Source organism: Rutidosis leptorrhynchoides, chromosome 2, assembly GCF_046630445.1.
Source record: "Rutidosis leptorrhynchoides isolate AG116_Rl617_1_P2 chromosome 2, CSIRO_AGI_Rlap_v1, whole genome shotgun sequence".
Taxonomy (NCBI): Eukaryota; Viridiplantae; Streptophyta; class Magnoliopsida; order Asterales; family Asteraceae; genus Rutidosis; species Rutidosis leptorrhynchoides.
The window spans coordinates 98,044,332-98,116,420 of NC_092334.1; the positions used below are offsets into that span (position 1 = coordinate 98,044,332).

General features: G+C 35.1%; 5 protein-coding genes across 5 annotated transcripts in view; 2 read left to right on the plus strand and 3 right to left on the minus strand.

The window, feature by feature from the left end:
• Window positions 1-20,404: 20,404 nt before the first annotated feature.
• Window positions 20,405-23,922, minus strand: LOC139888112 (uncharacterized). Its single transcript, XM_071871146.1, has 10 exons — window positions 23,781-23,922; window positions 23,152-23,202; window positions 22,717-22,800; window positions 22,578-22,673; window positions 22,285-22,484; window positions 21,886-22,231; window positions 21,673-21,749; window positions 21,303-21,582; window positions 21,059-21,207; window positions 20,405-20,896 (listed from the first exon to the last, which is right to left on the minus strand). The coding sequence occupies exons 1-10, from the start codon at window positions 23,920-23,922 to the stop codon at window positions 20,405-20,407; spliced, it is 1,917 nt and encodes a 638-aa protein (XP_071727247.1).
• A 499-nt stretch (window positions 23,923-24,421) lies between these two features.
• Window positions 24,422-29,036, plus strand: LOC139891208 (probable WRKY transcription factor 20). Its single transcript, XM_071874160.1, has 6 exons — window positions 24,422-24,734; window positions 25,564-25,758; window positions 26,286-26,793; window positions 27,251-27,380; window positions 27,466-27,624; window positions 28,176-29,036. Exons 1-6 carry the CDS (start codon window positions 24,486-24,488, stop codon window positions 28,603-28,605), a joined length of 1,671 nt encoding a protein of 556 aa, XP_071730261.1. The 5' UTR covers window positions 24,422-24,485; the 3' UTR covers window positions 28,606-29,036.
• Window positions 29,037-30,276: 1,240 nt separating this feature from the next.
• On the plus strand, window positions 30,277-31,742 carry LOC139888114 (uncharacterized). The gene is made up of 2 exons (XM_071871147.1): window positions 30,277-30,489; window positions 31,120-31,742. The coding sequence occupies exons 1-2, from the start codon at window positions 30,321-30,323 to the stop codon at window positions 31,740-31,742; spliced, it is 792 nt and encodes a 263-aa protein (XP_071727248.1). The 5' UTR covers window positions 30,277-30,320.
• A 25,306-nt stretch (window positions 31,743-57,048) lies between these two features.
• Window positions 57,049-63,483, minus strand: LOC139891209 (alpha-aminoadipic semialdehyde synthase). Its single transcript, XM_071874161.1, is given in 24 exon segments — window positions 57,049-57,300; window positions 57,469-57,538; window positions 57,628-57,789; window positions 57,885-57,993; window positions 58,066-58,303; window positions 58,453-58,611; window positions 58,701-58,780; window positions 58,857-58,986; window positions 59,071-59,188; window positions 59,298-59,363; window positions 59,440-59,520; window positions 59,707-59,760; window positions 59,821-60,279; window positions 60,360-60,417; window positions 60,526-60,686; window positions 61,076-61,172; window positions 61,377-61,539; window positions 61,695-61,770; window positions 61,910-62,014; window positions 62,180-62,262; window positions 62,373-62,546; window positions 62,764-62,893; window positions 62,994-63,080; window positions 63,187-63,483. Coding segments are annotated over 24 exon segments (3,162 nt in total). The 5' UTR covers window positions 63,436-63,483; the 3' UTR covers window positions 57,049-57,247.
• A 4,541-nt stretch (window positions 63,484-68,024) lies between these two features.
• Window positions 68,025-72,089, minus strand: part of LOC139891210 (lysine--tRNA ligase, cytoplasmic-like) — a 4,408-nt gene continuing 343 nt past the window's right edge. The window contains exons 2-16 of the mRNA XM_071874162.1: window positions 71,850-71,903; window positions 71,467-71,629; window positions 71,274-71,370; window positions 70,981-71,066; window positions 70,595-70,749; window positions 70,391-70,453; window positions 70,119-70,244; window positions 69,712-69,994; window positions 69,431-69,527; window positions 69,170-69,326; window positions 68,926-69,069; window positions 68,776-68,844; window positions 68,535-68,678; window positions 68,383-68,437; window positions 68,025-68,219 (exon numbers count right to left, since the gene is read on the minus strand). Of these exons, the coding sequence (XP_071730263.1) occupies window positions 68,068-68,219; window positions 68,383-68,437; window positions 68,535-68,678; window positions 68,776-68,844; window positions 68,926-69,069; window positions 69,170-69,326; window positions 69,431-69,527; window positions 69,712-69,994; window positions 70,119-70,244; window positions 70,391-70,453; window positions 70,595-70,749; window positions 70,981-71,066; window positions 71,274-71,370; window positions 71,467-71,629; window positions 71,850-71,894 (1,836 nt within the window). The 5' untranslated portion in view covers window positions 71,895-71,903 and the 3' untranslated portion in view covers window positions 68,025-68,067. The remainder of the gene's footprint in view (window positions 68,220-68,382; window positions 68,438-68,534; window positions 68,679-68,775; window positions 68,845-68,925; window positions 69,070-69,169; window positions 69,327-69,430; window positions 69,528-69,711; window positions 69,995-70,118; window positions 70,245-70,390; window positions 70,454-70,594; window positions 70,750-70,980; window positions 71,067-71,273; window positions 71,371-71,466; window positions 71,630-71,849; window positions 71,904-72,089) is intronic.

A 72,089-nucleotide genomic window follows, 5' to 3' on the forward strand; every position in this document is an offset into this window, starting at 1 on the left:
AACACGTCATTCATTGATTTCATTGCGAGGTATTTGACCTCTATATGATACGTTTTGTAAACATTGCATTCTTTTGAAAAGGCACACCATAAATGAATATTTAAATCAAAGGTTTTCGACATCTGATGATTTCTACATATAGACAATCACCGTATATAATAGTTTACAACATCATTTCTGTTGACAATGCAGTCAAAATAAGATACATGGTGATGATTTGGTAAATGCAACGTCTCCTTGAAAAATATGTCATGTAAGACTCCATGCACATAGCTTGTTTAACATCTAAGCAAACAGCGGAAGACTTCTAGGAAACCTGAGAATAAACATGCTAACAAGTGTCAACACAAAGGTTGGTGAGTTCATAGTTTTAATGTTGCTCATAATCTGTATATAAAGGTGGATCACAATATTTCAGTTGTTTCATCCAGAAACGTTTATCAATAGATTCTACATAACAGAGCACCCTGGTAACTAAGCTTTAACGTTATAATGATAAATACCCCATTCGTTTTAATACACGCAAACCAACGTGTCCTAAACTCAAATAACACACGTCCGTTAAAAGGCTAGCGCTCTAGCTCGGACGGGGATGTCAAGCCCTATGGATCCATATACTGTTATTCGCGCCCACCAGTCCATATCCTATGTACTGGCAGCTACTAGTTACCAAAGCTAAGGGATTTTCGGTTCAAACTCAGTGTAGAATTAAGTATGTACTTGTATCCATTGCGTTTAAAATAAATTGCATGTATTCTCAGCCCAAAAATGTAGAGAGTAAAAGGGATCTTATGAAACTCACGCATATAAATATTGTATATCGGTTAATAAAGCATTTGCATGTATTCTCAGCCCAAAAATGTAGAGAGTAAAAGGGATCTTATGAAACTCACGCATATAAATATTGTATATCGGTTAATAAAGCATTTGCATGTATTCTCAGCCCAAAAATGTAGAGAGTAAAAGGGATCTTATGAAACTCACTATTTAATATTGATATACAATATTGTACAAAAGCACGTAGACGCATCAGAGATGATAAACACGAGGTTTGATTCACAAAAATACCCTCGAACATTACCCATAATTTCCTTAGCAATAACCCATATTTTCCTTAGCTCTAGCTCGCTTGGAAACACGTTTTGAAAATTACTTGGACAGCACTCCGTCGTAATATTTTATGTACATTATTATTTTTGTATCGCAAAAATAATAACACTAATAATAAAAATAATAAGATTAATAATAATCTTATTAATAATAATAATAATAATAATAATAATAATAATAATAATAATAATAATAATAATAAATAATATTACGGAGTATATCTATATTTGTGTATGTGTGTGATTATCTCGAGCCAAAAACTGCAATTTATAGCAATCATACCTGAAAAAGTACCCCATGCGATCGCATGGGGTTTAGCCTCCTTGGCCATGCGATCGCATGGCTGGAGGATCCAGCTCATAAACCTTTGTCTCGTTGTTTGTCGACGTATTATATATATTAATATAATACGTAAATCGAATATTAAATTTTAAAAAGTCGTATTTATTAAATACTTCAGGGGTATTCTATGTAACTTATAATTAATAATTTCTATCATGTCATTTTCATGTGAATAGTAAATGAATTAATTTAAATTCAACTATTTAAGCTACACGTTGTACGTTGTGCTTTACAAATTGTACATTATTAATTTAACTTCGTTTCTTAAAAAAAAAAATACAAAAATTATATCATAAAAATAAAATGACTTAATACGTAAAAATTTTAATTTGAAATAGCATCGTTTAATAGTAAATTTTTAATCATTTCGTATATAAATATTATTCGCATGATTCCGTATATATCGAAAACTCTTATATTTATTAAAATATGTATATAATACATGTTATAACGTTCGTAAATCGTTGTACAAACAGGATGGTCAACCGTTATATAAAAAAAATCATTTTCAAAAGTTTTAAAACTTGTCAAAATTCATTGCTTATCATGTCGGAAACATTAAATCATAAAAAGATTAAGTTTAAATTTGGTCAGAAATTTCCAGGTCATCACATGACATTACCCTTGATGGACTTAGGGAGTCCCCAAAAGTTTCTCTCCATACGCTTGAATTCTGGGGTGACCATTGTCGGACACATCAGGGCTAACTCCAAAAATCTCCTGTTGTAACCATCAAGGTCGTTCCCAGCGGCCTTTAACTGCATGAATTCCATTTTCATCTTTTGTATCTCGGTTCTCGGACAATACTCCTCAATCATGGCACACTTAAATTCTTCCCATTGCGTAGCATACGCCTCATCAATGCCTTGTGCCTGTGCCATTGTGTTCCACCACGTGAGCGCGCCGTCAGATAGCGTGCAAGAAGCAAATTTGGTTTTGCTATCCTCCGAACAGTTGCTAACTCGGAATACTGATTCAAGTTTCTCGAACCATCTGGTGAGACCAACCGGTCTCTCAGTGCCGCTGAAGTTATGTGGTTTACAGCTCTGGAATTCCTTGTAAGTACACCCATTTCAAATGGGTTGAATAACCAGTGGTGGTGGCGGTGGCGGTGGAGCTTGGGGTTGCATTTCCGCAATGGCTGCGGCTACACGTTCTTGGATCATCTCTTCAACTTGAGCAGCAGTAGGTGTGGATCGACCGTTAGCCATGGTGTTCTAAATTTTTTTTTGACTCAAATCAAAATCCAGTATTCAAATAGCAATAATACAGTATACGACAACCAACATGGAATCAACACATCACATGTTATTAAATAACGCATCTAGGTACAAATACCACAGAATCATCGTACAGTAATGTAAATAGAACATCGTGCAAGAATTAAATAATGCAAAGTTCCATTCATTAATAATAATAAGTTTCATACATCTGAATATGTTCGTACAATACATAAGTGAAACATAAAACTACAACTAGATTAAATAATGAAATCTAAATACAAAAGCCCTACGGTGAAGGTGGGTGAAGGATGTCCATAACATGAGCCATCTGGTCCTCTAGCTCAGCAACTCGAGCTCGGAGGATTTCCACCTCCCTTGTCAATTCCTCGACAGTGGGAGCTGGTGGGGCGGGTGGTGCAGGTGGTGCAGACATTACATAACGGGGTGCAGATGTTCCGACTCTAGAAATAGTCAGTACGTAACGGGGTGCCTTACGCACTTGTGGGTCGACAGGGTACGGCACAAGCCGCTTATGAGCAGTAACCCTACGACACCGACCAAATGCGTCAGTGAAAGCACGACCTCCATTCACCCCTGGAATGACGGTGCCATCAAAATGGTACCGCTTCTTCGGCGGGGTGGAGGGTGCCTGTATAGGTACATCAGCAGGGTCCTCATCATCACTGGAGTCGTCTAAGGAGGTGTCGTCGGATGAAGCATCAGTGGATGATGGGTGAAATGTCCCGTTCTTATTGATTAAAAACGTTCCATATTAATTGATTTCGTTGCGAGGTTTTGACCTCTATATGAGACGTTTTTCAAAGACTGCATTCATTTTAAAACAAACCATAACCTTTATTTCATCAATAAAGGTTTAAAAAGCTTTACGTAGATTATCAAATAATGATAATCTAAAATATCCTGTTTACACACAACCATTACATAATGGTTTACAATACAAATATGTTACAACAAAATAAGTTTCTTGAATGCAGTTTTTACAAAATATCATACAAGCATGGACTCCAAATCTCGTCCTTATTTAAGTATGCGACAGCGGAAGCTCTTAATAATCACCTGAGAATAAACATGCTTAAAACGTCAACAAAAATGTTGGTGAGTTATAGGTTTAACCTATATATATCAAATCATAATAATAGACCACAAGATTTCATATTTCAATACACATCCCATACATAGAGATAAAAATCATTCATATGGTGAACACCTGGTAACCGACATTAACAAGATGCATATATAAGAATATCCCCATCATTCTGGGATCCTCCTTCGGACATGATATAAATTTCGAAGTACTAAAGCATCCGGTACTTTGGATGGGGTTTGTTAGGCCCAATAGATCTATCTTTAGGATTCGCGTCAATTAGGTTGTCTGTTCCCTAATTCTTAGATTACCAGACTTAATAAAAAGGGGCATATTCGATTTCGATAATTCAACCATAGAATGTAGTTTCACGTACTTGTGTCTATTTTGTAAATCATTTATAAAACCTGCATGTATACTCATCCCAAAAATATTAGATTTTAAAAGTGGGACTATAACTCACTTTCACAGATTTTTACTTCGTCGGGAAGTAAGACTTGGCCACTGGTTGATTCACGAACCTATAACAATATATACATATATATCAAGGTATGTTCAAAATATATTTACAACACTTTTAATATATTTTGATGTTTTAAGTTTATTAAGTCAGCTGTCCTCGTTAGTAACCTACAACTAGTTGTCCACAGTTAGATGTACAGAAATAAATCGATAAATATTATCTTGAATCAATCCACGACCCAGTGTATACGTATCTCAGTATTTATCACAACTCAAACTATATATATTTTGGAATCAACCTCAACCCTGTATAGCTAACTCCAACATTCACATATAGAGTGTCTATGGTTGTTCCGAAATATATATAGATGTGTCGACATGATAGGTCGAAACATTGTATACTTGTCTATGGTATCTCAAGAATACATAATATACAATACAAGTTGATTAAGTTATGGTTGGAATAGATTTGTTACCAATTTTCACGTAGCTAAAATGAGAAAAATTATCCAATCTTGTTTTACCCATAACTTCTTCATTTTAAATCCGTTTTGAGTGAATCAAATTGCTATGGTTTCATATTGAACTCTATTTTATGAATCTAAACAGAAAAAGTATAGGTTTATAGTCGGAAAAATAAGTTACAAGTCATTTTTGTAAAGGTAGTCATTTCAGTCGAAAGAACGACGTCTAGATGACCATTTTAGAAAACATACTTCCACTTTGAGTTTAACCATAATTTTTGGATATAGTTTCATGTTCATAATAAAAATCATTTTCTCAGAATAACAACTTTTAAATCAAATTTTATCATAGTTTTTAATTAACTAACCCAAAACAGCCCGCGGTGTTACTACGACGGCGTAAATCCGGTTTTACGGTGTTTTTCGTGTTTCCAGGTTTTAAATCATTAAGTTAGCATATCATATAGATATAGAACATGTGTTTAGTTGATTTTAAAAGTCAAGTTAGAAGGATTAACTTTTGTTTGCGAACAAGTTTAGAATTAACTAAACTATGTTCTAGTGATTACAAGTTTAAACCTTCGAATAAGATAGCTTTATATGTATGAATCTAATGATGTTATGAACATCATTACTACCTTAAGTTCCTTGGATAAACCTACTGGAAAAGAGAAAAATGGATCTAGCTTCAACGGATCCTTGGATGGCTCGAAGTTCTTGAAGCAGAATCATGACACGAAAACAAGTTCAAGTAAGATCATCACTTGAAATAAGATTGTTATAGTTATAGAAATTGAACCAAAGTTTGAATATGATTATTACCTTGTATTAGAATGATAACCTACTGTAAAAAACAAAGATTTCTTGAGGTTGGATGATCACCTTACAAGGTTGGAAGTGAGCTAGCAAACTTGAAAGTATTCTTGATTTTATGTAACTAGAACTTGTAGAATATATGAAGAACACTTAGAACTTGAAGATAGAACTTGAGAGAGATCAATTAGATGAAGAAAATTGAAGAATGAAAGTGTTTGTAGGTGTTTTTGGTCGTTGGTGTATGGATTAGATATAAAGGATATGTAATTTTGTTTTCATGTAAATAAGTCATGAATGATTACTCATATTTTTGTAATTTTATGAGATATTTCATGCTAGTTGCCAAATGATGGTTCCCACATGTGTTAGGTGACTCACGTGGGCTGCTAAGAGCTGATCATTGGAGTGTATATACCAATAGTACATACATCTAAAAGCTGTGTATTGTACGAGTACGAATACGGGTGCATACGAGTAGAATTGTTGATGAAACTGAACGAGGATGTAATTGTAAGCATTTTTGTTAAGTAGAAGTATTTTGATAAGTGTATTGAAGTCTTTAAAAAGTGTATAAATACATATTAAAACACTACATGTATATACATTTTAACTGAGTCGTTAAGTCATCGTTAGTCGTTACATGTAAGTGTTGTTTTGAAACCTTTAGGTTAACGATCTTGTTAAATGTTGTTAACCCAATGTTTATAATATCAAATGAGATTTTAAATTATTATATTATCATGATATTATCATGTATGAATATCTCTTAATATGATATATATACATTAAATGTCTTTACAACGATAATCGTTACATATATGTCTCGTTTAAAAATCATTAAGTTAGTAGTCTTGTTTTTACATATGTAGTTCATTGTTAATATACTTAATGATATGTTTACTTATCATAGTATCATGTTAACTATATATATATCCATATATATGTCATCATATAGTTTTTACAAGTTTTAACGTTCGTGAATCACCGGTCAACTTGGGTGGTCAATTGTCTATATGAAACATATTTCAATTAATCAAGTCTTAACAAGTTTGATTTCTTAACATGTTGGAAACATTTAATCATGTAAATATAAATCTCAATTAATATATATAAACATGGAAAAGTTCGGGTCACTACAGTACCTACCCGTTAAATAAATTTCGACCCGAAATTTTAAGCTGTTGAAGGTGTTGACGAATCTTCTGGAAATAGATGCGGGTATTTCTTCTTCATATGATCTTCACGCTCCCAGGTGAACTCGGGTCCTCTATGAGCATTCTATCGAACCTTAACAATTGGTATCTTGTTTTGCTTAAGTCTTTTAACCTCACGATCCATTATTTCGACGGGTTCTTCGATGAATTGAAGTTTTTCGTTGATTTGGATTTCATCTAATGGAATAGTGAGATCTTCTTTAGCAAAACATTTCTTCAAATTCGAGACGTTGAAAGTGTTATGTACAGCCGCGAGTTGTTGAGGTAACTCAAGTCGGTAAGCTACTGGTCCGACACGATCAATAATCTTGAATGGTCTAATATACCTTGGATTTAATTTCCCTCGTTTACCAAATCGAGCAACGCCTTTCCAAGGTGCAACTTTAAGCATGACCATCTCTCCAATTTCAAATTCTATATCTTTTCTTTTAATGTCAGCGTAGCTCTTTTGTCGACTTTGGGCGGTTTTCAACCGTTGTTGAATTTGGATGATCTTCTCGGTAGTTTCTTGTATAATCTCCGGACCCGTAATCTGTTTATCCCCCACTTCACTCCAAAAAATCAGAGACCTGCACTTTCTACCATAAAGTGCTTCAAACGGCGCCATCTCAATGCTTGAATGGTAGATGTTGTTGTAGGAAAATTCTGCTAACGATAGATGTCGATCCCAACTGTTTTCGAAATCAATAACACATGCTCGTAGAATGTCTTCAAGCGTTTGTATCGTCCTTTCACTCTGCCCATCAGTTTGTGGATGATAGGCAGTACTCATGTCTAGACGAGTTCCTAATGCTTGCTGTAATGTCTGCCAGAATCTTGAAATAAATCTGCCATCCCTATCAGAGATAATAGAGATTGGTATTCCATGTCTGGAGACGACTTCCTTCAAATACAGTGGTGCTAACTTCTCCATCTTGTCATCTTCTCTTATTGGCAAGAAGTGTGCTGATTTGGTGAGACGATCAACTATTACCCAAATAGTATCAAAACCACTTGCAGTCCTTGGCAATTTAGTGATGAAATCCATGGTAATGTTTTCCCATTTCCATTCCGGGATTTTGGGTTGTTGAAGTAGACCTGATGGTTTCTGATGCTCAGCTTTGACCTTAGAACACGTCAAACATTCTCCTACGTATTTAGCAACATCGGCTTTCATACCCGGCCACCAAAAATGTTTCTTGAGATCCTTGTACATCTTCCCCGTTCCAGGATGTATTGAGTATCTAGTTTTATGAGCTTCTCTAAGTACCATTTCTCTCATATCTCCAAATTTTGGTACCCAAATCCTTTCAGCCCTATACCGGGTTCCGTCTTCCCGAATATTAAGATGCTTCTCCGATCCTTTGGGTATTTCATCCTTTAAATTTCCCATTTTTAAAACTCCTTGTTGCGCCTCCTTTATTTGAGTAGTAAGGTTATTATGAATCATTATATTCATAGATTTTACTCGAATGGGTTCTCTGTCCTTCCTGCTCAAGGTATCGGCTACCACATTTGCCTTCCCCGAGTGGTAACGAATCTCAAAGTCGTAATCATTAAATAATTCAATCCACCTACGCTGCCTCATATTCAGTTGTTTCTGATTAAATATGTGTTGGAGACTTTTGTGGTCGGTATATATAATACTTTTGACCCCATATAAGTAGTGCCTCCAAGTCTTTAATGCAAAAACAACCGCGCCTAATTCCAAATCATGCGCCGTATAATTTTGTTCGTGAATCTTCAATTGTCTAGACGCATAAGCAATCACCTTCGTTCGTTGCATTAATACACAACCGAGACCTTGCTTTGATGCGTCACAATAAATCACAAAATCATCATTCCCTTCAGACAATGACAATATAGGTGCCGTAGTTAGCTTTTTCTTCAATAACTGAAACGCTTTCTCTTGTTCATCATTCCATTCAAATTTATTCCCTTTATGCGTTAATGCAGTCAAGGGTTTTGCTATTCTGGAAAAGTCTTGGATGAACCTTCTGTAGTAACCAGCTAGTCCTAAAAACTGGCGTATGTGTTTCGGAGTTTTCGGGGTTTCCCACTTTTCAACAGTTTCTATCTTTGCCGGATCCACCTTAATACCTTCTTTGTTCACTATGTGACCGAGGAATTGAACTTCTTCCAACAAAAATGCACACTTTGAAAACTTAGCGTACAATTCTTCCTTCCTCAATACTTCTAACACCTTTCTCAAATGTTCACCGTGTTCTTGGTCATTCTTTGAGTAAATAAGTATGTCATCAATGAAAACAATGACAAACTTGTCGAGGTATGGTCCACACACTCGGTTCATAAGGTCCATGAACACAGCTGGTGCATTAGTTAAACCAAACGGCATGGCCATAAATTCGTAATGACCGTAACGTGTTCTGAAAGCAGTCTTTGGAATATCATCTTCTTTCACCCGCATTTGATGATACCCGGAACGTAAGTCAATCTTTGAATAAACAGACGAGCCTTGTAGTTGATCAAATAAGTCGTCAATTCTCGGTAGTGGGTAGCGGTTCTTGATGGTAAGTTTGTTCAACTCTCGGTAGTCGATACACAACCTGAATGTACCATCTTTCTTATTGACAAACAAAACAGGAGCTCCCCACGGTGATGTGCTTGGTCGAATGAAACCATGTTCTAAAAGTTCTTGTAATTGGCTTTGCAGTTCTTTCATCTCGCTGGGTGCGAGTTTGTAAGGAGCACGATCTATTGGTGCAGCTCCTGGTACAAGATCTATTTGAAATTCAATGGATCGATGTGGGGGTAATCCTGGTAATTCTTTCGGAAATACATCGGGAAATTCTTTTGCAATGGGAACATCATTGATGCTCTTTTCTTCAGTTTGTACTTTCTCGACGTGTGCTAGAACAGCATAGCAACCTTTTCTTATTAGTTTTTGTGCCTTCAAATTACTAATAAGATGTAGCTTCGTGTTGCCCTTTTCTCCGTACACCATTAAGGGTTTTCCTTTTTCTCGTATAATGCGAATTGCATTTTTGTAACAAACGATCTCTGCTTTCACTTCTTTCAACCAGTCCATACCGATTATCACTTCAAAACTCCCTAACTCTACTGGTATCAAATCAATCTTAAATGTTTCGCTAACCAGTTTAATTTCTCGATTCCGACATATATTATCTGCTGAAATTAATTTACCATTTGCTAATTCGAGTAAAAATTTACTATCCAAAGGCGTCAATGGACAACTTAATTTAGCACAAAAATCTCTACTCATATAGCTTCTATCCGCACCCGAATCAAATAAAACGTAAGCAGATTTATTGTCAATAAGAAACGTACCCGTAACAAGCTCCGGGTCTTCCTGTGCCTCTGCCGCATTAATATTGAAAACTCTTCCGCGGCCTTGTCCATTCGTGTTCTCCTGGTTCGGGCAATTTCTAATAATGTGGCCCGGTTTTCCACATTTATAACAAACTACATTGGCATAACTTGCTCCGACACTACTTGCTCCGCCATTACTCGTTCCGACACCATTTGTTCCTTTCGTTCTATTAACCCCTGGTCCGTAGACCTCACACTTCGCCGCGCTATGACCATTTCTTTTACACTTGTTGCAAAATTTGGTGCAGAATCCCGAGTGATACTTTTCACACCTTTGGCATAACTGCTTCTGATTGTTGTTGTTGTTGTTGTTGTGGTTATTATTGTTGTTGGGAGATTGTTGTAGTTGCTGTTGTTGTTGTTGTTGTTGTTGTTGGGCCGTTTGTTGTAGTTGCGATTGATGTTGCGATTGTTGGGATAATTGTTGCGATTATTGTTGTAATTGCTGTTGTTGTTGTATTGGTGATTCTTATCACCGTTTTCCTCCCACTTTATTTTGACTTGCTTCACATTGGCCTCTTCAGCAGTCTGTTCTTTAATTCTTTCTTCAATCTGGTTCACTAGTTTGTGAGCCATTCTACATGCCTGTTGTATGGAGGCGGGCTCGTGTGAACTTATATCTTCTTGAATTCTTTCCGGTAATCCTTTCACAAACGCGTCGATCTTCTCTTCCTCATCTTCGAATGCTCCCGGACACAATAGGCACAATTCTGTGAATCGTCTTTCGTACGTGGTAATATCAAATCCTTGGGTTCGTAACCCTCTAAGTTCTGTCTTGAGCTTATTGACCTCGGTTCTGGGACGGTACTTCTCGTTCATCAAGTGCTTGAATGCTGACCACGGTAGTGCGTATGCATCGTCTTGTCCCATTTTCTCTAGATAGGTATTCCACCATGTTAACGCAGAACCTGTGAAGGTATGCGTAGCGTACTTCACTTTGTCCTCTTCAGTACACTTACTTATGGCAAACACCGATTCGACCTTCTCGGTCCACCGTTTCAATCCGATCGGTCCTTCGGTTCCATCAAATTCCAAAGGTTTGCAGGCAGTGAATTCTTTGTAGGTGCATCCTACACGATTTCCTGTACTGCTAGATCCAAGGTTATTGTTGGTATGTAGCGCAGCCTGTACTGCGGCTATGTTTGAAGCTAGAAAAGTACGGAATTCCTCTTCATTCATATTCACGGTATGTCGAGTAGTCAGTGCCATTTCCTTCAAAATAGTCAAATGGAACAAGTTAATCATACAGAATATTAAGAGTAGTTAATAGTATTTCGTAGCATAATATGAACTCATTTATAAAAGCTTTTTCTTCATATTAGCGTTTTATAAGTTTAAATTCGGGTAGTACCTACCCGTTAAGTTCATACTTAGTAGCTAATATACAATTCAACTACTACAATTCTATATGAAAAACTGATTATAATAATATTTCGCGTTCAAACTTTTACACAATATTTTACAAACTTACAATACCGCTTATTTTACATATAGCATGAAATATAGCACACAATAAATTTGATACAAGATGGTTGTGAAGATAATTCTAGCTAGTACACAAGTCGTTCAGCAAAGGAAATAAAGACACGTAATTCATACGTCCAGAAACAAGTCATGCATTCTGGTTTTACTAGGATTACTTCCCATCCTTGGTCTTGTGGAACATAACCGTTATGGCCGTTGATAAGACAGCGTGTTGTAACGTTGTCAAAGGGACGAGGGTTACGTAATGTCCAACAGTCCCGTAACAATCTAAAAACCTCATTTCTTACCCCAATTACCGACTCCGTCACTTGTGGAAACGTTTTGTTTAATAGTTGTAGCCCGATGTTCTTGTTCTCACTTTGGTGAGAAGCGAACATTACTAATCCATAAGCATAACATGCTTCTTTATGTTGCATGTTAACCGCTTTTTCTAAATCACGAAGTCCAATATTCGGATATATTGAGTCAAAATAATTTCTTAACCCATTGCGTAAAATAGCATTTGGGTTCCCCGCAATATATGCGTCAAAGTAAACACATCGTAACTTATGGATTTCCCAATGTGATATCCCCCATCTTTCGAACGAAAGCCTTTTATAAACCAAGGCATTCTTGGAACGTTCTTCGAATGTCTTACAAACTGATCTCGCCTTAAATAGTTGTGCCGAAGAATTCTGACCGACTCTAGACAAGATTTCATCAATCATGTCTCCGGGTAGGTCTCTTAAAATATTGGGTTGTCTATCCATTTTGTGTTTTTATACTGTAAAATAGACAAGAGTTAGATTCATAAAAAAAATACTTATTAATACAAGCAATTTTTACATATATCATAAAGCATAAGCACACTATATTACATATATTACACCACACGAATACAACTATCTTATTCCGACTCGCTTGTTTCTTCTTCTTCGGTTTTGGTTCGTTTTGCCAAGTTTCTAGGGATATATGATGTTCCCCTAATACGAGCCGTAATTTTCCACATTGGTTTAGAAAAACCTGGTGGTTTAGAGGTTCCCGGGTCATTGTTACAACTTAAGGACTTCGGGGGTTGACGATACATATAAAGTTCATCGGGGTTGGAATTAGATTTCTCTATTTTTATGCCCTTTCCCTTATTATTTTCTTTTGTCTTTTAAAATTCAATTGGGGTAATTTCTATAACATCATCGGAATTCTCGTCGGAATCCGATTCATCGGAAAATTGGTAATCCTCCCAATATTTTGCTTCCTTGGCGGAAACACCATTGACCATAATTAACCTTGGTCGGTTGGTTGAGGATTTTCTTTTACTTAACCGTTTTATTATTTCCCCCACCGGTTCTATTTCTTCATCCGGTTCCGATTCTTCTTCCGGTTCCGATTCTTCTTCCGGTTCCGACTCTTCTTCCGGTTCCTCTTCGGGAACTTGTGAATCAGTCCACGAATTATTCCAATTTACATTTGACTCTTCATTATTATTAGGTGAGTCAATGGGACTTGTTCTAGAGGTAGACATCTATCACATAATATCAAACGCGTTAAGAGATTAATATATCACATAATATTCACATGTTAAAAAAATATATAGTTTCCAACAAAATTTGTTAAGCAATCATTTTTCAAGTAAACACGGTCGAAGTCCAGACTCACTAATGCATCCTAACAAACTCGATAAGACACACTAATTCAAAATTCTGGTTCTCTAAGACCAACGCTCTGATACCAACTGAAATGTCCCGTTCTTATTGATTAAAAACGTTCCATATTAATTGATTTCGTTGCGAGGTTTTGACCTCTATATGAGACGTTTTTCAAAGACTGCATTCATTTTAAAATAAACCATAACCTTTATTTCATCAATAAAGGTTTAAAAAGCTTTACGTAGATTATCAAATAATGATAATCTAAAATATCCTGTTTACACACAACCATTACATAATGGTTTACAATACAAATATGTTACAACAAAATAAGTTTCTTGAATGCAGTTTTTACACAATATCATACAAGCATGGACTCCAAATCTCGTCCTTATTTAAGTATGCGACAGCGGAAGCTCTTAATAATCACCTGAGAATAAACATGCTTAAAACGTCAACAAAAATGTTGGTGAGTTATAGGTTTAACCTATATATATCAAATCATAATAATAGACCACAAGATTTCATATTTCAATACACATCCCATACATAGAGATAAAAATCATTCATATGGTGAACACCTGGTAACCGACATTAACAAGATGCATATATAAGAATATCCCCATCATTCCGGGACACCCTTCGGATATGATATAAATTTCGAAGTACTAAAGCATCCGGTACTTTGGATGGGGCTTGTTGGGCCCGATAGATCTATCTTTAGGATTCGCGTCAATTAGGGTGTCTGTTCCCTAATTCTTAGATTACCAGACTTAATAAAAAGGGGCATATTCGATTTCGATAATTCAACCATAGAATGTAGTTTCACGTACTTGTGTCTATTTTGTAAATCATTTATAAAACCTGCATGTATTCTCATCCCAAAAATATTAGATTTTAAAAGTGGGACTATAACTCACTTTCACATATTTTTACTTCGTCGAGAAGTAAGACTTGGCCACTGGTTGATTCACGAACCTATAACAATATATACATATATATCAAAGTATGTTCAAAATATATTTACAATACTTTTAATATATTTTGATGTTTTAAGTTTATTAAGTCAGCTGTCCTCGTTAGTAACCTACAACTAGTTGTCTACAGTTAGATGTACAGAAATAAATCGATAAATATTATCTTGAATCAATCCACGACCCAGTGTATATGTATCTCAGTATTGATCACAACTCAAACTATATATATTTTGGAATCAACCTCAACCCTGTATAGCTAACTCCAACATTCACATATAGAGTGTCTATGGTTGTTCCGAAATATATATAGATGTGTCGACATGATAGGTCGAAACATTGTATACTTGTCTATGGTATCTCAAGAATACATAATATACAATACAAGTTGATTAAGTTATGGTTGGAATAGATTTGTTACCAATTTTCACGTAGCTAAAATGAGAAAAATTATCCAATCTTGTTTTACCCATAACTTCTTCATTTTAAATCCGTTTTGAGTGAATCAAATTGCTATGGTTTCATATTGAACTCTATTTTATGAATCTAAACAGAAAAAGTATAGGTTTATAGTCGGAAAAATAAGTTACAAGTCATTTTTGTAAAGGTAGTCATTTCAGTCGAAAGAACGACGTCTAGATGACCATTTTAGAAAACATACTTCCACTTTGAGTTTAACCATAATTTTTGGATATAGTTTAATGTTCATAATAAAAATCATTTTCTCAGAATAACAACTTTTAAATCAAAGTTTATCATAGTTTTTAATTAACTAACCCAAAACAGCCCGCGGTGTTACTATGACAGCGTAAATCCGGTTTTACGGTGTTTTTCGTGTTTCCAGGTTTTAAATCATTAAGTTAGCATATCATATAGATATAGAACATGTGTTTAGTTGATTTTAAAAGTCAAGTTAGAAGGATTAACTTTTGTTTGCGAACAAGTTTAGAATTAACTAAACTATGTTCTAGTGATTACAAGTTTAAACCTTCGAATAAGATAGCTTTATATGTATGAATCGAATGATGTTATGAACATCATTACTACCTTAAGTTCCTTGGATAAACCTACTGGAAAATAGAAAAATGGATCTAGCTTCAATGGATCCTTGGATGGCTCGAAGTTCTTGAAGCAGAATCATGACACGAAAACAAGTTCAAGTAAGATCATCACTTGAAATAAGATTGTTATAGTTATAGAAATTGAACCAAAGTTTGAATATGATTATTACCTTGTATTAGAATGATAATCTACTGTAAGAAACAAAGATTTCTTGAGGTTGGATGATCACCTTACAAGATTGGAAGTGAGCTAGCAAACTTGAAAGTATTCTTGATTTTATGTAACTAGGACTTGTAGAATATATGAAGAACACTTAGAACTTGAAGATAGAACTTGAGAGAGATCAATTAGATGAATAAAATTGAAGAATGAAAGTGTTTGTAGGTGTTTTTGGTCGTTGGTGTATGGATTAGATATAAAGGATATGTAATTTTGTTTTCATGTAAATAAGTCATGAATGATTACTCATATTTTTGTAATTTTATGAGATATTTCATGCTAGTTGCCAAATGATGGTTCCCACATGTGTTAGGTGACTCATATGGGCTGCTAAGAGCTGATCATTGGAGTGTATATACCAATAGTACATACATCTGAAAGCTGTGTATTGTACGAGTACGAATACGGGTGCATACGAGTAGAATTGTTGATGAAACTGAACGAGGATGTAATTGTAAGCATTTTTATTAAGTAGAAGTATTTTGATAAGTGTATTGAAGTCTTTCAAAAGTGTATAAATACATATTAAAACACTACATGTATATACATTTTAACTGAGTCGTTAAGTCATCGTTAGTCGTTACATGTAAGTGTTGTTTTGAAACCTTTAGGTTAACGATCTTGTTAAATGTTGTTAACCCAATGTTTATAATATCAAATGAGATTTTAAATTATTATATTATCATGATATTATCATGTATGAATATCTCTTAATATGATATATATACATTAAATGTCTTTACAACGATAATCGTTACATATATGTCTCGTTTAAAAATCATTAAGTTAGTAGTCTTGTTTTTACATATGTAGTTCATTGTTAATATACTTAATGATATGTTTACTTATCATAGTATCATGTTAACTATATATATATCCATATATATGTCATCATATAGTTTTTACAAGTTTTAACGTTCGTGAATCACCGGTCAACTTGGGTGGTCAATTGTCTATATGAAACATATTTCAATTAATCAAGTCTTAACAAGTTTGATTGCTTAACATGTTGGAAACATTTAATCATGTAAATATAAATCTCAATTAATATATATAAACATGGAAAAGTTCGGGTCACTACAACGGGTCGTCCGAATCATGTGGTGGCTGTACGGGTGGCTGAACTGGCCGTCCTTGAGCGGCCATCATCTGTCTGTACCTAGCGGGTCCGATCGAAATGAGACGTCCATCAGGGGCGCGTCGGCACCAATGGCGATACCGGTTACGGAAAGGACCTTCCCCGAACTCCGCGGGAATCACAATCGCACCGGAGCGGGGCTGTGATCCTGAGGGTCCGGGGGCAGATGGAGCTGGAATCTCCGAAGGGTCCTGGGCTCTGCTAGAAGTAACCACCGGGGCAGGCGCCTGGCTGCTAGTCCCGGAAGATGAAGCGCCGGGGTCACTCGTGGGTAGCGGGATCGGTGTGTCGGCAGCAGCAGCAGGTGGGGTGGCTGACGAGTCTGAACTGCCCAAAATGATAGCACGTGGAGTATCTGACATCTGAACAAGGAAAAATAAATTTTTTCATCTCAGTAAGTCATAAAGCAAGCACGTATTAGGCCAACAGTTTAAATCATGTATAACAATAAGTAGCATGGCAATAATAACGAATCGTACAGAAGTAGCATGCAATCGAAAGCAAGTAATATCATACAGTAGTGAAATCATGTAGTAGCATACGGCACATAGCAGTAAAAGTAAGCAGCAGCATGCAGTAAGTTCAGCGGAAACAAGTAAACTAGCAAGTTGTAGATTAGTCCTATTAGTGAATCCTACTCGGGTCGGTCTTAGACTCACTAATGCAACCTAATTCCCTACAACCAATGCTCTGATACCAAATGTGATGCCCCGTACAAAACCATCGTGTACGAATCATCAGCAACAGGATCATTACAAGGTTAAGTACTACATGCTGTAATAAAAGAAGTTGCATTCACGATAGAAAGGTGACGTCATAATCGACATCAAATGTTTTACACCAACAGTATGCTTCTACGAATAGCAAGCATGAATAAATGTATATGACCCTTAGGTCGTTACAAAACATAGTTTCAAATGTATTAAAGTTTGAATGCAAGATAAACAGTTCATGCGGTGATAACACTAGAGCAGCGGGTGTCTACGGCAAGATTAGTACACAGCGGAAGTAACCTTAAGCACCTGAGAAAAACATGCTTAAAAATGTCAACACAAAGGTTGGTGAGCTATAGTTTAAGTATAACAGTATGTAAGGTAGGCCACGAGATTTCAGTGCTACAAAGAGCGTTTCAAAACAGTATGATAAAGTATATGTTAACCGTGGGCACTCGGTAACTAACTTAACGTTTATACCCCCTGAAAGTACACTTGGCAAGTGCATATGTTTACGAAGTATTAAACACTCGTTAAATGCTAGCGCTACTAGCCCGAGTGGGGATGTCAAACCCTATGGATCCATATCTAAGATTCGCGTTCACCGGTTCAAAAACCAATGACTAAACGTTACCGGGCTAAAGGGAATGTTTCTGCCGTTATATAACCCACACATATATAAGTTTAAGTACTCGTGCCTAGTATGTAAAACATAAAATCCGCATGTATTCTCAGTTTCCAAAATAAGTTAAAGTAAAAAGGGAATGCTATAACTCACAATGATAAAGTAGCGGTAAGGTATGACTCGGAAAGTAAGCAAGTAATGAAGGTTGTCCAAACGGGTCCTCAACCTAAGTCAAATAGTACTAAGTCAGTAAATCGTACGAATAGGTTTAAAAGTATGTAAATAAGGTCTTAAGGGTCATCATAATTCATCATCAAACAAAAGGTGTAAAGTAAGTTTCGTTCATGAAAAGAGTTTAAAACAAAGGCTGAGTTCGGTCAGTCACCACGGCCTCTATACCTACTGAAATAAGGTGATACCAGTGGCCATGGCTCCGTATATGAGTCCTTTAAGTGTGGTAAAAATTACAGAAGCAAACTAATCTTCGTTTGACCGTGGCGACGGTCTAAGTGTGAGTAGGTCAGAATTTTCAGCACAACGTTAAATGGACATAGTGACGATCGGAGGGTCATAAATCCTAAACCGTAACTCGGATTAAGACGAGTCCTATATGAAAAGTTATCTACTCGAACAGATATATCTGAAAATCATAATTACAGTATCCCAGGTCATACGGGTCAGACACAGAAAGAGTAGAACAGTAGGGTCAGTAGGTTCCGGTGGTTCTTGGTGCTCGATGCTTATGATGGTTCTCATCCTTGATGCATATAGCTTCAAGTGTACAACTCATTGATGTGTTTGCATCATTTTCACCAAGGTTTGACCATCATAACCCAAGTGTAAGTCTAAGACATGAAGCACAACTTACTTAAGTGTTGCAAGTGTTTTGATGAACCAAAGTTACATCAAAGTCTTAGATCTAACACATACATGAACTTTAAAACTAATAATAAGTTACAAACTTGAAAGTGAACTTATGAAATCAAGATCTTAAGTTGTAAAACATAGTTCTTAGTTTGATCTTGAAGATCCAAGACTCAAAAGTCTAGATCTAACATAAGTGTACAAAGTTATAATTAACGAAAACTTACTTACATGTTCTTGAACTTTCAAAGTTAACTTTTAGTTCAAGATTAATGAGATCAAAGTTAACTAGTAACATTTGACCAATAACAACCAACAAACATGAAATTAAAGTGCATAATGTAAAGAATAAACTAAGTAAACAATTAGTTAGTTCAAGGTTGTTCATACTTTAAAGATTCAAGCCTAAGTCTTGATCTTTAGAAAGTAAACTTTAAAGTGTACTTCATGAACTTCAAATATGATTTACAACCATGAACTTACAATCTTTTGAAACAACATATGTAGAACATAAACTAGTAAGTTTAGTTCTTGTGTGTTCTTGTAATTACAAGATAAAATGAAGAATGAAACTAAAGAGTTTGATTCTTGTAACTAGTAAAGAATAACAACAACATTAACAACTAGTAAGTAATTAAACAATAATCAAGTAAACAACAACAAGTAACAAAAGATGATGATGATTCATGTGTTCTTGGTTTCGGTTTTAACAAGAAAAGAAGAAGAGAAAAGAAGTTCAAGTTACTTACAACTTAGAGAGAAAATAGAGAAAGTTGAAAGTGTTTTGTGTGTGTGTTTTGAAATGAGAGAAATGTGAGGATATTAGTGAGTGAAGTAGTAAAAAAAAATGAAACAAAACCCCCTTAACACCTTGGAGGCCGACGGTTGGGAGGGAAAAAGGGGGGAGAGGATTAGTCCACTAGTTCTTCATGTGTTAAAGCTTAAAAGGTGGTTACAAGAGGTGCATGCATGGGGATTGAGTTGTAACTAGATTCCTCATGTATAAAACTAGCTAGTTGTAACTAAATGTGATACTTACATGTAAGAATGGGCTAGTAAGTCCATTAAAGAAGTAGGGTGGGCTTTTAAAGTCCATTAACACTAATGAAGGCCCAAGTTCAAGTAACAAACAAGTAAATCCAATAAAAGCCCAAGTAATTAACTAGTTAACCATAGTTAATCAAAATGATTAATAAAACTTAATCATGAATGTAAATAATACTTGAAAATATTATTCGTGCAAGTTTCGTGTGTCACAAAGACGTTTCGGGCATTTAAAGTCAAGTACGGGCAATCATGGCAACATGTAAATGTAATAATATACATTCGTTTAATCACACGTATTAATAATAATAATTATTAATAAATAAACGTTGGAAAATCCAGGGTCGTTACACAATGACCCATTCTGGTGCAAATCGCACACCTTTTATTTTTGAACTAAAACTTGCCCGAATGATCTCTCTTCGAGACAAAATATCCAGTAATCGAGTATGACTTGCCCATATATCCACCCAGGCTGCTGTGTTTTTTTCCATTTTTTAATTGAATGGATAAAATGATTACATACAATGTCTCGAATTTGAAGAATCTTTCGCCAACTTCAATTAGCATCCGGATGAATCACAACATCCTAAAAAATTCGATCCTTAATACGGTAAGCATGTACCCACCTAACCCATAAGGATTGTTTATACGATAAAAGGCGACAAGCATATGAAGCCATCAACTCCACATTCCACCTTTTGAGTCTTTTTATACCAAGACCGCCTTCATTTTTTGGACGACAAACGCCATTCCATTTAACTTTCGTCTTGCCTTTCTTCATCTCGCCTTGGCACCAAAGAAAACCCCTCATCATTTTCTCAATATCTTTTATGACATTATCCGGAACAATAAACACCGAATACCAATAGACTTGCATGGATACGAGAACGGATGAAATTAATTGGACCCTACCAGTAAATGACAAGAACTTATTCTTCCAATCTTGGATTCGGTTCTTCACCATCTCCACTAGAGGTTTGCAATCACGGTTTAAAAGACGGGAAGAAATAAGAGGAACACCTAGATAACGAACCGGTAAAGTTCCTTCTTCAAACAGCATTAAAGCTAAAATCTGATTCTTCACGTTAAAAGAAACATTAGAAAAAAAAACCCGGTATTCTTAGGGATACTAGGCGTGAGGCCAGAGCACTTCTTAAATTCATCAAGAGCGTTAGAGATAACCTTAACAGAGTTTAAATCCGCATGCGAAAACAAAAAACAAATCATCAACAAAACAAACATTAATAAGCTTCAACATTTCGCACCTAGGGTGAAATCTAAAAGCATCAGCTTGTCTAGCATTTCTTTGAAGTATAAGCGATAGAACTTCCATAACAAGGGTGAATAAATATGGCGATATAGGATCACCTTGTCTAAGACCTCGCTTGCCTGTGAAGTATCCGTATAAATCCCATTTATCGCAATTGAAAAGGAAGTGGGTGTGACACACTTCATAATCCATTTAATCATGACTTTATGGAAACCACAGTGAACAAGAATCTCTCGTAAGAAGTCCCAATCAACAGTATCATAGGCCTTCTGAATATCAGCCTTAAACACATCTCGACACTCCTGATCAGGGTGATAATTACGCATCAATTCCTGAGTTAAAAGAATATTATCAGCAATCCTCCTGCCCGGAATGAACGCCGACTGGTTTTCGTTTACAATGTCCTCCAAACTAGATGTAATCCATTTTGTAATAATCTTGCTTATACACTTATACAATACATTACAGCAAGATATCGGGCGATAATCTTTTACCTTCGAAGGACTTTAAACTTTCAGCAATAAAGCAATAATCGTGTGATTCAATTCGGATAAGAGTTGCCCATTCGTAAAAAATTGCCTCACCCTGGAACAAACATCGTAACCAACAATATCCCACACAATTTTAAAAAATGCCGAGGAATAACCATCAGGACCCGACGCTTTATCATTCCCAATATTGAATATGACATTTTTTTATCTCTTCATTAGTCAACGGGGGGACCATATGCTTAGCTTTTTCAGTACTGATCTTTTTATGAAATAATGTACCCGGATTGTGAATTCAATCGCAAGTACCAGCCACACCCAAAAATTCCTCATAGTGTTGGGAAAACACTTGATGGACATCAGACCCCTCCATCAAACAATTATTGCGATCGAAAACAACATTAATATGGCTACAGTTTTGACGCCCTTTGACAACTTTGTGGAAGTAACTCGAATTCGAGTCACCAACACGTAACCATTCAACTTTCGCCTTTTGTTTAAGAAATTTTTCTTCTTCAAGAAGAGTCATATTAAATTCATTTAACTTTGCACTTTCACGCTCGTTATGCTCAATTGAATCAGGAAATTTATCTAACTCACTTTGCACTTCATCCATCTCTTTTCGATCTTTTTGAACCAGTTTATGAATGTTTCCCTTTTCCACATTAATTTTCTGATAGGTTTCTTAAGCATGCGGAGACGCTTCACCATACGAAACATCATATGACCCTCAACCTCCTTTTCCCACCCATTTTCCACAGTGGACTTGAACTCATCATGCAAAACCACATAATTACTAAACTTGAACGGTTTCGACTTTATCTCACTACGATGAGGAACTTTAAGGACCATTGGACAGTGATCCGAAATCCTATACGGTTGAAATATCACATATGCTTTCGTGTATTCTTCAACAAATCGATCATTCACCATGAGCCGGTTAATCTTTTTCAGAGTGCCACCATCCGCATGCGGACGTTAATTCCATGTAAAATGTAAACCAGTAAAGTTCACATTCTCCATGTTAATCTCTTCCACACTCTCTCTGAACTCCCTTGTAGCAATATGGATAGTAGAAGTACAAGTGGTGGAGTCCTCTAAGTTCAAAGACACAAATAAAAGACACAAAAAATTTCATACCACCATTTGTTAGTGAAACGATGCAATGAATAACTTGCTCCTTTGCCATAATCACCATAAGCCGAATCACAGAAGGGTCCCACCCTAGGATAATACGAGTACCATGATTGCAAACAATTTAGTTAGACGTTCAATTCCAGTGAGGGAATACCACATTACACACCCTACTCAATCTATCAATGGCTACATGAGACTCCAAAATCGCACAAACACTAAGATGATCACTTAATACAACATCTTGAACCTCTTGTTGTTTAGGGAGGCGGTTCAACCCCCTTATATTCTATGCTGCAATACTAATCACTGGAACTATTAATACCGGGAGTGCTTGCCCCCTCATATTGTTTACCAGACACCATATAACAAGCCATATCATCCTTGTTAACTTCGACATCACTCTCCTTATCTACTAAATGTAGTGATACCCCTTGTTACTTCCAACCCTTTTTCTCTTTTCATTACCATTACCATTAACATTACTATAACCTGAAAAAAAAAACTGGATCACATTTAGTTTTCCGCCATGGATGACCACCACCATTCTTCTCACAGTCACTCTACCGCCAATGTCGACACCACAACTTAGCTATCTCACGACGAAGATGCCGTCGGAACCAGATTTGTTATTGTCATTGCTGGAGGTGCTAAATACAATCTCATGTCACCAACTAAATTACCTATTTCTAGATCTACTTGTATCACCATACCTCTCGGTATGAGCCCTAGCTCGTTCCGCCATAAATTTTCGTAGAATCAGCCAACGTTCCGCCAAAATTTTTTTCTTCTTCCGGAGTCCAATGCATAAGTTGACATCTCGGGCGTTCACTTGTTTCACCTACGAATACTTTATTCTTACCTTTTCTTTTTGTTTTTTATTGTTCGGTTTCGGATTGTGTTTCGGGTACGGTTTCAAGAGTCGGTTGTGTTTAAATTTTGTAGAATGTATGGTGCTTGTTGTGCAAAGAATTGTTGTTGTTGGTATGAGAATGATTGTTGTTGTGAAAAATATGGGTTGTGAAATGATAGTTGTTGTTGTGCTGAAATGAATTGTTGTTGATAAAAACCGTTTTGATTTGGTGCGAATTGTGAAAAACTAGTTTGACTTGGTGAAGAATTGCAAGCTTGATTCGATGACGAATTGTTTGATGACGGGATTGGATTATTGAGCATATGGTTGAAAAAATCGTTATTGTTTGGTTGAGACATTTTTTTGTATGAAATGAAATGGAAAAATAGATTGTATAAATTGTTAAAATGGTAGTATTGAGTAAGAAAATGGTTATGAGACTATGTATATTTGAAGGATAAAATAAATGATTTTAAAATAACTTAAACGGTTATATATCGGTTTAAGAAAAAACAAAAAGTTCAAAATGTCACACACATTCAAAGACATGCGGGATCTAGTTAAACCGTGAGATGTTCGTTCCAGGCATAACAGACGAGCCTGCTAGCGATTTGCTGCCTATAACCGCCACTTGCTAGTGATAGGTGGCAGGCTCTTTCACGAGCTATATGTTCCGGCCTAACCCCTAACTTTGCCACATCATAATTTTACCAAAAAAACCACCATTTTTACTCGTCACGATCTAATTTATAATTTGACATAAATAAAAACATAAATAAAAACAAATGAGACAAGCTATATCCCGTAAGTCAACACTCTACCCTAAACAAAATTACAAAACTACCCTTTGTTACTTTCAACCCTTTTTCTCTTTCCATTACCATAACCTGAAAGAAAACTGGATCACAGTTAGTTTTCCGCCATGGATGACCACCACCATTCTTCTCACTCTCACTCCACCACCACTACCAATGTCGACACCGCATCTCAGCTGTCTCACGACGAAGATGCCGCCGGAACCAGATCCGCTATCGCCGTTGCTGGAGGTGCTAAATACAAGCTCATGTCACCAGCTAAATTACCTATTTCTAGGTCTACTTGTATCACCATACCTCCCGGTCTGAGCCCTAGCTCGTTCCTCGAATCTCCGGTCCTATTAACTAACATTAAGGTCTAATTTTTTGTTCTTAATCGTTCGATGTAATACTTTGTATATTATTTGATAGATTCAGAATTTGTTGTTTCTTATATATTGTTATTATGTTTAATTTGATGCGTTTGTTTAGAGATCGAAAAATGCATAAAATAAAAGTAAAATAATTAGGTCAGAGTAGGCGTAGTGGAGAATTTGTTTTATTTAATTGATGCGCTTTAATTTAATTAAAATTAAATTTCTAATTTAAGGAATTAGCTTCTTGTAAAGTGCGTTTTTATCAGATATAATTCTCTTTATCTTTTATTTATTTACATGTAGGAAGGATATGTTTTGTATGTTAAGTGCAATGAATGATGTGAATCTAATGTTAAGTGCTTATTGTTAATAGAATATATTACAAATATATATATGCTTGTGTATGGTCATTTGGGACCGTTGCTGTATTCTGATGCTTTCAATGATATTGTTTCCCATCAAAGTCTTCTTTATGCAACTGTAGTTTATAATATGGATTAGCTGTGTTTTTAGATACGTTTTGAGTTTTTTTTTTTATATTCGGTGTTGTGTATTTGCAATGCTGAATGAATATTCCTTTTTTTGGGTGCGATTTGCCATCTTTCCTTTAATGTGTCTTGTTTGTTTTGAGTAATTACTTGAGTCAAGGAATCAAGATTAAGGTGAGTTGTGTATACTTTTTATTGAAATGTTAAAGAGTATACGAAATTACGAATCATGTTTCAGCTTGTGTGAAAAGATTGCAACCGAATAAGGGGTAATTATTTAATAAACAGTTATGAAGCGTATTGAAGACGGGTCTATAAAGTTCCCTTTTTTAATCTTGTAGGCAGAGCCATCTCCAACTACAGGTTCTTTCTTTAAGTCTACGCTGATGCAAAGGTCAATTGGTGCTGCTGCGTTCTCTGTAGAGTCAAGTTCTTCTCCCAGAAAGACATTGGATGATAGTAACTCTGGGTTCTTTGAGTTCAGACCACACACGCAAACTACATCAAATCCACATATTTCTTCTGCAGGATTTCAGGTATGGGCCTAATCAGTTACTGAACTACCTTTTTTAAGCCAGGGTTATATGCTGTTTTGAAGTTGTTTGCAGTTGGGGACATAACAAGTATATTATTAATTATTCCATCTAATAAAAAAGAACTTTGAAAACTCATCTGATGATATTAATTTGCGTTTTACTCTTTTTTCTCTCATTTCTTTATTTTTGTAATTGTACATGAGGGAGGTCTTGCTAATATTAGGTATAAGTTCTATCATCGTAGGTTCCTCTGTAATATCCTTAAGAGTTTTCTATAATTTAGTTACGCTGATCGAAGTACTTAAGATAAAGAATCACATGCCTTTAGTAGTATAATTAAAGGAGGTGGTATCAGGGTTGTCATTTGTTGAACTTCATTGTAAACAATTACCGAGTTTTAATCTGAATGTTTGATTTTGTGAAAAATAATGTTGAGAAAATAGAATAACCAATTGGTGAACATAGGACTTATTATGAATGTAACATAAGACTTTGCTAAAAGATTTATAATACTGGTTGTATAAAAGGTTTCTGCAGGTACCAACCTGCAACAAGGCGAACCAAGTGGGCACTATCAAAATCATAATATAAATCCTAATCAAAATCAAAACGAGCCTCGATTGTATGCATCCCCATCTTCAGGCAACTGGGAAATGTCATCACCTAAAGAACAAAGTCATACTGCACATGCATCAATATCTCATGAAGAGACTAATGGATCAGGGAAGCCGAAAGATCTTGGGTCTGCGATTCAAATTGATAGGTCATCAGATGATGGATATAATTGGCGAAAATATGGGCAGAAAGTTGTGAAAGGAAGTGAACATCCAAGAAGTTATTACAAATGTACACATCCCAATTGTGAAGTCAAAAAGATTTTTGAACGTTCATATACTGGACAAATAACAGAGATTGTGTATAAAGGCACACATGATCATCCTAAACCTCAACCTAGCCGTCGATTTAGTGCTGGTGCTCTTATGTCTATACATGATGAAAATCCTGATAAATTCCAACATGCAACTTATCAAGCAGGTAACAGAACAGTTTTTCATGTTATCTCGTTGCTTCGGAAGTCATAATCTCAGCGCATATACACATGACTGGGTTAATCTGTGTTAGTTGTTTTATTTAGAATGGGTCATGTCATATAGAACTTTTTAGCTAATATGGAGCATATTAAATGAGTCGAAGGGGTTTAAAGTTTACTTAAAGTAATGCATAGAATATCCTATGATATAAACTCTAAGTTATTAAGAGTAATATGATTTTTTTTCGTTCAACTTGTTATAATTATCTATTATTTAATTATTTATTTTATTTTAGAAGATGGAAAAAGGGTTTCTGCGCAAAAAGTTTTAATCTTTGACGGGATCTGTCCAACCCGGGCATCTTGCCCTCTCTACTTCCCATTGTTGTGTATGCATTTTGCTATTTAATTACTTTGTATTCTTATATAATATCTATTTGTTTTTTTTTCCCTTTGTTGAAGGCCTCTCTGCAAATAATGGCCAGAATTTTAACTCAGAGGCCAGTGGAACCCCTTTGCAATCTCCTAGACAAGCAAATCAAGACAGTACGGATGAGGTTGATGATGATGATGACCCATATTCGAAAAAAAGGTGATAAAGTTAGATGAAAACCTATGATTTCATAATATTGGGTACCCTAAAATGCTAATATGCAGAGATTTGTATTTGTGATCAGGCGAACCGATTTTGGTACCCTTGATATAACCCCAGTTGTTAAGCCTATTCGTGAACCACGTGTGGTTGTCCAAACTACCAGCGAGGTTGATATACTGGATGATGGATATCGTTGGCGTAAGTATGGCCAAAAAGTTGTCCGAGGAAACCCTAATCCCAGGTTTGTATTCATTTCATTGCATGATATCATCAAAATCAAAAAGGCTACTTGTTTCTGTCCTGTATCGTTGCTTTAGTTATTATTTGGTCGTCTCAATTTTATGCAACTTCAGAGAAAGAATAAAAAATTAAGTAGCTGCTCGGATGGCTTAGTTAATCATCCATTCTAAAGGTCACAAGATGGGTGGGTCAGGTGGTTTGGGTAACAGCTCAAAACAGGGTTGGTTCAGAGATATGCCATTTTTGATACTGGTTCAAATGGGTTGAACGGTTGGGCTGGGTAGTTAGTACGGTTTAAAAACGGCCATTTTTGGTTTGGGTTGACATAGACTTGGGTATGGTTTGGTTAATAATGGATGAGCTTTTCCGGGTTTCTACCGCGAGGGCGAGTCTTTTCCGGGTTTCAAACCATTTGACCACTTAAATTTTTTATTTGACTTACTGGAGATACATGACAACTGATTCAACTCATTTGTACTTTAATGGGTTGAGATTGAAACCTTTGATTCATCAGATAACCTAAGAGGTAACATTTATTGGCACATTATGTAGGAGTTATTACAAGTGTACAAGTGCTGGATGCAACGTAAGAAAACATGTAGAAAGGGCATCCCATGATCCTAAAGCGGTCATAACTGCATACGAGGGAAAACACAATCACGATGTACCTGTCGTCAAGAATAATAACCATGATCTTACAGGGTCCGGAAATCAACGGTCTAGATTGGAAGAAAACGACGCCATCTGCCTCGATCTTGTAGTCGGTAGTAGAAATTCAAATCAATCACAACCACCAACTACTGCTACCCTCCTCAGTCAAGTACACGTTTCAAATTCAAATTTCAGAAAAGTTGTCCATTGGAATGACGTATATGGGACTCGACAGAATGACGTTGAGAGCTGTAATAATGACACTACTACCCTTAACTATACTTCAAATCCGTACCCGCAAAATCTTGGAAGAATAGTAATGGGACCGTAATATGTTCGTGAAAAAAATGAAATAAAACAGTGCTGCTTCGTTACCATGTGGCAACAACAGGGGTCAAAAGGCTGCAGAAATTTCACAAATTTGTCACAAGTTGGTCAAAGACGGCATCTCTTTGTACTTCTGCCTTATTATTAGCTGCAGGTTAGGTGTACTATATCTCAGAGTTGGGCTAAAACTGTACAATGTTAAATTTGTTTAACAGTTTGTGATAAAAGAAAACAATGTTGTTTAGATCGTAATCAAGGGGTGTGTAACGGGGTATACCTTTTTAAGTCGGTATTTTAAGTTTTTGTTAGATTTTGTGTATCAGGTTTGTAGGCCAGACTCGGGGTAAAAAATCAATGGAAGTTGTGACTGTAACAATTGTAAGGGACGTCTTGTTTCGAATATTTATGTCTGAATGTATATGTAGTATTCGAATTCAGGGAGTGTTGTGGTTATTTACTTATTTTACAACTGTGACCATCGACTACTAATTGTCTCTCTTACTTCAAGGGTGTTGGTACATAATTAGTGTACTACAGGTGAACTTATCATTTATTTGATCCCAAGGTTGGTTAAACACAGATATGCAAGGATGCAACAAATAACTGGGTTTAGGTTGACGAGCTTGAGCTTGAACTTGACTTGAGCTTATTGGGGTCGTACCTATATCAACTTCAAATTTAAAAAAGTTATCATAAAATTAATCCAATCAGATTGTGTGAAAATCTAATCTAACTAGTAGTAATAGCTTAGTGGTACCCGTAGCTTTGAAGCAAGTATCCACCATGTGAAAGCTTGGACTTAAAATTGGTGCAGATTCAATCCCCAGTCACGGCAAGAATTTACAACTCTTGTGGCAGTGGGATGATGATTGCTCCTGTCACATGTGTGGGACCCGGTGGAGATAATTTTCCGGCATCCGATTCTTTCAGGGTGGGGTCTATTTCAGGGTGGGGTCTAGTGGGTTTCCAAAAGAAACACATGGTCGGGGTGTCCTTCCCAAATATACATCTTTTGGACTTAAAATCTAATCTAACTAGCCCAATCTGGGTTAAATTTGTGGAAAAATTGGCTGAAAATCTTGCGAAACTGTTTTTTTTTTTTAATGAATATATTAAATTAATGCTATCACAAAATTACAATTTTATTGAAGTCGGTATGTCAAGAAGAATGAAGAATCTTGAATGAAAACATAAAACATAAATTTTTTATGGTCCTTATTTGTCTCTTACTATACAGCCAAATAAAAAAAATCCCAGCACCATCTCCATAAACTGTCGTCAAGGGGCAGTGTTATATGAACATGTTTAATAATTCCCTTTTATATTTTATTTATATTTATATTATATTTAAAAGTAATAATACAAAAACAAAACAAAAAACATGTATATATACGTTGCTGTCGTTATTATATAAGAATACGAGAATGTACTAGTAACACTGCCCCAAGGGTGTATCTTGTAAGACAGTCATTTAATGCTGTAAATAGATAGATACAAAAACATTGTAATCATATTCTTTTGGTCTCTTCTAAAAAACCATTTATGCAGCCACGTAAGGTCAGTACCTCCACCCAAACTTAAATCTAATCATCCACTTTAAGATGCAATTTTCCACCTAACTGATTCTGCAACATACTACAACACTTCTATATTTACCATTTGTAATCTTGATCACTCCTGAACAAATTTTAGCTGAATTATAGGCCTGCTGCAATTGCGATGCATGCGTTTTGTGCTTTGTTATGGGACAACGCGAGCTGTGGGGGCAAGCGGACGGATGTGATTCGAGTTGAGGAAAGATCCATAATGCATGGAACCCGCGGTCAAAGAAAAAAGTCGCAAGATGAGAAAGAACTTGGTCAACACCACACAAGAAACTTGTTTCCCGGTGAGTTTTTTCTTCAAAACATCGATTTGGGTTACTTCTAGCACGTTTGTAATTTTAAATACAATCACGCGAAATGATAATGTAGCTTAAAGATTTGATAGAATAACAATGTTTTATGAAATTGATAATCATATTTTCATGTACTTTTCGTTTGATGAATTTGGTAATCATATACTTTGGATACATTTTTGGGACTTTTAACTCTAAAGTATATCCACATCGACCCATTTGTAGGTAAATGGGTCGAAATGGATAATTTTATTCAATTCAATACAATCTAGGGACTTTAGACCCTAAATATATCCACATCGACCAAAGGGCCTAGCAGTATCGAAGGAGATAAGGGCGAGGGACCGAACATGTTCTATCCTCAACCTCCATCCGTCATTAGTAATCTCAATTCGCTTTTCCTATTCACTAGTACAATGCGCGCTACAACTAGCAGCCCCTTACTAGTCAAAGGGAACTCATCAACCTTAAGGTTCTGAATTCGAGTTCCGCCGTGGACAAAAAGGGTGTGTGTTTTGGCTGTTTAAAAAAAAAGAGTGTATTCACATTGACCCATTTATAGGTAATTGGGTCAAAATGGACACTTTATTCAAAGTTGGATCTCTAACAGTGATGAATCAGGTAAAACAATGCTCGAGATTGGGGATTCTTCAAGAAATGTCGTTGAGAGGATCTTCAGAGCAACATCAACAGATACCACACGATGTTCGATAAACATAAAGCAAGTATTTAAGCTAAATAACTCAAAGGAAACTTTAGAAAGATTCGAGAAATTTCGAGAAGACGTCAAGAACAGAGCCTACGAACATTATCACAAACATCCAAGAAACATGGTTGACGGTAACGAGCAGTTACTGTTTTATGGTACTAAACTCACCTCGTGCAAGCAATTTGGAACATCTAAGCTTTGTAAAGACTCGAATTGCAGTATCTGCAGCATACTAAAATCAGATTTTTACACGGCAAAGAAGAAAAGTGGAATATGGTTGACCTCAAATTGTCAAGATATTGTCAACGCTTACGCAAACACAAATGCAAATGTAGAAACAATGAGTGCGAAGATTGCTATTATGGTTTGTCGAGTAATTACTGGAAGAGTTACTGATAACATGCTTGATAGTAGTAACTATGAAGGTGAATATGATTCTATAGGTGGAGTTAAATCTAACCAATTGTTTGTTAAAGACCCTAGTGCTATATTACCTTGTTTTGTTATAATTTTGAACTGCAAGTACTTCTGCTAACAATCTGTATGAAAAGTTTGAATCTTGATAAATATTAACTGGTTAAAAGTACTGTAGAAATGTTGCAGGTGGTTGTAAAAAGGTTGGTGGGTCAACTTGTTAATCAACAACCTAACCTGAACAAGCCAAACATGATCACCCATTATGGGTCAACCCATTCACAACATGAATCCATTGAGTGTGCGTTTATTTTCATGTAAAGTCGGGAACTTTCAACATAACAAACATAATTGTGTAGTAATCTTGCAAGAAGCAAGAATTTGATCAATCATATACCATTCCTTTAACTCTGGTTGGTTATAATAACCAAGACACAATAATGACTATGTAAAAGGAGAAAATTATTCATATTTACATAATTACATGATCGAATGTCACATATGATATCACGAATTCAAGAATCGGAAGAGAGTTAGTTGTTGCTACTCAATCTTCTCCAGTATGTTGAAACTGTAAGCGTGCAAGATTTCAAGTGCTGCGAATTATAAGCAGAAAGTAAGCAACTTGATACAATGTTATTGATATTGATGATATAAAGTTTCCATTATCTAACAAGATTCAATAAATAAACTTTAACCATAAAAGTGCAAAGATATTACCTGGCTCATAAACTTCTGGATCTATAGGCCTCAAGACACCAGTACTTGTAATCTTTTTGGTGAGTAAAAGCTGTATAATTTAAGCATATCTTAGTTACACTAATAACATTCTTTATAATTTTAAAAGAGATTAAATAAAAATAATACATTATAAAATAGGACGACCATTAGGAAAATCTACCACTACTTCATGATGCAAAAGAACCATGTCCTGAAATAAGTACATTCTGTTATATCAACTAGTACATAGTAACATCATTAAGTTATTTGATTTTCATAAGTATCTTCAGAATTTTGATAATTTACATGTTCTGTGCTGGTATAGGCTAATCTTTGTTCCATGAGGAGGCATGTGACATCAAAGGCACTTCGGCATGATGAAGGTATCTCCATTTGCTCATAAAATCCCAAAAATCTGATGCAATAAGAAAATTGAAAACTTGTTAACAATTAAAAAAAAAAATTTAAAAACAATGGAACTAAAAATTTTGTACTTACATTATTGCTTTAGTTGTCCTGGTCGCAGCCTTTTCCTCTTTGCAAAATTCAAGTGCTAGTAGGTCTATCTTTATTCGTAAGAATTGAACTAACTTCAGTATCGAAAAAACCAATTCTCGCAAGTGTACCCATTATTTCACCAAACCCTGCACATACAAACTTCACATAAGACCCACCGGCCACCGGTACCAAGACATACTTCTATATGTTTCATTGTTAAGAGGGTGAAAGCGACACTAAAAAAAGGTTAAGAACCAAAAGGTTATTTATTGTAATGCTTAATACAACCTTTAAAATCAACTTATCTAAATACTTAAGGTGTATTTAGCTTAGCTTATGGAAGAGGGCTTAATACTTCAATATTATATCTTATGAGCTTAAAAAACCCCTCTTCAATAAGCCTCAACTCAATGGCTTCACAAAAATGGGGTTTTCGCAAGTAATAAGCTCAGAAGTGTTTGGCAATCAAGAATCGCTTACTTCATTATTATCTAAATGCAATAACCTAAAAAACTTCTTAAAAAAGTAGATCGCGACACCCCTTTATAATCATTTCATTTTTAAAATCATATTAAGTGCATTAAATATTTGCTAGAAGCACCAAACACGTCCCTCTTGAAAGGCAAAAAGTAACCATGAGTGTTGGAATAAAACATTTTGTTAAGCTCTCTTTTATTAGGGTGCTTCCAATGTTGAAGTTCCTCCCTTCCCAGGACTAGCCGCTACATCAACATTTTCTTCTCAGGACTAACTCATGATTAAACACTACCAACAATGGCATACTCAAATAAAATGGGACTCACTATGTTAATTAATTAATTAAATGTACAACTAAAGAAGCAAAAAGTACCGCACAATATAACATAATCATCCATCCACAAATATGATTGAAATAGACAAGATAAGGACTAGAGGCTGGACTATTTGCTGCCAATAGTGTCCTCGAGGACCAAGAGGAGGACGGTTTGGAAGACATAACTGTTAGGAGCACTCTTACATTGGTTATTTGGTACCACCTTTACATTCATAGGAAGTTTCTCTTTATATCCTTACACCTATTTTAGCATATAAAACAGGCATCGGAGAAGAGTGCACGAATGACCAAAGACTTAAACGACAACCCCATGGATATGGATACAGCTTCTGAAGACCATGATGAAGATCGTGATCTAGGTGGTGCCGAAAAAGTGGCTGATTGGGTGAAAGCTGCACAAAGGGGTTTTGCACGCTGAAGCCCATCATAACGATTATGAAAAAAGATGGGAGTTACCCTGAAGTTGTTTGCAATTTGTAGGTCTCTGTTCTTGTGGTACAATATTAATGTCTGTAATTAATTGTTTTGTGTGTGTAGATACTGTCTCGTTGACGTTTTAGGTCTGATAATGCCCGTGTTCTCTTCATCTCTGATACTTCCATCATTCTCTGTTATGCGTAATGGGGGAGCATTAAAGAGTTAATTTTAATCTTCCGATTGGCCAACCACGAATCAAACTTAACCTAATCTAGTTTAAATTATTGGAATTAGGGTTTGGCTAATCCGGGCATGTTCTTACCCGTATAAAAGGGTCTGCAAATATGCATTTAGGTTATTCATGATATTGAATTATATTACAATCAATTCGAATTTACAAGATAATTGGGTTGTCAATATAATCGGATTTGGTTTGAAGTTGTGGATAGTTTAAATTATAAAAACTAGAAAGTAAACCATGGAACAAACTCCTTATCCAACGTCACCAAAGATTAAACTGAAATCGGAATAGCTGATTCAGATTGCAAAAAAATACATATGGATAGTTTAATTAACAACAAACGATACCCAATCCCGCATATGCGAGTTAGGGGAGGTGAGATGTAGACAATCCTCCCTCTACCCTCGAATAAAAGAGAAGTCATTTTTTTAACCACGACGAGTAAAAATTTTCCGCTCACAGGAAGAGAAAGTCATCCCTCTCTACTCTAGGGTAGAGAGATTTTTTTCGTGAGTACCTCGAGCCAAAAATAAATAAAATAAATAATTAAATAAATAAATAAAATTAAAATAATATATTATAATAATAATAATAATAAATAAATAAATAAATTAATGAGATGTCATGAAAATGGTAGAATCAAATTTTTATGGGTTCTAATTAAGATGTTGCATACATCCATGGTGGATGGTACCTCTATTACACCCTATCAGTTAGTTTCGATAACATATCCATCCTGTAAGTTTCAATAGCCTCATTGTGATCATCCTTGATCCTTGATTACAATTTAAAGCAACAACAAAGATATGCAAGTAAATTGAATGGTTCAGTTTAAATACTAACTAAAACACTTTTTCATAGGTTGTTGGAGTGGAGATGGAGAGGACTAACAACAACAACATCAACAACAACAAAACTCAATCCTAAAAACATAACAAATATTCAAAATCTCATACATCTATAAAAAGCTACATATCAGAATCCTCCTGACATAAATGCCAACTTAGTCCACTTTCTTGGTCACACCAACTTCAGCAGGTCGTAAAACTCGATCATGCACTGTGTATCCCACCTGCCAAAACCAAAAGAAACATACGGCTTAAGTTACACATAATAAAACAACACCTGGCTTAAGTTATCATTACTGCTATGGCAACATACCTTGAGCACAAATGCAACAGTGTTAGGGGTCTTGGTACGATTTGGCACTTGAAGTACTGCATTATGCCTATTTGGATCATATTCCTCATTCATTGGGTCATATTTATCCACTCCAAATTACTTGAAATAATGACAAGGCAACAAATGTCATCAACCAAATCATGAGTGGAGTAATTAAATAATACCAATTGATATTAGAACATCGGTACATATTAACTTGAAGTAGAAGAGGCAATATCAACTCATTTTATGAGATAAGCAGGTTAAATAAGACCCAAACATTGACCCAACCTAGAAAAATTATCCATTTTTTTCATGTTACCTTCACTGCTCATTTTTTCATGTTACCTAGAAAAATTATCCGTTGTTAAAAGACAAACTTTCTTCACATCGAAAGTCGACGGCATGCATACCATTTCATAATACATCCAACTATAATTGACTTAATAAAAATCTTGGTGAACTCAACGACTCGAATGCAACGTCTTTTAAAATATGTCATGAATGACTCCAAGTAATATCCTTAAAATGAGTAAATGCACAGCGGAAGATTTCTTTCATACCTGAGAATAAACATGCTTTCAAGTGTCAATCAAAAGGTTGGTGAGTTCATTAGTTTATCATAATCAATCATTTTCATCATTTTAATAGACCACAAGATTTCCATTTTCATTTCTCATAAATATACGTTCCATGCATAGAGACAAAAATAATCATTCATATGGATTGAACACCTGGTAACCGATATTAACAAGATGCATATAAGAATATCCCCTATCATTCCGGGACATCCATCGGACATGATAAAACAACATCGAAGTACTAAAGCATCCGCTACAACGGATGGGATTTGTTAGGCCCAATAGATCTATCTTTAGGATTTGCGTCAATTAGTAGACTGGTTTACTAATTCTTAGGTTACCAAGCAAAAGGGGCATATTCGGCTTCGATCATTCAACCATATAATGTAGTTTCGATTACTTGTGTCTATTTCGTAAAACATTTAAAAAGTCAATGTATTCTCGGTCCCAAAAGTACATATTGCAAAAGCATTTAAAAAGGGAGTAAATGAAACTCACAATACTGTATTTTGTAGTAAAAATACATATGACGGCATTGAACAACTGAACAATGCAGGGTTGGCCTCGATTCACGAACCTATATCGTTTGTATATATATTAATACACGTAATCGTAATTGATCAATTATATATATATATATATATATATATATATATATATATATATATATATATATATATATTTTTTTTATTAATAATATACTTGTTATACTATATGTTATTTAGATAAATTTATTATATTTAGTTTATATGTTTTATATAACTATTACTTATCATTAATAATAAAAACTATATATTAAGGTTTAGTATATATTTATATGTTAATTGATATAGCTTAGCTAATATCTTTTTCGTAATAAAAGTATAACGTAATGTATTTTTATATTAAAGTATCTTTTTATGATAATATTGATGGTTTTAGTGATAACAAAATAATAATTTTATAAGAATGATAATAATGATAATAAGTTTAATAATAATAATACTAATGATTATGTTAATAATAATAATATTTATAATACTACTTATGTTACTAATAATAATAATAATATTCTTATTTATAATAATAATAATAATAATAATAATAATAATAATAATAATAATAATAATAATGATAATTAATACCTGCATGACAAAATTTATAATAATAAATACATTAGTAATGTTAATAATAATAATAATGGTTTTAAGACTTATAATTATGATAATAATACTAATAAATGTTATAATACTAATAATAAAAATAATATCAATAACAATAATAATGATCATAGTAATAACATTAATAATAATAATAATATAAATGATAATCAAAATAATAATAATAGTAATAATAAAAAAAAAATGAATGACTACCTTCAAAAATGCCACAAAAAGAATACCCCAGCCTAGTATCGAACCTGTGACCTCCCGCTCATCGCTAACACTTTTAACCATTGGGCTGTTGCCCCTTTATCCGAAAGAATACAGAAAATATTTATATTTAACCCGTAACATAAAAGCTTCTTCTTCCTCCTCAGTTTAAGAAATCGACCAATATTCACTAACCTTAACACCATTAATTCAAAAGCGTTTCCAGGTTTTATAAAAAAAAATATGAACTTATTGGGTGCTAAAAATTTATCAGAAACAGAAGGAATAAATAAAAAAAAAATAGTTGAAACAGCTCGTTCGTGTTCTTCATTAACTACAAATCGATTTGCTAATTTGAGAAAGTTTTAGAATAAGATTATAACATAAGAAAGGTTTTAAATTGTTTATGTAAACTATACGATTCATCAATTGATCTTATAACACAAAAAAGATTTCTAATTTACCCATAAACACATCAGTTGACTTTTGGATTTAAATCTTTGACCTTAAAATTTAGATTCAATATGATGAATTGGACTTTGAAAATTTACAGAAAGTTTGCATAAGGGATTACTAACAACACTGCAATCTTACATTTTCAAATAAATTTAGAAATCAAGCCAAGGTAAATTGAGTTAAAGAACAGAACATATACCTGTTTCTTTTTCTAAATTTGATTTATTTCAGCAATAAAAAAACTGATATAATTGATATCCGATAGTTATAGAGGAAAGTTGTTTTTATTCCTCTCTGATATATGAATTGAACAATTGAATTATAGCCAAGGGTGTTTGCCAGTTGGAATCAATCAGAAGAAGAAACAAGCGAATAAAATAAAAAATAAATATAGTAGATCACGACTTGAAACGGATTCTTGTTTGCAACTGTGATTAAATTCACCTTGTAACACAATTTAGGGACAATAAACAAGATTGAATACATTATTGATAGATACTGATAACAATTTCGTACGAATTTTTGATTTTTCTTTTTATAGTTTATATAATTAATGTTAATAATTAATAAATATATTAGTAATAATAATATTTATATTAATACCCATGATAAATAATAATAATAATACTGATAATAATCATTAATAATAATAATTTTATAAAATTATTAATATTGATAATGTTATATAAAAAATATACTAATAATAATAATAGTGTTAATAATAATAACATCAAAATAATACTTAATAATAATAAGTATTATGATAAGAGTAATAATAATAAGTCATAATAATAATAATTTTAGTGAAATTTTCAATAATAAAAATTATTAATAATATTTATAATAATAATACTAGTTATTGGTAATAATATTAGTAATAATAATATTTATATATATGTATCAAGTTTCATTATATTTTATAATAATAATATTAATAACAATATTATTATAACAACTATACTTAATATATTGATATAACACAATATAAATTATGTAATATAATTATATATAATGATGAGTATTACACTTGTATACATTTTAATAACAGCTAGTAAAAATGATGATATAACAAGTTATATGTTTCTATTTTTATATAATAATATTAATAATATTAATTTTATTATTAATATTACTATTGATAATAATACTGAAGGTAATGATAATTATATTCAAACTTGTAATTAGATTTAATATATTACAATTTATTACTATTTATCACTTATAAAATATATTGAATCTTTAATATTTATTACATATGTATATATATACTATGACATATAATATTACAATTTATAATTCCAATTACCATGTATATATATACACACATATCTAGTTACCATTAATTGTTCGTGAATCGTCGGAATTAGTCAAAGGTCAAATGTATATATGAAATAGCTCAAACTTTTTAAGACTCGACCTTACAGACTTTGCTTATCGTGTCGAAATCATATTCAGATTAAGTTTAAATTTGATCGGAAATTTCCAGGTCATCACAGTACCTACCCGTTAAAGAAATTTCGTCCCGAAATTTGAGTGCGGTCGTCATGGCTAACAATAAAAATGTTTTCATGACGAATATGAGTTGATAAATAAAGTTTTATCATTATTGATTAATATAGATAAAACGATTCGATTATGTGAAGCGTACGAGTGAAGCTGTCACAAAAGATTGAGATAGAGATTTAACTTTTGATGTAGTCACGGTGGATTTTCGGAATTCAAGGAATTAAAAGAAAATCTTCGAAATCTATATAAGATTTGGCTCTTCGTTAATTGAGGAAATTAGAATCCTCTTTGATTAAATACGATAATCTATTTCGATTACTCTGTCGGATACTTCACTATAAATCCATTCCCTTTGTTTCCTTATTTTCACAGCTCACACCTTCTATTCTTTCTCCCTTAATTCAAACTTTTGTTTACTCTTATTAACTTTAAGTAACAAGCAATGGTTCAGAATTCGTAGGTATGGAGTTTCGAATGAACATAACTCATGTTCTAAGAGAGAAATTGTAATAGCATGATTTTAATTTGTCAAATTACCAGAATATCCTAGAAAATAGATTTATCAAGAAGGTATGATTTTAATATGTTTGGAGATTAGGTAGAATGTAAGAGTCGTGTAACATGGCATCTGATGATGTTATGATCTGTGAATCATCAAGTTCCTTTAGAAACTCAGCATGACTTACTGTAATATAATCACGTTGATCAAGTGTCATTATATTATACTAACTCATGCATCAATTTCCAACACTACTTCAAAATCATTCATAATTCAAATTCGAATTTTTTCAGAATTTAGAAACAAAAATAGTTTCCTTTCTGATGGGACACTGATATCACGAAAAGGTAAATGATTTTAGATACGAATAGTTATGAAAATATCTTCAGAAATATCGAGGATATTTATAATGAAAGATACGATGATATTTTGGAATTTCTAATATCGAAGGATGATGAAGAAGATTTATCCGTAAGGGTTTAGATTCAGAAGCATGGTGTTCGCTAAAGATTTAATCATTTACAGAATCATCAGGATTCTTTATGTACAAGTATAGTCCTTGTGATTTATTCAGAGTCTCTTTCGTGGTTTGCTCAATTCATTTTTCAGTATCAAAATCTGTGAGCTTTTTCAACACTCCAAATATTTATCATTAAACTTTTGACTGTTAAGGCAGTCTTCAGTTTTTGCTGTGTTATCAGCTTCCTCAAGATTCAAAGAACTGATTCGTATACTAGAGTGCTTTTCAAAATTTTGGAATGGGAGATTATAATTCTAAGAGGTAAATGTTATATGTATACATATATCTGTTGATGTAGTGACGCTGCGAGATTTCAAAATACTGATTGCTAGTTCTCGGTAATTGGTATGGCCATTCTCGTTATAATATATGGATGAGTATATGATAGGGTTTCGATGAATATAATGATTTTTCGGAAAGTCAAAGATTAATGAAGTTGTTGGTAAGTTTACTGCTAATGCGATGGAATATAAACGGTTTTTCGGTAATGATAACGAAAGGCAAACGCATATATCAAAATTATAATAAGACTTATTCGAATGAAAGGTCGATGTTGATTTGCTGGAGCTATGACAAAATTGTCTAATTTGAAAAGGAATTGCCAAGTTATTTTCGGTAATAACAACGCCAAAAGAGCTAGCACAGATACGTGTTAAACGTTTACTCAGTTTCCGAGAGTTTTTCAGGTGCATAACTATATGTATCAATCTTTTCTTCCGTAGATGAAGTGTGGTTGGTTCATTCTCTCGATTGAGGTGTTTTCAAGAATTACGAAAGGTTTGAAAGCAGATTGTAACAAATGAGGTTTAAGATGAAATCAAGTGGCAAACTTGAAAAATTGTTTAGTTTCATATGTTATATTCAATATTTTAATTCATTTTAATTGTCCAATGTTGGTAGTTCTCAGTTGATAGTCCACAGTTAGCAATTCAATAATTCATATATAGTTTAATATATAATATTCAAATTAATTAATACGATTCGTGACCCGTGTACATGTCTCAGACTCGATCACAACTCAAAGTATATATATTATTGTAGAATCAACCTCAACTCTGTATAGCTAACTCCAGCATTACTGCATATAGAGTGTCTATGATTATTCCAAATAATATATATATATGCGTCGATATGATATGTCAAAACCTTGTATACGTGTCCCGATATTTAAAGTGCGTAAAATAAATAACAGAAATTAAATGACGATAAATAAAATTGCGAGAATATAAATTGCGATGAATAAATTGCGATAAATAAAATGTAATACGAAATTAACAGTTAGCTAGGAACAGTTAGCTAGAATTTTGTTAGCGTGGATTCTTAACAAAATTTCTTATAGTTAATTTGTTTGTTTCTAACAAATTTTATTTTGTCAAATGTTTTCTTCATTATGCCACTTGTTGGATTCTGATAAGTCAAAATCCAAATATGAAATTGAATAAAAATGGTTATTCTGTGGTGAACGGATTCGTATATCTGTGGATGTAAGTAGGATAGTAAATGATTGTTGAATCAGATTCAAAGAATGTACAGTGTAACTTATTAAAGTGAAATCTAAATATTCCTCGGGTATTACCTACCCGTTAAAATATTTTCACCATTAACAGTTTGTACAAAAGAATTTTTAATTACAATCTTTATGAAAATATATATACACATATATTTTCTTCAGATGAAATCATGAATTTAATGAGTCAATAAGATATTAATCTTATTTGATTTACCGTTAAAACGAGAATATATAATCTTTAAGACTTTAGAGATTACATAATCATCATGTAGAACGAAGATAATCGATGTAGATTGATATGTAGAACAAGATAAAGTAGATGGAATGATAGGTAGAACGAAGATTACGCTCGCGGTAAAGATGGTGATGTCGAGGCTGGTGATGTGGATGTTGATGTTGGTGGTACAAGTGCTGTTGGTGCTGAGGTTGGTGATGACGTTGGTGTGATAAGTATAGTTTGTAAATCACGCACCATTCTTGTCAGGGTTTCTATCCTACCCTCTATCATTTCTATCCACCCACTCATCTGATTCGATAAATCTTGATTATCAATTCGAAGTTCCCTAACTTCTTCTAATATTCCCCTTCGATTGTTATTCGGAAGTAGAGGTTGAATATTTTATGAGATTACAGTAATGCGTCCTTCGAGGTGGAAAATTTTAGCAAGAAGGGTGAAAACAGTTTGCGTACAGGTTCACCGGTGAGTACATCGTTTTCCCCGATGTTAGGAGGTAAGTTTGGTTTACGGTAGGGTTCGCCTTCTTCATTCCTCCATCGAGTGAGTAAGTCTCGAACCCACCCCCATTTCCTCCAGAAAGAAAAATAGCTAAATAGTGGAGACACTTCAGGTTCCCATGATAAATAATAATAATAATAATAATAATAATAATAATAATAATAATAATAATAATACTGATAATAATCATTAATAATAATAATTTTATAGAATTATTAATATTGATAATGTTATATAAAAAATATACTAATAATAATAATAGTGTTAATAATAATAACATCAAAATAATACTTAATAATAATAAGTATTATGATAAGAGTAATAATAATAAGTCATAATAATAATAATTTTAGTGAAATTTTCAATAATAAAAATTATTAATAATATTTATAATAATAATACTAGTTATTGGTAATAATATTAGTAATAATAATATTTATATATATGTATCAAGTTTCATTATATTTTATAATAATAATATTAATAACAATATTATTATAACAACTATACTTAATATATTGGTATTACACAATATAAATTATGTAATATAATTATATATAATGATGAGTATTACACTTGTATACATTTTAATAACAGCTAGTAAAAATGATGATATAACAAGTTATATATTTCTATTTTTATATAATAATATTAATAATATTGATTTTATTATTAATATTACTATTGATATTGATAATAATACTGAAGGTAATGATAATTATATTCAAACTTGTAATTAGATTTAATATATTACAATTTATTACTATTTACCACTTATACAATATATTGAATCTTTAATATTTATTACATATGTATATATATACTATGACATATAATATTACAATTTATAATTCCAATTACCATGTATATATATACACACATATCTAGTTACCATTAATTGTTCGTGAATCGTCGGAATTAGTCAAAGGTCAAATGTATATATGAAATAGCTCAAACTTTTTAAGACTCGACCTTACAGACTTTGCTTATCATGTCGAAATCATATTCAGATTAAGTTTAAATTTTATCGGAAATTTTCGGGTCATCACACAACACACCCACTATAGAGGACCTAGATTATACTACACTCACTACACCAGACATAGGTTAACCTTTTATTTTATAAATCCTTAGTGTACAATAATACTTAGGTGACAGTGTCGACCATATATTATTCAGTCGGTATAAGCTACCATATATCCAATGACGAGGATTTAAAGGGCATGAGGGTGTCATGGTCCCCCAACAAGTTTTGTCCTTACTAGCATTTTTTATGGTTTTAGGGACTAAATATGTTAAATTCAAATCTAGGCTCCACCAAATTAAAATTTGGACTTCTAGCATACGTTTTATCAATCCTTGGTTATTAAATTGTAAAAGTAAATACATTATTAGATTAAAAACCCTATAACAGTTTCGATATTTCAGCTTCTTGTGTATCCTCGTAAGTTTCATCTTGCCGCATCAATGATACGTATCCTATTCATTTTTTCTATTTTGTTGTTACTACTATTTTATATTTTATCAACTACTACATATTATAATCTACGAAGTATAATTTTTTTCAATGAAGGTTGTGACGCCCCGTACTAAATCATCATGTACGGACCATCAACAACAGGATCATTACAAGGTTAAGTACTATATGCGTTTTCAAAACAGAGTTTACATTCATAAATAAAAGTGACGTCATAACATACGTCAATTGTTTTACAAATCAAAAGTATGCTTCGCTAAGTAGAAGCATTAAATAAGTGTACGTGACCATAATGGTCGTTACATAACATAAGTTCATAAGTAAAAAGTTTGAATGCAACATAAGTAGTCATGCGATAACAACTCTAGGCAGCGGGTTCTACAGCACGACTAGTAAGATAGCGGAAACGACTTCAAGCACCTGAGAAAATACATGCTTAAAAAGGTCAACACAAAGGTTGGTGAGCTATAGTTGAAGTATAACAGTAATGTAAGTAGGCCACGAGATTTCAGTGCTACAACGAGCGTTTCAAAAGTATGTAAAAGTATATGCTTAACCGTGGGCACCCGGTAACTAACTTAACGTTTAATGTACCCCCTTAAAGTGCACTTGGCAAGTGCGTATAACCTCGAAGTATTAAACACTCGTTAAATGCTAGCGCTACTAGCCCGAGTGGGGATGTCAAACCCTATGGATCCATATCTAAGATTCGCGTTCACGGTTCAAAAACCAATGATTAAACGTTACCGAGCTAAAGGGAATGTTTCTGCCGTTATATAACCCACACATATATAAAGTTTAAGTACTCGTGCCTAGTATGTAAAACATAAAATCCGCATGTATTCTCAGTTCCCAAAATAAGTTAAAGTAAAAAGGGAATGCTATAACTCACAATGATTAGTAGTAATGGTAAGGTAGTAGTCGGAAAGTGGTGTGCAAGTAACGGTCCAAACGTCCTCAACCTAAGTCAAATAGCACTAAGTCAATAAGTCGTCTCAAAAGGTTTACAAGTACGTAATTAAGGTCATAAGGGTCATCATCAATCATCATTAAACAAAAGGTAACAAGTAAGACTCGTTTATGAAAGTCGTTTAAAACAAAGGCTGACTTCGGTCAGTCACCACGGCCTCTACCCTTACTGAATTAAGGTGAGACCAGTGGTCATGGCTCCGTCTATGAGTCCCTTAAGTGTGGTAAAATTTACAGAAGCAAACTCGTCTTGGTTTGACCGTGGCGACGGTCTAAGTGCGAGTAGGTCAGAAATTTCTGCACAACGTTAAAGGACATGGTAACGATCGGAGGGCCATAAATCCTAAACCGTAACTCGGATTAAGACGAGTACTATATGAAAAGTTATCTACTCGAAAAGTTCTATCTAAAAATCAAGGTTAGAACAGCCCAGGTCTACTGGTCTGTTCCAGAAGCATCAGGTCAGTAGGTTTTGGACAGAACAGTGGGTTTTGGAGAGTTCCGGTTGTCTCGGTGCTTGATGTTCATCACGGTTCTCATCCTTGATGCGTATAGCTTCAAGTGTACAACTCGTTGATGTATTAACATCATTTTGACCAAGGTTTGTCCATCATAACTCAAGTGCAAGTGTTGTAAGTGTTTGATGAACCAAGGTTACATGTAAGTTTATGAACAAGTTCATGAACACTAAGAAAGATCACAACCAAGTGTTGGATCCATGATACTTGCACCAAAGTGTAAGCTCTTGTTGGTTTCATGTCCTTGTTCAAATGTGTAGTAAGCAACTAACAATAAGAAATAAAGAAAATGAATGATAAGCCTAAACCAACCATGAAGGTGGTATTCTAGTAACATACAACAACCAAGAACACAAGTAACAATTATAAAGATTATAAACTTTAAATCTTTTGAAACAAAATATGTAGAACATAACTAGATAGATTATGTTCTTGGATGTTCTTGATAAATACAAGATATAAGTGAAGAATCAAACTAAAGAGTTGATTCTTGAAACATGTAAAGAAAGACAAGTAAGTAAGTAAGTAAACAACTAGTAATTAACAAGTAATCAAAGACAAGTAACTTTTAAACAACAAAGAACAACAAATGATGATGATGAAAGCCTTTAGGATTTCGGTTTTGTTGTCAAGAAAAGGAAGAAGAACTCATGATACTTACAAAGTTAAAGAGAAAAAGATGAGAGAAAAATGTTGAGAGAAAATGCAAGTCAAGTGTGTGTGTGTTTGAATGAGAGATACAAGGAATGAGGTAATGAAATTTGAAACAACAAAACACTCCTTAAGAGTGCCTAAACCATCGGCCTGTAGCAAAAAGCAAGGGGAATGGGTTTGTTTTGTGGTCTCTTGCAAGTAAAGATCATAAAAGGTGGTTAATGCATGGGGTTTCATGGGGATAATGAGCCAACAAGATTCCTAAAGCCTTTAACTAGCTAGTTCCATTTAAATTTTCTACTTACAAGTCATCATGGGCTAACTAATTCATAAATATAAGTAGGGTGGGCTTACACTAGTCCATTAACACTTAAAAGGCCCAAGTTGCAAGTAGTTAGCAAGTAATCCAATAAAAGTCCAAGTTAAGCCCAGGTAACTAACTAATAGCTTTAGTTAATTAAAATGATCAATAAAATTAATCATGAATGTAAATAATATCTTAAAATATTATTCGTGCAAGTTCCGGGTGTCACAAAGACGTTTCGGGCATTTAAAGTTCAAGTACGGGCAATCAAAGCAACATTTAAATGTAATAACATACATTCGATTAATCACACGTATTAATAATAATAATTATTAATAAATAACGTTGGAAAAACCAGGGTCGTTACATTACCCACCTGTTAAAGAAAATTTCGTCCCGAAATTTAAGCTGAAGTAGATGGAGGAGTCGGGAAAAGATGAGGATATTTCCGCATCATTTGATCCTCTCGTTCCCAAGTAAACTCAGGTCCTCGTTTGGCATTCCATCGTACTCGTACAATCGGAATCTTGTTGCGTTTCAAAGTTTTGATCTCACGATCCATAATCTCAACAGGTTCCTCCACAAAGTGGAGTTTGTCATCAATAGTAAGTTCTTCCAAAGGTATGATGAGTTCGGGTGCAGCAAGACACTTCTTCAAGTTTGACACATGGAAGGTAGGATGAACTGAGCTCAATTGTGCTGGTAGATCCAAACGGTATGCAACTGGTCCAACACGTTCCAAGATCTCGAAAGGACCAATGTATCGTGGGTTCAACTTTCCACGTTTTCCAAAACGGATCACACCTTTCCAAGGTGCAACCTTCAACATTACACGATCACCAACATTAAATTCAAAGTCTTTCCGTTTAAGATCGGCATAGCTCTTTTGGCGATCACGGGCAGTCTTAAGTCTAGCTTGGATCTGAGCGATCTTCTCCGTGGTTTCGTGAACTACCTCGGGTCCGGTGATTTGCTTTTCGCCTACTTCGGCCCAACAAATAGGAGATCGGCACTTACGACCATACAATGCTTCAAAAGGTGCAGCATTAATGCTTGAGTGATAACTGTTATTGTACGAGAATTCGGCGAGTGGCAAATGCCTTTCCCAGGCCTTTCCAAAATCAATGACACATGCACGCAGCATGTCCTCCAAGGTCTGAATCGTTCGTTCACTTTGCCCGTCAGTCTGAGGATGATAAGCAGTACTCATGTCAAGACGAGTTCCCATGGCTTCTTGCAAAGAACGCCAAAATCTGGAAGCAAAACGGGGATCGCGATCGGAGATGATTGATAAAGGTACACCATGACGAGATACAACCTCTTTGATGTACAGCTGAGCAAGTCTTTCCATTGTATCAGTTTCCTTCATCGCTAGGAAGTGTGCAGATTTGGTGAGGCGGTCAACAATAACCCAAATAGTATCGCATCCGCCCACCGTCTTCGGCAGCTTAGTAATGAAATCCATTGTGATCCTTTCCCACTTCCATTGTGGGATTTCCGGCTGTTGAAGTAACCCAGAAGGTCTCTGATGCTCGGCTTTAACCTTCGAGCAAGTCAAACACTTACCAACATAAGTCGCAACGTCCTTCTTAAGATTCGGCCACCAATACTGTTCTTTAAGGTCGTGGTACATCTTACCTGCACCGGGGTGAATCGAATATCTCGATTTGTGTGCTTCATCAAGTATCAGGCTTCGTAGATCTCCATAGTAAGGTACCCAAATTCTTCCGGCATAACATCGGAGTCCAGACTCTCTAACCTCGAATCGAGAGACAAGTATGTTCAAATGCTCGTGAGTTATGTTCTCCTCCTTGAGAGCCTCAACTTGGGCTACTCTGATCTGGTTGTTGAGGTTCGAATGGATGGTGATGTTCAGAGCCCTAACACGGAGAGGTGCCGTCCTCTCCTTTCGGCTTAAAGCGTCAGCTACAACATTGGCCTTGCCAGGGTGATAACGGAGTTCACAATCGTAGTCGTTGAGCGTCTCGATCCATCGACGCTGTCTCATATTCAATTGCTTCTGATCGAAGATGTGCTGGAGACTCTTGTGATCGGTGAAGATAGTGCTCTTAGTTCCATACAAATAATGTCTCCACAATTTGAGTGCAAAGACAACAGCTCCAAGTTCAAGATCATGTGTAGTGTAGTTCCGCTCGTGAATCTTCAATTGGCGGGAGGCATAGGCAATAACCTTTGATCGTTGCATCAGTACACAACCAAAACCACTCTTCGATGCATCGCAATAAACAACGAAGTCGTCACTGCCTTCAGGAAGTGATAGGATAGGTGCGGAGGTTAACTTCTTCTTCAAAATTTGGAATGCTGATTCGTGTGTGGGTTCCCAAATGAACTTCTTGCCCTTGTGAGTCAGTGCGGTCAAAGGACGCGCAATCAGAGAAAATCCTTCGATAAACCTTCGATAATAACCGGCGAGACCTAGAAATTGGCGAATATGCGTTGGAGTAGTGGGGGTCTCCCACTTGCTGATGGCTTCAATCTTAGCGGGATCAACTTTGATACCCTGGTCGCTCACAACATGACCCAAAAACTGTACTTCCTTCAACCAAAATTCGCACTTGGAGAATTTGGCGTAAAGTTGCTCTTGTCTTAAGAGTTCAAGCACTAGCCGAAGGTGTTGCTCATGTTCTTCTTCGCTCTTAGAGTAGATGAGGATATCATCTATGAAGACGATAACAAACTTATCCAAGTAAGGCTTGCAGACACGATTCATGAGATCCATGAACACGGCAGGGGCATTTGTCAAACCGAATGGCATCACGAGGAACTCATAATGACCATAACGGGTCCTGAATGCAGTTTTCATCACGTCACTTTCCTTCACCCTCAGCTGGTGATATCCGGATCGCAAATCGATCTTTGAATAAACGCTCGATCCTTGTAGTTGATCAAAAAGATCATCAATTCGTGGAAGAGGATATCGATTCTTGATAGTCAATTTGTTGAGTTCACGGTAGTCGATACACATACGGAAGGATCCATCCTTCTTCTTTACAAACAACACAGGTGCGCCCCAAGGCGAGAAGCTTGGTTGGATAAACCCTCGATCTAATAGCTCTTGTAGTTGACTCTGTAATTCTTGCATCTCGGAAGGTGCGAGTCTATAAGGTGCGCGAGCTACAGGTGCAGCTCCTGGCACTAAGTCAATCTGAAACTCTACTGCCCTCGGTGGCGGTAATCCAGGCAGTTCTTCGGGAAAGACATCGGAAAACTCGTTCACAATACGCACATCGTTCACGTTCTTCACCTCAGTTTCTACCGCTTTCACATGTGCTAGGACAGCAAAGCGTCCCTTCTTCATAATCTTTTGCGCTTTCACGCAACTAATGAGGTTCAACTTCGAGGTACATCTCTCTCCAAAGATAACCAGTGGTTCGCCATCTCCTTGTGGTATGCGAAGTGCTTTATCTCCACAGATAACATCGGCCTTTATCTTGCTCAACCAATCCATACCGACGATCGCGTCAAAACTTCCCAGTTTGATAGGTATCAAATCAATTTCGAAATCTGCACCAGCTATGTTGATAATAGCTCCACGACTAATATGGTCAACCTTTTCAAGTTTTCCATTGGCGACCTCGACAAGCATACTTTCCTTCAAAGGAACTAACGACCAATCTAACTTATCACAAAAATGTCTACACACATAGCTCCTATCGGCACCAGTATCAAATAGGACAGAAGCTAAAAGATTGTTGATCTTGAATATACCTGTCACCAAGTCGGGGTTGTCGCGAGCGTCCCTTGCATTAACATTGAAGGCTCTAGCACGTGGTGGTCCGCCATCCTTACGCTTGTTAGGACACTCGTTTCTGAAATGGCCCGTCTTTCCACATTCATAACACTTCTTAGGCCCATTGTTGTTGTGGTTTGGCTTCACATTCAAAGTGGTAACCTTGCAATCCTTGCCAACATGTCCAGATCGTTGGCACTTCTCACAGATAACATTGCAATACCCAGTGTGGTGCTTGTAGCACCTATTGCATTGTGGTAAGGTTCCTTTGTAGTTCGGATTGGTGCGGTTGTTGTTGTTGGGGTTGGTGTTGTTGTTGTGCATGTTGTTGTTTTGCCTGAACCCTTCATGTCGTTTTGCCGGGTTTTGATCATAGTTCCTACCCCTGTTGTTGTTGTGGTTGTTGTCCCATTTCCTCTTTTCACCACTAACAGTTTCGAACTTAGCCTTCTCCGGCTCGTCAAGGATGATTTGATTCAAGAGAGTATGCGCCATGCGCATTGCTTCGGGAACACTTGGTGGTTTGGATGAGGTAACATTACCCTTGATGGACTTAGGAAGTCCCGAGAAGTATTTCTCCAAACGCTTAAATTCGGGGGTGACCATGGTTGGACACATAAGAGCCAATTCCAAAAACCTACGGTTGTAGCTGTTAAGGTCGTTCCCTACAGTTTTCAATTGCATAAATTCGATTTCCATCTTTTGAATCTCGGTTCTCGGACAGTATTCCTCGATCATAGCACATTTAAATTCTTCCCAAGGCGTAGCATACGCCTCATCAATTCCTTTCGCTTGGGCCATGGTATTCCACCATGTGAGCGCGCCATCAGACAGCGTGCAAGATGCAAATTTCGTTTTGTTAGCCTCAGAACAATTGCTAACCCTGAATACCGATTCCAACTTTTCGAACCATCTGGTGAGACCGACGGGTCCCTCAGTGCCACTGAAGTAGTGTGGCTTGCAGTTTTGGAATTCCTTGTAAGTACACCCATCTCGGACGACAGGTGGATTGACAGGCGGTGGTGGTGGAACTTGGGGTTGTCTTTCAGCTAGTGCAGCAGCGACTCGCTCGTTAATCATTTCCTCAATTTGTGCCGCGGTGGGGATAGATCTCCCGTTGGCCATGATGTTCTATACAAACATTTTGACTCAAGTCAAAATCCATTATGCAAATAATAATAGTACATTATATAACAACCAATATGAAAACAGCACAACACATGTTGATTAAATAACGCAAGCAGATATAGGTACCACAAAACCATGAGATGATAACGTAAATAGAACACTTGCGCGAGAAGTAAGCAACACAAATTCCATTCATTAATGATAATAAGTTCATACATTACAATAAGTTCGTGCATTACATAAGTGAAATATGAAATTACAAAAGAGATTACAATACAGAATCTAGTACAAAGTCCTACGGCGATGGTGGGTACAAGATGTCCAAAACATGAGCCAACTGCTCCTCGAGCTCAGTAACTCGAGTCTGGAGAATCTCAATCTCCCGCCTCATTTCCTCATTAGAGGAAGATGGTGGGGCAGGTGGTGCTGGCGGTGCAGGTGGAGCCGGTGGTGCTGAAGTGGATGGTCCGGCTCTGGGTGGAGACGGTAATATCAGTGGGTCGGCGGGGTACGGCACCAGCCGTTTACGAGCAGTGATCCTACGACGCCGACCATAAGCGTCAGTGACAGTACGACCAGGAATTATGCCAGCGAAGCGATACCGCTTCTTCGGCGGGGTAGAAGGTGCCTGAATCGGTCGGTCAGTGGGATCCTCCTCATCACTGGAGTCGTCAGATGAGGTGTCGTCTGAAGAAGCATCGGTGGAAGAACCGTCGTCTGAATCATGCGGTGGTGGCGCGGGTGGCTCAACGTATCCGAAAGCGGCCAACATCTGTCGGTGTCGGCCTGGCGTAATCACGGCTAAGCGGCCGTCGGCAGTGCGTCGGCAAGGTGTGCGCCAGTGATTACGGAAGGGACCTTCCCCGAACTCCGCGGGGATCTCCATGCCACCAATGCGAGCCAGTTGCCTCAGGGGTCTGGAAGAAGACGCCGGGATAGGCACACTAGAGCTAGCTCCAGAACTAGAGGCGCCGGGGTCGCCAGTGGGTGTCGGGGCCGGAATGTCGGCAGCAGCAGCAGCAGCAACAGGTGCAGCAGTGGGTTGAACAACGGGGCCTGAGCCGCTCGGGATGTCAGTAGGTGGAACGTCCGACATCTGAACAAGGAAAAATAAATTTTCCATGTCAGTATGTCATAAAGCAAGCAAATAATAGGCCAACAGTTTAAATCATGTATAACAATAAGTAGCATGGCAATATCAGTAATCGTACGAAACTAGCATGCAATCGAAAGCAAGTAATAGCATGCAGTAAGTTCAGCGGAAACAAGTAAACTAACAAGTTGTAGATTAGCCCTATTAGTGAATCCTACTCGGGTCGGTCTTAGACTCACTAATGCATCCTAATTCCCTACAACCAATGCTCTGATACCAAATGTGACGCCCCGTACTAAATCATCATGTACGGACCATCAACAACAGGATCATTACAAGGTTAAGTACTATATGCGTTTTCAAAACAGAGTTTACATTCATAAATAAAAGTGACGTCATAACATACGTCAATTGTTTTACAAATCAAAAGTATGCTTCGCTAAGTAGAAGCATTAAATAAGTGTACGTGACCATAATGGTCGTTACATAACATAAGTTCATAAGTAAAAAGTTTGAATGCAACATAAGTAGTCATGCGATAACAACTCTAGGCAGCGGGTTCTACAGCACGACTAGTAAGATAGCAGAAACGACTTCAAGCACCTGAGAAAATACATGCTTAAAAAGGTCAACACAAAGGTTGGTGAGCTATAGTTTAAGTATAACAGTAATGTAAGTAGGCCACGAGATTTCAGTGCTACAACGAGCGTTTCAAAAGTATGTAAAAGTATATGCTTAACCGTGGGCACCCGGTAACTAACTTAACGTTTAATGTACCCCCTTAAAGTGCACTTGGCAAGTGCGTATAACCTCGAAGTATTAAACACTCGTTAAATGCTAGCGCTACTAGCCCGAGTGGGGATGTCAAACCCTATGGATCCATATCTAAGATTCGCGTTCACGGTTCAAAAACCAATGATTAAACGTTACCGAGCTAAAGGGAATGTTTCTGCCGTTATATAACCCACACATATATAAAGTTTAAGTACTCGTGCCTAGTATGTAAAACATAAAATCCGCATGTATTCTCAGTTCCCAAAATAAGTTAAAGTAAAAAGGGAATGCTATAACTCACAATGATTAGTAGTAATGGTAAGGTAGTAGTCGGAAAGTGGTGTGCAAGTAACGGTCCAAACGTCCTCAACCTAAGTCAAATAGCACTAAGTCAATAAGTCGTCTCAAAAGGTTTACAAGTACGTAATTAAGGTCATAAGGGTCATCATCAATCATCATTAAACAAAAGGTAACAAGTAAGACTCGTTTATGAAAGTCGTTTAAAACAAAGGCTGACTTCGGTCAGTCACCACGGCCTCTACCCTTACTGAATTAAGGTGAGACCAGTGGTCATGGCTCCGTCTATGAGTCCCTTAAGTGTGGTAAAATTTACAGAAGCAAACTCGTCTTGGTTTGACCGTGGCGACGGTCTAAGTGCGAGTAGGTCAGAAATTTCTGCACAACGTTAAAGGACATGGTAACGATCGGAGGGCCATAAATCCTAAACCGTAACTCGGATTAAGACGAGTCCTATATGAAAAGTTATCTACTCGAAAAGTTCTATCTAAAAATCAAGGTTAGAACAGCCCAGGTCTACTGGTCTGTTCCAGAAGCATCAGGTCAGTAGGTTTTGGACAGAACAGTGGGTTTTGGAGAGTTCCGGTTGTCTCGGTGCTTGATGTTCATCACGGTTCTCATCCTTGATGCGTATAGCTTCAAGTGTACAACTCGTTGATGTATTAACATCATTTTGATCAAGGTTTGTCCATCATAACTCAAGTGCAAGTGTTGTAAGTGTTTGATGAACCAAGGTTACATGTAAGTTTATGAACAAGTTCATGAACACTAAGAAAGATCACAACCAAGTGTTGGATCCATGATACTTGCACCAAAGTGTAAGCTCTTGTTGGTTTCATGTCCTTGTTCAAATGTGTAGTAAGCAACTAACAATAAGAAATAAAGAAAATGAATGATAAGCCTAAACCAACCATGAAGGTGGTATTCTAGTAACATACAACAACCAAGAACACAAGTAACAATTATAAAGATTATAAACTTTAAATCTTTTGAAACAAAATATGTAGAACATAACTAGATAGATTATGTTCTTGGATGTTCTTGATAAATACAAGATATAAGTGAAGAATCAAACTAAAGAGTTGATTCTTGAAACATGTAAAGAAAGACAAGTAAGTAAGTAAGTAAACAACTAGTAATTAACAAGTAATCAAAGACAAGTAACTTTTAAACAACAAAGAACAACAAATGATGATGATGAAAGCCTTTAGGATTTCGGTTTTGTTGTCAAGAAAAGGAAGAAGAACTCATGATACTTACAAAGTTAAAGAGAAAAAGATGAGAGAAAAATGTTGAGAGAAAATGCAAGTCAAGTGTGTGTGTGTTTGAATGAGAGATACAAGGAATGAGGTAATGAAATTTGAAACAACAAAACACTCCTTAAGAGTGCCTAAACCATCGGCCTGCAGCAAAAAGCAAGGGGAATGGGTTTGTTTTGTGGTCTCTTGCAAGTAAAGATCATAAAAGGTGGTTAATGCATGGGGTTTCATGGGGATAATGAGCCAACAAGATTCCTAAAGCCTTTAACTAGCTAGTTCCATTTAAATTTGCTACTTACAAGTCATCATGGGCTAACTAATTCATAAATATAAGTAGGGTGGGCTTACACTAGTCCATTAACACTTAAAAGGCCCAAGTTGCAAGTAGTTAGCAAGTAATCCAATAAAAGTCCAAGTTAAGTCCAGGTAACTAACTAATAGCTTTAGTTAATTAAAATGATCAATAAAATTAATCATGAATGTAAATAATATCTTAAAATATTATTCGTGCAAGTTCCGGGTGTCACAAAGACGTTTCGGGCATTTAAAGTTCAAGTACGGGCAATCAAAGCAACATGTAAATGTAATAACATACATTCGATTAATCACACGTATTAATAATAATAATTATTAATAAATAACGTTGGAAAAACCAGGGTCGTTACAAAGGTTGTGTTTCCTCTTCAGTTGTACGTATTATTCATGACATTTATGGATTCTATTTATATATATAAGACTACATGTTTTGGTTGAGTTTTTTGGCCCACTCATTGTTCAGTTATATGTATTATCTATATATAATCCTTAGTTTGTTTTTAAGTTCTTAGTGCACTTGTGTTATTATTATTATTATATGGTCGACTCTGCCACCTACGTGATATGAAAAACTTAACAAATAACACTTTTATTAATACAAAATACAATTACAATATTACATACTTACCACTATCTCTCTCTTCTCTACTTATAAGCGTTGTTTCTCTAACTCACACCCTTCTTACTTCTTTACAACTTAGGGTGCGTTTGATAAAACTGAATGATTTAGTGCTGAATGGTTCAGAATCTGAATGGTTCAGAGCCTCTGAATAAAGTTTGCTCTGAATGAAAATAAGCTGTTTGATAATCATTAAAATGAACGATATGAACTGAGTAAAACTACCTTATTAACGTGTTACATTAATAAAAATATATAATATACTTGTTAGTTAAGTGATCATGATATGATTTCAGGACAATATTACAGAAAATTTAGGCTCTTAATGGTTAAGAGAGTGTTTCTGCTCTGAATGGTTCAGAGCTTAATTCTGAACCATTCAGCACCATATGTCATTCAGATGTCAGAAACAAACGCACTGAATGCTGAATGGTTCAGCATTCAGTTCTGAACCATTTCATTAAGAGGTAAACAAACGCACCCTTACTTGACAACTTACACATAAATGGAAGCCTCATCATATTTATACTACTCCATGGAAGCTTCTACATGCTAGATATTTTCATGGATATAAAAATATATAGATATTTTCATACATATATCTAGATTTTTCTTTTACATATTAATATCTAGATATTTTTCTTATACATATTAATATCTAGATAATTTTTTCTTATACATATTAATATCTAGATATTTTTCTTATATACATCTACAAATTCCATATTATTCTATACTACTAAATTTGCATTGTATTTTAACAGTTTACGTTATTACAAAGTACATTAGACCAGTGTTTATGGGGTGTCAGAGTTAATCTGACTCCGAGTTTGGCAAAATTTTATGCCTTTAATGTCTGTCATTGGGCGTCAAATTTGACATTTTTGAGGCGTCAATTTTGTTTTCAACGGGCAAAAAAGATAGCTATAGATTTCTTTTAACCAATTAAATATCACCGCGTCATTTATTATTTATTTATTTTCACCAAACTTCTATTTTATTTTAACACATCACCAAAACCTTTTATCTGATCGAATTTGGGGTGTGTAACTAGGTTGTATGTGGTTTGGTGAAGTAAACAGCTGGCTGTAAACACGACGGTGTGTCAACCTGTTCAGTATGTCAACCTGGCCAAGCCAAACATGATCACCCATTCATTAAACGACTCACATGGGTCGACCCATTCGCAACTTAAATCCATTAAAACCCAATGCATATATTTTCGTGTAAAGTCTGGGATTTTTCACCAAAACAAACATAATCATGTAATAGTCTTGCAGAACACAAGAATTTGACCATATACCATTTATTGGTTTCTGTTTAGGGATAATAATCGAGACACATCAATGCGGTTAAGGGGGAATAATATTCATTCATATTCATATTTACATAATTACATGATCGAATTGCACGTATGATAACACGAATTCAAGAATTGGAAGAGAGTCTGTCTGTTGCTACTCAATCTTCTCCATTATGTTGAAACCGTAAGCGTGCAAGATTTCGAGTGCTGCAAATAAGTAGTAGAAAGTAAGCAAGTTGATATAATGCCATTGATATTAATGATATAAAGGGTACCATTATCTAACAATATTCAGTAAATTTATACATGTCAAATCATACCCATATCCATGAAAAAAAAGACAAACCTTTAACCATAAAAATGCATAGAAATTACCTGGCTCATAAACCTCTGGATCTATAGGCCTTAAGACACCAGTTTTTGTAATCTTTTTGGTGAGTAAAAGCTGTATAATTAAGTATATCTTTAGTTACACCAACAACATTCTTTATAAAAGAGATTAAAATAAAATAATAATAAAAAATAAATGCATACCAAAGTACCAATCGCTACTGGAACCCCGACAGTGAGAGCCATGGCACTGATCTCTTTCCCATTTTGTGTCCGACCAAATTCAAGTAAAGTACCCTGACGGTTTTCCGTAGGGCGACCATTAGGAAAATCTACCACTACTTCATGATGCAAAAGAACCATGTCCTGAAATAAGTTCAATTTATTACATCAACTAGTACATACTAACATCAATAAGTTATTTGATAGTTAAAAGTATCTTCAAAATTTTGATTAATTACATGTTCTGTGCTTGTATAGGCTAATCTTTGTTCCATGAGGAGGCATGTGACATCGAATGCACTTCGGCATGATGAAGGTATCTCTGTTTGCTCATAAAATCCCAAAAATCTGATGCAATAAGAAAATTGAAAATTTGTTGGTAATTATATAAAATAATTGAAGTAAATGTTATGTACTTACATTATTGCTTTAGCTGTCCTCGTTGCAGCCTTTTCCTCTTTGCATAATCCAAGTGCTAGTAGTCTTTCTATGATAAGCTTCTCCGCCTTCACTGATTCATCAGTGCTCGTGCTATCGTTCTTCAAAAGTTCATATAAAAATGTTCTATAAGTAGGTCTTTCTTTATTCGTAAGTACTGAACGAACTTCAGTATCGAAAAAACCAATTGTTGCAAGTGTACCCATTATTTCACCAAACCCTGCAAATAGAAACTTCACATAAGATCCAACGGAACCAAAACAAACTTCAATATGTTCCATTGTTAAGAGGGTGAAATCGACACTAAAAAAAGTTTAGACCCAAAATTATTTATGTAACTAAACAGAGAAGCCTGGAAACTCGTAGTACCTTCATAACGAAGGGTCCCACGAAAGACGGTCAATGCTTCCTTATCTATACCATATAAATCTCCATAAACTAACGAGTTGCGATTGGGTAGGACCTCAAGTGCAAAAGCTGGAAAATCATGTAGCCGGAACTTTGTGGCTGAAACGTATATACTATCTCCTGAAAGTTCACACAAACAAACACTCATAACAATAATAAGACAAATAACATATATGTGTCAAGTTCTTCAATAGTATTCAACGACTTACCATCAACATTTATAGTTTCTCCGTTGTGTCTGTAGGTTGCTGGATTACGTCCAGCTCGTATCGCCCCGGCTGGATTCCAACTGAGCAAATTTTTGTAAAAATAAATAACTAATAAGGCTGCGTGTTGTAAAAGCTAAAAGTTACTATTATAGGTACCTGAACTTGTACGCTAATGGATTATTTGCTGCTACAGGAGATGGAATACCGCCACAGTTTGATACAAAAGATCTGACTTTTCCGCCTTGCGCATGTGCTTCGTCGATCATCTTCATCGCCATCATATGATCTTACAACATAATAAAACCAACTAGCTGAATAAATACGTTCATGTTTATATGTATATCTGAAACGAAAATGAATTAAAATCTACCTATTCCAGGATCCAACCCCATTTCACCAAGAATTGTAATACCATTGTCTTTCGCTGCATCATGTAACTTACTAATCGAATCGCTAATGTAGCTGGCGGTTACCAGATGTTTTTTAAACTGCATTAAACCATATAATCATAATCATAATCATAATCATAAACAAAACAAGAAACTACATAAAGTAAGAAGACTAAACAGCTTGCTAAGTTCAGGAAGAGTATGGTACCTCAATGCAGGCATTAGCAATGGTATCATGAAAACTTGCAGGCAATAGACTGATAACAATATCGACCTGCATAAATGCATAATAAAAATTTGGTACATCGATTATCATCTTATTACGAACAAATTTAGTACATCGGACCTACCTGACTGAAGTACTTATAGAGACTATCACGATCCATCACATCCAACTGAACAGCAATTGCATCTGGAATACCTTCTATTATCTACAATCATCAAACAATTTAAACTATAATTTCATAATAACAAAAGTGTCAAATAGCATTCAGTTGGTCCCACTTAACCCACTCCATAAAGTAATCAAGAACACTGAACTTAACCCAGCCCATAAGCAGAAGAAAACTCATCATTATATTACAATAATGGGGTTACATAGTAAAAGTTAAGTGTACCTCTTCTGCATCCTTCAAAAATAGTGATGCAACTATAACTTGAACACAATTCTGCTCCACAAATTCTGCTATGTTACATGATTTTGTCCATTCAGGAGGTGTATTACTTCCGACCAATGACAAGAGTTCGACAGCAGGTTGACAAACGCGCCCTGCACCTAAAACGAGAATCATGTTCCTCTTTTTTGAACTGTATCCTAAGTTAACAGAACTATCCTTAACTTCACCAACTTTCAATGCAAACACATTCGTTTTTCCGTTTGGAACTCGATGACCTTCTTTTGGATTTGCTATAGATGTCAAGCTGTCGACTATCTTATCAAGAACCGTACTATCATCTGCACCAACCTGCAGATGGTTACTCATGGTTTATTTGTTTTCAGTCCGTTAAAGAGATAATTATAGCTAATGATAAGTATGTTTGATACTCACTTCGAGTTCTGAGTAAGACGTTGAGTCGGTGCATTGACCGACTTGACATTTGACTAGATGAAAAGATCCCCCAGCAGCTTCAATAATATCCAACGCCTCATTGATCAGAAATTGGTCAAAAAGATGACCACTCAGAGAAACCTGCAAAAGTCAAAGATAAGTCAACTAAGACTCATTATAAAGTCAACAGCTGTGCGAATGAAGCAATTGTAGGAATGTACCAGAATAGTGTATCTCTTCCTGTTTAATATGTTGTTCTCAACGTCTTCTGAAACTTCTCTGGAAATTTATATTTATAGGGGTAGATTGTTACAGGTTTATGTAACCGAAAGATATAGAAAACGTCATATCGAATGGAAACAAGTTCAGTTTATTAGAAATACTTACGGTGTATTTCTCATTCGGGGGATATATTCATATAACGGAGTAAGAGTTCCTCCATGTGCTATACAGGCTCGTCGTAAGTGAAGAGGCAGATCTTGAATATCCTTCATAGAAGCTAAGTTCCCAACAAAATGGGAAAGAACATCACCAAAATGTTGGGAAGCCTTTATGATATATTAACTAGCATGTTAGATTCAATACTAAATTACTAATACAATAAAAAATGGAACTTAATTAACATTTTTTGAATAGCCTGTGTAACAACATGATAACAATATAAAGAACTCTTAAAAAATTAGGAGTCAAATTTCCCAAAAAATTGAAATAAGTCAATTTCACAAAAAGTCAAAACTTGACAAAAGGTCAACATTTACATAATAATGGTGAAAAGAAATTTAGTGCTATTTTGTTATAAAAAAACACTTTTTTATGGATGTTAGGTCAAATGACCTTTATAAAAATGTTATGCAAGTAATTTTTCCTGGAAAACAACGATAACTATCTTAGCAGACAGAATAAACTGAGGAAGATGAAGCAAGTAAAGGTAGATCACCTCTTTAGCAAATTCAGTTGGGAGAATGTCAACAGCTAAACATATTACACCGTCACCTTCAATGTCTTCATGATACGTGTCACCAGATGGGTCATATCTGTTAACAGGCAGAATCAAGCTATTATCAAGAGTTGAAGACAGACAAAAGTGAAGTACATATATGGACTTCACTATAAAAACATGTGTGCTATCGTGACAAAACTACTCATGGACAGTAAAGTAACAGAACTTGGTGTTGATAATACTGAATATACATAATGAATTTATTGGTATGTATAAGTTTACAGAGGAAAAAATATACCTGAAAAGAGGTGAGTCAATTGAGGTGGCTCTGTTCACAAATTCTATTGATCCACCTATATCACAAGTTATATCACAAATCCCAACAAGCGGACCGTGTAGATCTTTTAGCTGCTTCGAACTCAATAAGCGAGGATATCTTCTCTCCCAGTACATACAGTTAACTGCTCATGCCACATAACACCTTTTAAGTACTTGAAATATTGCATAACCAGTTCAAATGGTACTTCCATTTATATAGGAAAAAGAACTACATAAACTCAAATGAACAAAAAGGAAAATATAGTACTGAAATGTTAAACAGTAGCCTTTTACAGACCTATTACAGATGCATATGGAGCAACCTTTTCATGAAAGATCGGCCTGTAGCGTTCTGGATGTGCATAGTAATCATCCTGGAATCAAACATCTTTTGTTAACTCATATTGCATAAAATATTCTTACAGCAAAGAAATGATAACTTATTCAAGTAATATAAAGATACAAATGCCAACTAAGGAAGAAGGAACCAAAAAAGTCAACACAAATACGTACTTTATCAAAAGGTACGGCAGGATCATTATGTTCAACCATGTCTTCACAAGTCACAACGCAGCCATACACTTGGAAAGCTCGTTTCGACTGAGACGGTTTGCCAGCCTAAATGAAAGACCGTCAATATGAGATGCAATTATCTATCTTTTTCTACTACAGTACATACTTACAATTTCGAAGAAGGCAAATGCTAAAAAGGATTGTAACAACTCGACATATCACACGTAAGGAAAAAAAAAAAAGAGAGATAATAATAAGCTAAATATTAACCTTGTTAAATAGTTCTGGTAATTTACTTGAATCCACAAAAGTATGAGGAAGAAGCTTGAATATTTCTTGTGCTCCAAGAGAAACTGAAACATAAATCCAACATAAATTAACATAAACTAGACATCATCATGTAATTTAAAATAATACTTTAACAAATCAATCATTATATATATGGATTATAGATCACTAATACCATTTCCAGAACCAGTGAAAACAAAAACTATAGGACATATGCTTGAGGGCAATCCAGTAGTAGCTATCTCCTCACCCACTGAAACAATTGCAGCCTTTGCAGCAGCCAATGACGGATACATATACGATGAACCTAGCGATAGAAATGGCGTCGAGTAACCAAGACTCAGATACCCTGAAAGAAAATAATAATAATATCATAATTTGTAAAATTTCAGTGAAGAGGGACAAGGTAGAAAAACAGAGCTTGTAGACAGAGTTTAGTATCTCATAACAAGTGATTCAAATCAAATTTCATTGCAAATTAACAATTGGAAATTACCTAAATACCTAATTAATAATTACATACAAAAACATAAAAAAACAGCAAATCATTGAAGAAATTTGCTTACTTCTTCCTAATCCACTTAAGAAATCGATAAGTCCGGCTCTACCGGCAAACTTGCCAAATGCAAGTAACCTTTTCCCTTCATCTCCTACTATAAGCTCGTAGTCGAACAATGATGCCCTTTCAGCCAATATCTACACACAATACCACACCATTAAGAATATACATATACATATATACATACATATACATATATACATGATAACATTATGAACAAAAGGAATGAACTAATACTTTATCTAGCAAAGGCATATTCTCTTTCTGCGCCTTATGTGTATGCGAAAAAAATGCATACGATCTATCAGGCAGAATCATCTCCAACTGCAAGAACAAACATTAAACCAACAAACGTTACGTAAAAATACAGAATTAAAAAAAGCACAAAACTTTAGTATCTTATATGTTTACCCGTTTATTATGTATATACCTTTGGTTGTTTGATACCCAAAATGAGACCACACTGAGATAAATCTTGAGAGATTTCACAACCAACATCTTGATAAAGTGCATCATGATGAATTCTTTTAGTTGACGGTTGTACGATTATTCGTGACACTTGGGCTTTATTCTTGTCACTATGCAAAAGTTTAGCACAGTGCGATGGTGTTAAAGGTGCTCTTCTTTCCCATTTGTTTGTAGATTCTGAAAGTATCCCTATAACTCCATTCCCATTCATCTTTACAACTACTTCAATTATTTACCTAATTGTCATATGCATATATACATATATAAGGTCTCGTGAGAATTATAATTTAAATCACATCACATTTTACATTATTTTAACTTATAAATAAACGGTCCTTTTCACAGTTTTTCTTTTTCTTTTTTAATCCTAATAAAGATAAAGATAGTGATACTTACGTGGTATCATGAAAACATACCTTATATTGTTTCTTTGAAAGAATGAGAGGGATGAAAATGTAGTAAAGATAGTAGGTGGTGATTCATAGTGACGTGTGACAACAATTGATAAAATAACAGAGTTGTACACGGGATAACGATGAATAAGATGATGACGTTGATGACTAAACAAAGACGTGATAAAACTTCCCACGTTTATTTTTTATTTTTATTTAAATTTTAATTTTAATTTTAAATATGTTGCTTTTGGTAGTGAAAGTGTGTGCAACGCATTGCCAAATGTCAAGTTATTCACATGACTGTATTTAATAGCGACGTAACTATATATGTCTATCATTTTTGTAGGTTTCTTTCTTTGTCTTTTTGGTTTTTATTGATTAGTTTTACAAATGCATTTTGACACTATTTCAACGGCGGATTAAGCAAATTATGGCAAATCTTTGATCTTTAGCTATTTTTCCGCATGACCTCCCCTACAGTATCGTCACCGCAGTAGAGTTTAACCACCAAGTTCGGGATGGATTGGTGTGGTTCCTCTACACCTAGGACACCAGAATATCGAACCATAAACGAAGAAAAGCATGAGAGAAAAGAGTGATTGAGAGGCCCCAATTTCTTGACTGGGGGACACCAAAGGACTCTGCCCTTCCATCCCTTGGATAAATAGAGAGGGAGGCAGAGCTTTTGATTTTTCATGTTGTCAAAGAGTTGAACAATGTTTTTTTTGTGTTGTTAAAGAGTTGAACAATGAAAATAGATGGCGAGTGCCCGATCGAATTGATCGGGTCATGTAGAAACAAGGTTCAAGTCTACGGGTCTGTTAGGATGCCTCAGCTGCATACATCACTGCACTTCCACTTGACACCTATCGAAATGATAAACGGCTCGTCTCACCGCTACCTTCTCTTGAATTCTCAAAACTTCTGTCGCTCCATCCCCGCAGGGGCAGAGAACCCGTCGCTGTCTCGGCTGTGCTACCGGAGGCTCTGGGGAAGTCGGAATAGGAGAGCACTCATCTTGGTGTGGGCTTACTACTTAGATGCTTTCAGCAGTTATCCGCTCCGCACTTGGCTACCCAGCGTTTACCGTGGGCACGATAACTAGTACACCACCAGAGGTGCGTCCTTCCCGGTCCTCTCGTACTAGGGAAAGGTCCTCTCAATGTTCTAACACGCGATATAAATACTATCACATATTAATATTCACCTCGATAATTATTAGCGGTTTGAAAATAAGACCTTTTGAAAGTATTTACACTCCAAAATCACACTTTCTTTTTTGTTTTTTCACGACAAACACACATTAATATAACGAATAGTCATTTAAGAATCTAGCTTACAATCTCAAAGTTAAAGAGTTACTTCATTTATTCCCGTATATAGTAAATTAAAGTTTAAATATGTAAAATACTCTTAATCATATAAATAAATTAATTTTTCATCATAAAATTATTCTAGAAGAAGAAGCTGCCTATAGCATAGCACTTATACTATGTCTCCACTCTACTTATTTTAATTAAAAAGTTACAAAAGAAAGGGACTGAAATTAGGAACTGAAAATAAACATAATTGTGTCAGTATCATTTCCATTCATACACGTCACATAAAGCATATACATCTAATAATCCTTGCATAGTTTCCTTTTTTTTTTTTTTTTTTGAAAGGGCAAGCTTGCATCAGTCCGGACCGAAGTCTAGTCATCATTTGCACACACACACGTGCTTTCGGGCAGGAAACCCGAACCACACTCTGAGGATCCGACCCTTTAACCATCCCGAGGGGCAGACGGGCCGAATCTTAATCCCGGAGCGGGTCGGTAAAACCTTCCCTTTGGGCCACCTTCAAGGAATATATTTCAATTCCTAGAGCGGACCCGAGACCTCTAGCCCTGCGAGTACACAAGTGTAACCGCGGTACCATTGAAGCAATGCTTCGTTGTTAGAATGATGATTTTCATTTTCATATATTTTCATTTCCATACTTATAACGTAACGTAACGAAATGTACCTGGTGTCCTCGTTGCATTGGCATTTAACGGCAAACTGACAGATGCCCACCTGGCAATTAATGAGCGACGTTAATCTCTAAACAAACAGTCATGTGCAACTGAGATGATAGTACCATATTTTGCAATTTTATCTGTTTCAAAGGAAACTTTTCACGAAACGGAACAATAAAAATATACTTTTTATATATATAATTGAAATAATTGTGCCGTTCGTCCCTCCATTTTACCTCAAAAAGCTAACAGCGCCCCTCAAGTTTTTTTTTGGCTTTCAGCGTCCCTCTATTATCACTTTTTTGGATTACGCGCCCCTCCGTCAGTCTGGCGTTAAAAAAATCCGTTAACCCTTGACATGTGCGTTGCATGTGAGGGTAAAATCGTCTTTTTACCTGTATTCTTCAATTAAATTAAATTTTATTTATATTTTGGGAAAAAAACAAGAATATACTCCTCCAGATACGCAACCATTTATTTTTTGGAGTATTTATTTATTCGTATTTTTATTTATTTATTTTTATTTCTTCAATTAAATGATGCGGAGTAATATAGAATCTTGTTGGTGTCTTTTTATTTACTTATTTTTTCAATTAAAGATACGGAGTAATATAGAATCCATGTTGGTGGCCGATGGATTAAAAGAGAAGGGAGCTGCGGTGGTGGTCGGTGGTGGAACGGAGAAGGGAGATGCGGTGGTAGCCGGTGGTTGCTCGTTTGCAGTTGAACAATTACAGGCAATTCCATATTTCGATTAAATTCCTTACTTTTTGTTACAAGTTTTAGAGTAGGTTACTTTCAATTCAATTCATTGTCCAGATCTTTTTAATTCCCAAAATTAGGGTTTTTAACATCTAACTTTCCAAATGGGTATTTTAATTCATTTTATTTTTGTTGTTGGAGAAGATGAATATTTGTTGTGTTAAAATGAAATGAAACGAAACCCCTTTATCAAATGCAATTCAGACCCATTTTTATTGTGATTGGAGCTGATTGTTAATGAACATAAAATGGGTCAGTTTTTAGTGATTGTTAATCACCTGGATAGTTGCTTGAAATTGATTTCCAAATGGGACAATGAAAGAAGATTACTATTCGCCAGAAGAAGATTAACGAAGAAGGAAACAATGGAACTTTTTCAGCCTTTTAAACTCCACTGCTGCGGATTTACTTTTTGTATTTTTATTTTCGTTTCAGTTACAAATGAATGATTTAAAGAACGATGCTATGCATATTATTAGTAAGGGATCAGTTTTTATTTAGACTTAATTTTTAGTTTTATTTTTCCAAAACAATTAGGGTTTGTAGTTTTGGAGAAGAACAAGTATAGCAAGCTTCAAATTCAATTCAGATAAAGAAGAAGGGTTAAAAAGACGATTTTACCCTCACATGCAACGCACATGTCAAGGGTTAACGGACTTTTTTAACGCCAGACTGAGGGAGTGACGCGTAATCCAAAAAAGTGATAATAGAGGGACGCTGAAAGCCAAAAAAAACTTGAGAGACGCTGTTAGCTTTTTGGGGTAAAATGGAGGAACCAACGGCACAATTATTTCTATATAATTTGAAGAAGATTTTGAAACTGAATTTTAAATTGTGCGTCAAATGATCATCACATAACTGAACTTTAAATTAAATATTTATATTTAAATTCCGTTACAAATAGTATATATATCGTATGCAATGTCTTTTATATATCGTTAGAAGTACATCTCAATGTAGAAGGATTTTACCTCGTGTTTAAGTTTAAGCATTCAAGGTGCTCGACGAAATGCTCCTAGTGATATCACGTGGAACTAACTCATAACAGATGATAGAGATGATGGAAGGTATTTGCAACTATAAGTATGAGATTTTAGTAGGCTAGGAAAAAGGACGTGAACGTTTTCACTATGAATGAAAGCATTTTAGATCGTTTTGTAACATTTCAACTGCAAACATAAAGAATTTTGCTGACATATCGAGAGTCGAGGAGAGTTTAAAGAGTACATTATGGTTTTGGACAACAAATGACGTCAGCAAGTAAGTTTATTCCGTCTCATATTAATTGTTCCCAAATAAAAAAACACATAGTTTAAGAAAAAGTGATTTTTCAATACTATATTTGTCCATTAGTTCCAGTCGTATATTAACAATTCATGAGGTTAATGGATTGGCAAGTCTCTACATAGAGTGTCAACTTTAAGGATCCGTTGAATATGTCGAGAGTTCGATCTTAGTCAAACATCTAATAATATGTTTCCGGCCAGCTTAATTTAATTTCTATGATCCTTCTCTATTATGATTATTATTCCTTAGATATGTTTTTTTATTAGTGTCTAAAACTCATTTGTTTTGACAGTGAGTTGTGTTATTGCTTGTATAGTGCATAATAGGGCTGTGCTTCTTATGTAATAAAACTAATATATCAATCTAATAAAAAAATATTCGTCCATCAACATCGATTTATTCAACCACCATAATAACTAAAACAAAACCATGTAAATAACATAAAACAAAGAAGAAGAAGAATTTTATGTTGTGCATTCTTCGCCGCTTCCAGCTGCTTCTCTAGATCCGCATTCTTCTCCAAAAGATCATCATACGAAAGATTACCACCTGCTGCCAATATTACATCAAGTGAACACATATATCATTCAAAATATCAAATCGAATCAACCTAATTAATTACATATTTAAGTTCTCGATTGATCAAAGCTATTCATCTCATATTTTTCTTAATAATAAAAACTGATGCAAACAAAAGATGTTCCAGAAAATGTACCTTTGACAGTGGCTTCCTCATTGACTGGTTTCATGGCTGGGAAAAGTATAACTTCCTGTTTGCCCAAAAAATTGATTAAGATTAGGGGGGGTCCAAAACAAGTCTCTAAACATAGAGTAACCTAATTAACTAAAAATAGGTTTATAAGATACCTTGATGTTGAGTGAATCGGTGAGCAACATTGTAAGCCTATCTATACCCAAACCCCAACCACCAGTTGGTGGTAAGCCATATTCAAGTGCCGTACAAAACGACTCATCCATAGCCATTGCTTCAACATCCCCTGATTGTCTATCCTGAAACGTTTGACCGTGGTAAAACAGGGTAAATCCACAATCTATCATTTATAATTTAAAATATCATTATCATTTATAAATGTTAGTTGTGTGGTACCTTTAGTTGATCAGCAAAACGCTGCCGTTGTACCACTGGATCATTCAGTTCGGTGTATGCATTAGCAACCTGAGGATAATATTGGAACATCAATTAATCAATAGATTTATCTATTTATAAAACTAAAAAAATAAAAATAAAAATAAATACCTCATGCTTGTTAATAAACAATTCAAAGCGTTCAGTTAAGCCTGGTTTATCACGATGCGACTTTGCGAGTGGACTCATTATCTCAGGATGGTTGATTATAAAAGCAGGATTAACACATTGTTCCTCTAAAAAGTGTCCCACAAGCTGCAGACACACACAAATTAAATGAAATTATTTATTATAAACTCGGATCGTACATGGAGTGTGTTCAGATAGTTAGTGATCATAGACAAAAAATGATTACTTTGTCCAACAAGCGTGCGGTGGTTTGAGGCGGAGGACATTGGATGTCAAACCTTGCGCACGCATCAGCAAGATATTTGTTGGCCTCATCACTCGCAAGGTCTTTTGGTATGCAAAGATTTGCTGCCTGCTCCAACCCTTCAATCATTTCAATCCGTCTACAAACAAACCCATTTTAATCAAGTTATTAGCACAAAACTAGAGCAACAAAAACATGAGAGAGCTGAAATTAGATTTGCAAGGTAGTTAGTATGAAAATTACCTGAAAGGAGGAGTAAAGTCAATTTCAATGGCGTCATTATCGTAACCATTAGCATGATATTTTATTATGTAACCGCCCGTCAGCTCTTTCACCATCCCTGTTTCCATGTTTTTTGAAAATATTATATTACTTTATATAACATATAATACCCCATATTTATACAATTTTGATATATATTTATATATATATATATATATATATATATATATATATATATATATATATATATATATATATATATATATAGAGAGAGAGAGAGAGAGTCAAATTTAAAGACTTACCACTCAACATTTGTTCAGTTATCTCCATGAGGTCATAATAGTCAGCATAGGCCATATAGAATTCACACGTCGTGAACTCGGGATTGTGACTCATGTCAATTCCCTCGTTCCTGAATTGCCTCCCGATTTCAAATACACGCTCAAATCCTCCGACCACAAGCTTCTTTAAGTTAAGCTCGGGTGAAATCCGTAAAAATAGTCTCAAGTTTAGGTCATTGTGATGAGTCACAAACGGACGTGCAGCTGCTCCACCAGCAACCGTGTTCATCATTGGAGTTTCAACCTAAACATTGGAGTCACACATACCAAAAGAGAAAATAAATTGTTTAAGAAATAATCCAATCCAATTCCATAGTTATGAACTTATGGTAATGAATTAAATATTGGTTGGTTATTATCAAGTTTACCTCCAAAAAATGCATATTTTTGAGAAAACTTCTTATATAAATTACGATCTTTTCTCGTGTCAGAAATATAGCCCTGATATCAGGGTTTATCATCAGATCTAGATAGGGTTGACGATATCGAGTTTCCTACAACAAATGAATGCACAGACTGGATTATTAAGAGTTAAAGCTAAACACATAGAAGTAGCAAAACAGGAGTTGGATTAAGTGATTAATTAAAAAGCATGCATGCATGCAACGGTAGTTAGTTGATACTAATATGGAATAACTACCTGATCTTTTAAAGCATAAGTATTAGGATTTCTACCAGTTCCTGGAGTCCAAACTTCAATTTCCTGTAGAGAATGAATTCAAAACAGAATCACTAAAAAAAACCCAAAACAACATCAAACATTTCATTGGGAAAAAATAATAATCTAATTTAATAGTTATGGCAATGAACTAATTAATCATGGCGTTATTAGTTAATGTATCACCTTTGCATCAGCATTATTGTCCTCTTCTTCTTCCTTTGCATTAGTGTTTTTCTTTGCTTTCATTTTCGTTTTTTGCATTGGCATCATATGAAGACAGGGTGATAAAATCGTGAACGATTTGGGAAAAATACTCAGCTCACCCTTTTTGCTTTTTCCTGCAACAAACAAAATACTGATCAGCATAAAAAATTTAAATGGAAAATACACAACAGTCCTGAACAAGGTGAAATAGTATTAAAAAAGTCCCACTATTAAAAAACAAAAAAAATTGGGGAAAAAACATCCTAACCTAAAAAAACCAATAGCTTCATCCATCATTCCGAAGAGCATCGATCAATCAATCAATGAAATAAATTAAGAAGTTGCAAATTTAAAATTTCACACACCTGGGAACCCGACAATACCAACATGATGTCCACGCTTAACGGCATCATGGAGCTTAGAGAATTCAGCTTTGTCCAAACCTGATGACCTGTAAGCTCATAAATAAATATGTTAGCAAGTGTATATTTCTGCAAGACCACTCAAAGATCGAGAGTGTATTTACGAGTTCTCGTTTAAGGAATTAATGTTACTCTACATGTGTGAATTTAAATTAATGGTTGAATATCATTTTTTAAGTAAAATTCTCCACAAGCAGTTAGCAATAAAGATATATTACACTATTACGGCTACGTACCTTATATCGGCCATAAGTTGCACTTTTCCACCACAGCCACCATGTAAGTCATAAAAGAACAGTTTCGATGATGAAAACCTTTTGGACATTATTCGCCCTATCAAGATCGAGTTCAAATATCAACATTTAAAAAAAAAAAATGTCATAATAATTAACATTAGAGATCAATTACCAAAAGTTGCTAGCTACTCACCAGCCAAAGATACTTCCACATCCTCTAGATGCTCCCCGTTTTCTAAATTGCCGTATTGCTCTAAGTATTCGCGAATCGACGTTGAGACTTGAAAGTTGGGATATGGATTTAGCCCAGCTTCCTTCTGATCAGCACATTCTTTCATCCGATTCTCAAAATATTGCTGCAACAAAACAAAAATTAACATGATAATTAATCATTTATAGTTTACTAACAAGTTTATATTAGTACTGAAATTTCCGGCCACTTTATATAAGTTAATCCTCCATATATCACACTAAAATTTAAATGCTGTGAGCCCATGTGCTTAATTAGGTCAACATAACATATGACAAACAGCTTTTTTTATATGTATAATATAAATAAATAAATAGAAAATGTACCGTTGGATCCATGCCTTCAACGTTGTGAACAGATGTTGGTGCCATAGCAGCAGCCTGAAAAGTAGATATGATACAATCATGATGATACTTAGGTCTAAAAAAAAAAAAAAAAAAAAAAAATCCTAAAAAATTTACAATGACGCAACCGGCACAAGATAATGTTATTTCATAATCGTACCTAAAAGTTGATGATGTAGCATTTACACAGAAATAAAAATCCTACTATTTTTTTTATAAAAT

Coding starts and splice junctions, on each gene's coding strand:
- LOC139888112 (XM_071871146.1), bottom strand. CDS start 23,922: ATGTCTCAACCAAACAATAACGATTTTTTCAACCATATGCTCAATAAT. Junction 22,801..23,151: donor AAAGAGAAAAAGGGTTGGAA/GTAACAAGGGGT, acceptor GTATTATCCTAG/GGTGGGACCCTTCTGTGATT. Junction 22,232..22,284: donor GTCATATGATGTTTCGTATG/GTGAAGCGTCTC, acceptor AATGTGGAAAAG/GGAAACATTCATAAACTGGT.
- LOC139891208 (XM_071874160.1), top strand. CDS start 24,486: ATGGATGACCACCACCATTCTTCTCACTCTCACTCCACCACCACTACC. Junction 26,794..27,250: donor ACATGCAACTTATCAAGCAG/GTAACAGAACAG, acceptor CCTTTGTTGAAG/GCCTCTCTGCAAATAATGGC. Junction 27,625..28,175: donor CGAGGAAACCCTAATCCCAG/GTTTGTATTCAT, acceptor CACATTATGTAG/GAGTTATTACAAGTGTACAA.
- LOC139888114 (XM_071871147.1), top strand. CDS start 30,321: ATGCATGCGTTTTGTGCTTTGTTATGGGACAACGCGAGCTGTGGGGGC. Junction 30,490..31,119: donor CACAAGAAACTTGTTTCCCG/GTGAGTTTTTTC, acceptor GTGATGAATCAG/GTAAAACAATGCTCGAGATT.